This window comes from Bufo gargarizans, chromosome 6, assembly GCF_014858855.1.
Source record: "Bufo gargarizans isolate SCDJY-AF-19 chromosome 6, ASM1485885v1, whole genome shotgun sequence".
Lineage (NCBI taxonomy): Eukaryota > Metazoa > Chordata > Amphibia > Anura > Bufonidae > Bufo > Bufo gargarizans.
In genome coordinates, this window is record NC_058085.1 from 127,539,199 (window position 1) to 127,611,287 (window position 72,089).

Here is a 72,089-nt window from a genome sequence, read left to right on the forward strand (position 1 = left end):
ATGTTTCCGAAAGAAAGGATATTAACCCTTCCCTTCCATCTCCGGAAAAATCAGTTAAGGCATTCCTTACCTCACTCTCTTTACCATCCCTATCTGAGAGTCAATCCCAAGTTATCCAAGCCCCATTTACGCTAGAAGAGGTATTGACAACAATTAAACAACTCCCAAATGGGAAAAGCCCTGGCCCAGATGGTTACCCCGCTTTATATTACCGTACCTTTCGAAATTTATTAGGCCCGTACCTACTAAAAATATACAACTGCTCCCTGTCTGGTACACCGCTCTCCCCTGACATGACTAGGGCAAATATTACACTTATTCCAAAAGAAGGGAAGGATAGCTCCTTATGTGCTAACTATCGCCCTATATCACTATTAAATCTGGATTTAAAAATCTTAGCCAAAATGCTAGCATCTCGTCTGTCCAACTTTCTCCCAACTCTAATCAAAGACTATCAAGTGGGTTTCGTCCGTGGTAGGGAGGGCAGAGACAACACGGCTAAAGTTCTGAATGCAATATATTATGCTAAGAGGCTACGTCGTCCTCTGGTCCTCCTTAGCACGGACGCGGAAAAAGCATTTGATTGGGTTAGCTGGGAATATATGGAAGAAGTTCTTAAAGCCTTTAAATTTCCAGATCCATATATTAAAGCTATCTTCTCATTATACACCCATGCATCAGCTTCCATTATTATTAATAATACTCTATCCCAGCCCTTCAATATCCGTAACGGCACCAGACAGGGATGCCCCCTCTCACCACTAATTTTTGTCTTAGTCATGGAAACATTATTACAGTCAATTAGGAGAGAGAGAGGGATTGAGGGTATTAAAATTGGCCAACGGGAACATAAGGTAGCTGCAGTCGCAGATGATCTCTTGATAATAAACACTAACCCGACTATAGCCTTGCCTCTGTTATATAAAACTCTGGAACAATTTAGTCTCTATTCTAATTTTAAGATTAATATGAGCAAGTCCCATATATTAAGTATAGACCTCCCCTCCCCAACTAAAAATATATTGAAAAATAATTCTCCCTTTAACTGGGATACCCCTTTTATTACGTATCTTGTAGTTAAGATTGGCCCAAATCTCACTTCATTATTTCATATGAATTACTCCCCTCTATTAAAATCAATTGCAGATCAGCTGTTACTACTAAAGAACCCCACACTCTCATGGTTCGGCAGAAAAAATATCGTCACTTCCCTAGTCTTACCCAGACTGACCTATTTGCAACAGGTACTGCCTGTCCCAGTTCCTAAGACTCAGGCCCCATGCACACGGCCGTGTTTCACAGCCGTGTGCGGGCCGTGGAACCGCGGCCTGGATCCCTCCTGAGAGCAGGAGCGCACGGCGTCACTGGTTGCTATGACGCCGTGCGCTCCTGCTCTCAGGAGGGATCCAGGCCGCGGTTCCACGGCCCGCACACGGCTGTGAAACACGGCCGTGTGCATGGGGCCTTACTATACTAAACTTAAACGTGAAATTAGCTCATTTGTCTGGGAGGGGAAGAGGGCTCGACTCGCTCGCTCTGTTCTCTGCAGACCTAAGGCTAAAGGAGGAATAGGTTTACCGGACCCTGAGATATATGGGAAAGCTGTATTATTGTCAAGGGTAGTGGATTGGTTGAAGAGCCCTGCGAACAAGCCGTGGGTCTGCATGGAACAGAATGACATGGGCTCGTGCATCTCAGGTCTTTTAGTGGGACAAGTCAAATTTCCTGTCCTGAATAGACCCCTCAATCCTATAGTAAAGACGACATTGTCGGCATGGAACTGGCTCCAATCCTCGCAATACGCAATCCCTCTTCCATCACCTCTGCTCCAGATAAAAGATATAATGGCACATGCTTCTCCTATTCTAAGAGATAGTCTACCTCCCTCAGTTAAGAATTCAACAATTCAGATCCTCTCCTTATATGGAGATGAGGGCACATTATTAAGCAACGAGGAGATTCTCTATGTTCTCCCAGATTGTAAACCTTTTCCACACCTACTTACTTTTCTTCGCTCCTTTATCATTAAAAATATTCCTATGGAAGCACTACTACGCCCACTAACGTGGTTTGAAAGCCTAGTGGTGGACCATTCTAGACACACCAAACTCATCTCTAGATTATACAAAAAACTGATTGCGCCGTTGAATATGGTTAAACCCGCTTTTATAGGCCATTGGGAGAGAGACTTGGGAGTGTAATTTTCTCAAGATGAGATCTCACGACTACTATTAATACCACACAGATCTTCCAGGTGTGTCCGAACCCAAGAAAACGGCTACAAAGTCTTGACTCGCTGGTATAGGACTCCAGACATCACTTGCCTATATAGCCTGAATGGGACAGACAAATGCTGGAGGTGCGGGGATCAGAGAGGTTCATTCTACCATGTTTGGTCGGTCATGCTCGGTGATACAGAAATGGTGGAATGAAATCTTTGATATAGCTAATAAAATTTGTAAAACAAAGATTTCAGTGTCACCCCAATTAGCACTATTGGGATCTTATCCTTCCCTCCCTGGAGGGACCCCTACTCGCCTTTTTCACTGTATGCTTAGCGCTGCCCGCCTCCTTATTCCAAAACTTTGGCTTTCATCAGATGTTCCATCCATATCTCAATGGACGGAGAAGTTAGATCAAATATACAGGTTTGAGGAGATCTCAGCTTGGGAGAATCGGAGGTTTAGCTCCTTTAGGTCTATTTGGAAAGCATGGTCCAATTTTAGGAATTTTACCTAATACCTTGATGTCCCTATATCAATAAATGTACCATATGCACTCAAAATGGGGTGCCGACCTACTCCGCACTGGATTGTGGTTTTATGGGGTCTGTAAACCCTTCATAATATGAAGCTTGCTATAACTTTGTATCCAAGAAATATAAGGCTTTTCTCATGTATACCTCCTGTCATCCATTATGTATCTTTTACAAGATGTGTTGTTTTTATAACATGTACTTCATCTGTATGTTAAATAATTTTCAATAAAAAATTCAAAAAAAAAAAAAAAAAAAAAAAAAAAAAAATATAAATAAGAGCTAACACCATACGTAATGGAGTCTACGCCAGAGACAATTGGTCGTCCCTTTAATGGTGGATATCCCTTGTGGATCTTGGGGAGCGCATAGAAAGTCGGAATTTGGGGATGACTTGATAGCATAAAACCCATTTCTTCTTTAGATATTAATCTATCGTCAAGTGCCTGGATCAGTATGGTCTCTAATAGGGATGAGCGAACTCGAACTGTATAGTTCGGGTTCGTACCGAATTTTGGGGTGTCCGTGACACGGACCCGAACCCGGACATTTTCGTAAAACTCCGGGTTCGGGTTCGGTGTTCGTCGCTTTCTTGGCGCTTTTGTGACGCTTTCTTGGCGCTTTTTGAAAGGCTGCAAAGCAGCCAATCAACAAGCGTCATACTACTTGCCCCAAGAGGCCGTCACAGCCATGCCTACTATTGGCATGGCTGTGATTGGCCAGAGCACCATGTGACCCAGCCTCTATTTAAGCTGGAGTCACATAGCGCCGCCCGTCACTCTGCTCAAATTAGCGTAGGGAGAGGTTGCGGCTGCGACAGTAGGGCGAGATTAGGCAGATTAACTCCTCCAAAGGACTTAATTAATCGATCGATCTGCAGCTGTGCATCATTGAGCTACTGAAATTCAATTGCTCACTGTTTTTAGGCTGCCCAGACCGTTTGTCAGTTACTTTTTTCTGGGGTGATCGGCGGCCATTTTGTGTCTTGTGGTGCGCCAGCACAAGCTGCGACCAAGTGCATTTAACCCTCAATGGTGTGGTTGTTTTTTGGCTAAAGCCTACATCAGGGTGAAGCTGTCACACCAAGTGCATTTAACCAGCAATAGTCTGTTCATTTTTTGGCCATATACTACATCAGGGGCAAGCTGCGCCTGTCACCAAGTGCATTTAACCCTCAATGGTGTGGTTGTTTTTTGGCAAAAGCCTACATCAGGGTGAAGCTGTCACACCAAGTGCATTTAACCAGCAATAGTCTGTTTATTTTTTGGCCATATACTACATCAGGGGCAAGCTGCGCCCGACACCAAGTGCATTTAACCCTCAGTAGTGTGGTTGGTCAAACTGTCACACCAAGTGCATTTAACCAGCAATAGTCTGTTCATTTTTTGGCCATATACTACATCAGGGGCAAGCTGCACCCGTCACCAAGTGCATTTAACAATCAGTAGTGTGGTTGGTCAAGCTGTCACACCAAGTGCATTTAACCAGCAATAGTCTGTTCATTTTTTGGCCATATACTACATCAGGGGCAAGCTGCACCCGTCACCAAGTGCATTTAACAATCAGTAGTGTGGTTGGTCAAGCTGTCACACCAAGTGCATTTAACCAGCAATAGTCTGTTTATTTTTTGGCCATATACTACATCAGGGGCAAGCTGCGCCTGTCACCAAGTGCATTTAACCCTCAGTAGTGTGGTTGGTCAAGCTGTCACACCAAGTGCATTTAACAAGCAATAGTGTGGTTATTTTTTAGCCATATCCCAGTCTAATTCTGTCAGTAAATCCATACCGGTCACCCAGCGCCTAAATACTAGGCCTCAAATTGATATCCAGCTAAATCTGTCGTTACCGCTGTACTGTTCTGGCTGGGCAAGTTATTTAGTGTCCGTCAAAGCACATTTTTTGTTCTGGGTTGAAATACAATTCCCAATTTAGCAATTTCATAATTTAGTGGTTTCTGCTATATCAGAGCTATTTGAAATCTATCCCTAAAAGGGTATATAATATTCAAGGTGCACATAAGGTCATTCAGAATAACTTCACACACACGCTACTGTGCATTTCCAAGTCTAATTCTGTCAGTAAATCCTTACCGGTCACCAAGCGCCTAAATACTAGGCCTAAAATTTATATCCCGTTAAATCTGTCGTTACCGCTGTACTGTTCTGGCTGGGCAAGTTATTTAGTGTCCGTCAAAGCACATTTTTTGTTCTGGGTTGAAAAACAATTCCCAATTTAGCAATTTCCTAATTTAGTGGTTTCTGCTGTATCAGAGCTATTTGAAATCTATCCCTAAAAGGGTATATAATATTCAAGGTGCACATAAGGTCATTCAGAATAACTTCACACACACGCTACTGTGCATTTCCAAGTCTAATTCTGTCAGTAAATCCATACCGGTCACCCAGCGCCTAAATACTAGGCCTCAAATTTATATCCCGCTAAATCTGTCGTTACCGCTGTACTGTTGTGGCTGGGCAAGTTATTTAGTGTCCGTCAAAGCACATTTTTTGTTCTGGGTTGAAATACAATTCCCAATTTAGCAATTTCATAATTTAGTGGTTTCTGCTATATCAGAGCTATTTGAAATCTATCCCTAAAAGGGTATATAATATTCAAGGTGCACATAAGGTCATTCAGAATAACTTCACACACACGCTACTGTGCATTTCCAAGTCTAATTCTGTCAGTAAATCCATACCGGTCACCCAGTGCCTAAATACTAGGCCTCAAATTTATATCCCGCTAAATCTGTTGTTACCGCTGTACTGTTGTGGCTGGGCAAGAACTTATTTAGTGTCCGTCAAAGCACATTTTTTGTTCTGGGTTGAAATACAATTCCCAATTTAGCAATTTCATAATTTAGTGGTTTCTGCTATATCAGAGCTATTTGAAATCTATCCCTAAAAGGGTATATAATATTCAAGGTGCACATAAGGTCATTCAGAATAACTTCACACACACGCTACTGTGCATTTCCAAGTCTAATTCTGTCAGTAAATCCATACCGGTCACCCAGCGCCTAATTACTAGGCCTCAAATTTATATCCCGCTAAATCTGTCGTTACCGCTGTACTGTTGTGGCTGGGCAAGTACTTATTTAGTGTCCGTCAAAGCACATTTTTTGTTCTGGGTTGAAAAACAATTCCCAATTTAGCAATTTCATAATTTAGTGGTTTCTGCTATATCAGAGCTATTTGAAATCTATCCCTAAAAGGGTATATAATATTCAAGGTGCACATAGGGTCATTTAGAATAACTTCACACACACGCTACTGTGCATTTCCAAGTCTAATTCTGTCAGTAAATCCATACCGGTCACCCAGCGCCTAAATACTAGGCCTCAAATTTATATCCCGCTAAATCTGTCGTTACCGCTGTACTGTTGTGGCTGGGAAAGTACTTATTTAGTGTCCGTCAAAGCACATTTTTTGTTCTGGGTTGAAATACAATTCCCAATTTAGCAATTTCATAATTTAGTGGTTTCTGCTATATCAGAGCTATTTGAAATCTATCCCTAAAAGGGTATATAATATTCAAGGTGCACATAGGGTCATTCAGAATAACTTCACACACACGCTACTGTGCATTTCCAAGTCTAATTCTGTCAGTAAATCTATACCGGTCACCCAGCGCCTAAATACTAGGCCTCAAATTTATATTCAGCTGAATTTGAATACAATACATTGGGCCAAATAATATTTTTGTTGTTGTGGTGAACGATAACAATGAGGAAAACATCTAGTAAGGGACGCGGATGTGGACATGGTCGTGGTGGTGTTAGTGGACCCTCTGGTGCTGGGAGAGGACGTGGCCGTTCTGCCACAGCCACACGTCCTAGTGTACCAACTACCTCAGGTCCCAGTAGCCGCCAGAATTTACAGCGATATTTGGTGGGGCCCAATGCCGTTCTAAGGATGGTAAGGCCTGAGCAGGTACAGGCATTAGTCAATTGGGTGGCCGACAGTGGATCCAGCACGTTCACATTATCTCCCACCCAGTCTTCTGCAGAAAGCGCACAGATGGCGCCTGAAAACCAAGCCCATCAGTCTGTCACATCACCCCCATGCATACCAGGGAAACTGTCTGAGCCTCAAGTTATGCAGCAGTCTCTTATGCTGTTTGAAGTCTCCGCTGGCAGGGTTTCCCAAGGGCATACACCCAGCCCTTCCCCAGCGGTGGAAGACATAGAATGCACTGACGCACAACCACTTATGTTTCCTGATGATGAGGACATGGGAATGCCTAAATATCTGACAATGGACTGTTGCATTGGTGGCTGACGTGAAGCCTGATTCTCTGCTATGATATGAAGACTGATTCTCTACTGACATGAAGCCAGATTGTCTGTTACGGGACCTCTCTCCTCTGCCTGGGTGCTTGGCCTAAATTTATGACAATGGACTGTTGAAGTGGTGGCTGACGTGAAGCCTGATTCTCTGCTATGACATGCAGACTGATTCTCTGCTGACATGAAGCCAGATTCTCTGTTACGGGACCTCTCTCCTCTGCCTGGGTGCTGGGCCTAAATATATACCAATGGACTGTTGCACTGGTGGCTGACGTGAAGCCTGATTGTCTGTTACGGGACCTCTCTCCTCTGCCTGGGTGCTGGGCCTAAATATCTGACAATGGACTGTTGCATTGGTGGCTGACGTGAAGCCTGATTATCTGCTATGATATGAAGACTGATTCTCTGCTGACATGAAGCCAGATTGTCTGTTACGGGACCTCTCTCCTCTGCCTGGGTGCTGGGCCTAAATATCTGACAATGGACTGTTGCATTGGTGGCTGACGTGAAGCCTGATTCTCTGCTATGATATGAAGACTGATTCTCTGCTGACATGAAGCCAGATTGTCTGTTACGGGACCTCTCTCCTCTGCCTGGGTGCTTGGCCTAAATTTATGACAATGGACTGTTGCAGTGGTGGCTGACGTGAAGCCTGATTCTCTGCTATGACATGCAGACTGATTCTCTGCTGACATGAAGCCAGATTCTCTGTTACGGGACCTCTCTCCTCTGCCTGGGTGCTGGGCCTAAATATATGCCAATGGACTGTTGCACTGGTGGCTGACGTGAAGCCTGATTGTCTGTTACGGGACCTCTCTCCTCTGCCTGGGTGCTGGGCCTAAATATCTGACAATGGACTGTTGCGTTGGTGGCTGACGTGAAGCCTGATTCTCTGCTATGATATGAAGACTGATTCTCTGCTGACATGAAGCCAGATTGTCTGTTACGGGACCTCTCTCCTCTGCCTGGGTGCTGGGCCTAAATATCTGACAATGGACTGCTGCATTGGTGGCTGACGTGAAGCCTGATTCTCTGCTATGATATGAAAACTGATTCTCTGCTGACATGAAGCCAGATTGTCTGTTACGGGACCTCTCTCCTCTGCCTGTGGTCTGGGCCTAAATTTATGAAAATGGACTCTTACAGTGGTGGGTGACGTGAAGCCAGATTCTCTGCTATGGGACCTCTCTCCAATTGATTTTGGTTAATTTTTATTTATTTAATTTTTATTTTAATTCATTTCCCTATCCACATTTGTTTGCAGGGGATTTACCTACATGTTGCTGCCTTTTGCAGCCCTCTAGCCCTTTCCTGGGCTGTTTTACAGCCTTTTTAGTACCGAAAAGTTCGGGTCCCCATTGACTTCAATGGGGTTCGGGTTCGGGACGAAGTTCGGATCGGGTTCGGATCCCGAACCCGAACATTTCCGGGAAGTTCGGCCGAACTTCTCGAACCCGAACATCCAGGTGTTCGCTCAACTCTAGTCTCTAACTCCTTATTGAATTTAACCGTAGGATTTGAGGGTAAGATGGTATAACATGTGATCTCGTTTAATAGACATAGACACATATCTCGGTAGGTATTGTGATCCATGATCACGACATTTCCACCTTTGTCAGATGGTTTAAGTAAGATCATGGGGTCTTTTTCAAACTTAATAAGGGCCTGCATCTCATCCTTACACAGATTGCTATTTTGAGTCTTCTGTGATTTCTCTAGTTTAGTCAATTGGTCTGTCACCAGTTTACAAAATAAATCTATAACAAGAGTATCTTGAGGGGGTGGAGTTTTCTTACTTTTTGTTTTTAAGTCGGTGAAGGGACCTAGGCCGCGAGTTTGCTCATTTTCATCTAGTAATGAACTCAACATCCGTACCCCCTCCAGATCAGATCTAAAAAAACCAAGTTTGCTGCATTCCTCCTCATCATGAGTTTTAAAGAACTTACGCCATTTAAGCTTACGGATAAAAAGGTTAATGTCTTTAACCCACTCAAAAGAGTTGAAGTTTGTCGCAGGAACGAACGAGAGGCCCCTACTCAGGAGGTCCTTCTTCTGTTCTGTTAGTACTTTATCCGTAAGATTAATAATTTGATTCTGAGGAGGCGTTATTTTGTTCTGTTTACTCGTTGTAAAGGGAGCTTGTTCCCTGTCTCTTAATTGATATGGGAACTGGTTTCCCCCACTTGTCATTTCTAAAAAAGTAGTATTCTGAGTTGTCAGTGGGATTTGAGAGCCAGAAGGTATTGAAGAGGAGGAGGAGGAGCATGCTTGTGGTAAGGATGGTTGGTCCACTAACCCTGTTTGCTGATTCCGATAGGGGGCCCGTGAATATCCCCGGTTTGACTTTGGTGGCCATTTCCTATTTCTACCCCTTCCCCTACTATTGCCCCTGCCCCGAAAGGGTGGTATCCCTCTTTCTGTGTCAGAAGATTCAGGGTCAGTAGAGGATATGTCGGTTTGTATGGACTCCTGGGGATTTGTTTGCAGAATATTGAAAGCCGGTTTATCAGGAAATTCCCCTAGATCACGAATAAATTGTCTATGTTTGCGATCCTTTAGGATTGTCTGATATCTTTCGATGTTAGTTCTGAGTGTGCTCTCACGTCGACCAAACTCTGGATCTGCTTTATAATTCAAAGCAGATTCAATCAGTGAATTAACATGATTGGAGGCTTTATCTAGGATTAACCGTTCTTCATCCAAGAGAATCTGCATGAATCTGATTGAACTTGAGATAAGCTCACTCTCCCATTTTTCCAGTAGTTGGACCGATCGCGACCGTTCTGCCGGTACTATATTAACCCTAAGTCCCTTTGGTGCTATTCTATTTTTAATATAATTTTCCAGCGATTGACACTCCCACCACGATTTAAGGTGATCCCTATACGCCTCATAAAGATCCTTAAATATGGTTTTCAGTGATGGGGTTTTGTCCACGCTCTCATCTCCCTCCTTTTCAGAAAATGCCTCTAGTGCGTCATGTAATCAATTGTTAGTGTGCACGGGTCCAGTCAGGAAACCAGCCATAACAATATAAAACACAATCACAGAGTGTTATATAATAGTGTGGAAAGCTATCATCAATAATATCACAGAAATTGCAGCTGTCCAGCTTAAAATTTAACTTTTACTAGGTAATATTTAAAAAGAGGATTGATTCCAAATATTTCACGATACTATATTATAACAAATGCCAGACTGAAGGTAAATCAAGACCCACCGTTGACATCAAGGCAGTAGGTCACTTTGTCGATAAAAGGTAAGAGATATGGCACTTACAGTTAGAAGATTCCCTTGTATAGGTGGATATATTTCAGGTGAGGTCAGGAGAAATTATTATCCCTATAGATGCCATGCAGTGTCTACCCCTGCCTACAGGCAGAGCACCCGCCCCGAAAGGGGCGACCCCACCTCTCTTTTCTTTTATCTTTATTTCTCCTATCTTCCGTACTGGGCTGTGGTCACATGAGAATGTCAATGCAGCTCCTTCTTATGTTATGTTATCTCCATGGGCCTGTCAGTGCAGCAACAGGGGCAGTGGTAGGTGAGTGTCTATGGAACTCGCTGGGTGAGAGGATCTATAAACTAGCTGGGTGTTGTTAGGGGTGGGGCTGAAGCTGTGACAAAGAATGGAGAAGTGCATCATGGGTTTGGTTGGATAGAGCAATAGGAAGTGCTACATACAGAATGGAAAGAAACCAGAGGGATTTGTGTACAGTAAATGGTAGAAACAGGTCAGTAGAGTCCAACATTGAAAATGAAAAAGCATGGGGAAGATGTACATGAGGAATAGAATGACGTGCATATATGTTAAAAACTACTGTATAATAATCCCACATTTCTTATCAGATGTGAGCTGTTTTGGGGTCGGTAGAAAGGGAGGTCTGTATTGGGCATTTGGTCTGGAATCTGTCTTTCTGTAGGGCGTCTGTATTTATATGGTGGGTCCAGTGCCTCCATCAGGGCAGTACTGGCATCAGGGGCCCCACCACTTTGGGTCTTTTACATTGACAGCCTCATTAATGGGCTTGGCCACTTTTTATGGCTAGTTGTGACCAATAGAATGCATTTACTAATATAGTCTTTGTTGATATTCTGTGACATTTGCCATATTTCCTAAGGTATGTCCCCTTGTTAGGAAAAACTTCTCTGCTGTTCAAATGTAGAATGTACTATTGAAACCTTCAGAACCGGCTTAACCACTGCTGTACAGAAAAACCCTACCTTATTAGTGTTACTGTTTTCCTCACATGCAAAATACGACTTAAATAGTCATTTTATGAAGAAGCTTCTAGGCACAGAAAATGCCATTCATATATCAGAAGATCAGATGAATGTGAGAAGGGCCGTTGAGGTGTCCTACTTCATGGTCTCTGGGTTTATCTAGGGGGTCAGATCTGGTTTATATATGGGGGTCTGGTCTAGTACTGGGCACTGTTGCACTAGAAATAGTAGTAATATGATAATGGTGTATTGTTTGTCTATTATTCTGTCAGTATGTCCAACCAATAACAAAGAAATCAATCAGATTAGTAACATAGTACATAAGGCCGAAAAAAGACATTTGTCCATCCAGTTCGGCCTGTTATCCTGCAAGTTAATCCAGAGGAAGGCAAAAAAAAAAAAAAAACTGTGAGGTAAAAGCAAATATTCCCCACTTAAGGGGAAAAAAATTCCTTCCCGACTCCAATAAGGCAATCAGATAACTCCCTGGATCAACGACCCCTCTCTAGTAGCTATATCCTGTAATATTATTACACTCCAGAAATACATCCAGGCCTCTCTTGAATTCCTTTATTGTACCCAACATCACCACCTCCTCAGGCAGAGAGTTCAATAGTCTCACTGCTATTACCGTGAAGAATCTATTTCTATGTTTGTATACAAACCTTCATTCCTCCAGACGCAGAGGGTGTCCCCTCGTCACAGTCACAGTCCTGGGGATAAATAGATGATGGGATAGATCTCTGTACTGACCCCTGATATAGTTTTTCAGGGCTTCCGTGCTACCCTCCTGTTTTAGTGATTTATATGCTTTCTTTTTGTCTTTTATTGCTTTCTTTACAGTTCTATTTATCCCCATTTCTTGCTGTTCCTTAAAGATATCCCATTTTGTGGCTGTATTTTTATTTTTGAGGACTTTGTCCCAGTTAGTTAGGCCTATGGTCTCTCTTAGTTGGCTAAATTTAGCTTTTTTGAAGTTTGGTATTTTTGTTCCTCCCTGTAGAAACGCTCTTTTGAATGATAATTGGAAGGTTATTACTTTATGGTCGCTATTTCCCAGGTGTCCACCAACCTGCACGTCTGTTGATCTGTCGGGCCTATTGGTTAATACTAAGTCCAGTATGGCCGTCCCACTAGTCGGGTCCTGAACCAGTTGGGAGAGGTAATTGTCTTTAGTTATTGCCAATAACCTGTTTCCCTTATCAGATATACAAGTTTCAGTTTTCCAGTCTACAGGGAGTGCAGAATTATTAGGCAAGTTGTATTTTTGAGGATTAATTTTATTATTGAACAACAACCATGTTCTCAATGAACCCAAAAAACTCATTAATATCAAAGCTGAATATTTTTGGAAGTAGTTTTTAGTTTGTTTTTAGTTTTAGCTATTTTAGGGGGATATCTGTGTGTGCAGGTGACTATTACTGTGCATAATTATTAGGCAACTTAACAAAAAACAAATATATACCCATTTCAATTATTTATTTTTACCAGTGAAACCAATATAACATCTCAACATTCACAAATATACATTTCTGACATTCAAAAACAAAACAAAAACAAATCAGTGACCAATATAGCCACCTTTCTTTGCAAGGACACTCAAGCCTGCCATCCATGGATTCTGTCAGTGTTTTGATCTGTTCACCATCAACATTGCGTGCAGCAGCAACCACAGCCTCCCAGACACTGTTCAGAGAGGTGTACTGTTTTCCCTCCTCGTAAATCTCACATTTGATGATGGACCACAGGTTCTCAATGGGGTTCAGATCAGGTGAACAAGGAGGCCATGTCATTAGATTTTCTTCTTTTATACCCTTTCTTGCCAGCCACGCTGTGGAGTACTTGGACGCGTGTGATGGAGCATTGTCCTGCATGAAAATCATGTTTTTCTTGAAGGATGCAGACTTCTTCCTGTACCACTGCTTGAAGAAGGTGTCTTCCAGAAACTGGCAGTAGGACTGGGAGTTGAGCTTGACTCCATCCTCAACCCGAAAAGGCCCCACAAGCTCATCTTTGATGATACCAGCCCAAACCAGTACTCCACCTCCACCTTGCTGGCGTCTGAGTCGGACTGGAGCTCTCTGCCCTTTACCAATCCAGCCATGGGCCCATGCATCTGGCCCATCAAGACTCACTCTCATTTCATCAGTCCATAAAACCTTAGAAAAATCAGTCTTGAGATATTTCTTGGCCCAGTCTTGACGTTGCAGCTTGTATGTCTTGTTCAGTGGTGGTCATCTTTCAGCCTTTCTAACCTTGGCCATGTCTCTGAGTATTGCACACCTTGTGCTTTTGGGCACTCCAGTGATGTTGCAGCTCTGAAATATGGCCAAACTGGTGGCAAGTGGTATCTTGGCAGCTGCACGCTTGACTTTTCTCAGTTCATGGGCAGTTATTTTGCGCCTTGGTTTTTCCACACGCTTCTTGCGACCCTGTTGACTATTTTGAATGAAACGCTTGATTGTTCGATGATCATGCTTCAGAAGCTTTGCAATTTTAAGAGTGCTGCATCCCTCTGCAAGATATCTCACTATTTTTGACTTTTCTGAGCCTGTCAAGTCCTTCTTTTGACCCATTTTGCCAAAGGAAAGGAAGTTGCCTAATAATTATGCACACCTGATATAGGGTGTTGATGTCATTAGACCACACCCCTTCTCATTACAGAGATGCACATCACCTAATATGCTTAATTGGTAGTAGGCTTTCGAGCCTATACAGCTTGGAGTAAGACAACATGCATAAAGAGGATGATGTGGTCAAAATACTCATTTGCCTAATAATTCTGCACTCCCTGTATATCTGGGTAGTTGAAGTCCCCCATAATAACCACCTCATTATGATTCGCCACCTCATCTATCTTGTTTAGTAGTAGATTTTCTGTAGACTCTGGTATATTAGGTGTTTTATAGTAAACTCCTATTAGTAATTTATTGTTGTTTTTAGCTCCATGTATCTCTACCCACAGTGACTCCACATGTTCATGAGTGTGGGCTTTAGACAAGACTTTACATAAAGGCAAACCCCTCCCCCTCTCCGGTTTTGATGATCCTTTCTAAACAGACTGTAACCTTGTACATTAACTGCCCAGTCATAGCTATCATCCAGCCATGTCTCAGTTATTCCCACTATGTCATAGTTCTCCTCACACATCACTAATTTCAGCTCCCCAGTTTTATTAGTCAGGCTCCTGGCATTAGTATACATACATTTGAGAGGTTTATGTATATTTTTTACCCTACACCTTTCCTTCTGAACTGTTCTAGTCCCTCCTTCCATTCCTCCCCCAGTCCCACTACCTTGCCCCCGGTCTCTATCTGTTCGATTTTCCCCTCCTATAGTGTAATTTCCCTCCCCCCCAGTCCCTAGTTTAAACACTCCTCCAACCTTCTAGCCATCTTTCTCCCCAGCACCGCTGCCCCTTCCCCATTGAGGTGCAGCCCGTCCCTACGATAGTGTCACAACCAGACAGCTGAGAAGCTCTGACAGAGGCCTTTCAGAACCTCCCCCTTGAGTTCTGTGTTGTGGTATTCAGCTCCTCCTCTCATTAGCGTCTCTCAGCTGTTATGTGTTGGACTAATTGTTTCCCTTTAAATTCTTCCCCATAATGCTTTTCTGGGCGGCTTATATTTCTTCCTGGAGTATGTGTGCTTGCCCATCTGGTTCTCCTCTCCTCCACAAAGTTAAGTGTTACACTGTTATCTGTTATTTTCTGTTTGCTGGATCCCAGGTGACCCTGACTCCCTCCGTGTCTGGTGTAGGGAGCTGGTGGTCGTGTCCCCTCACTATTGTAGGGTGCTCAGGGCTTTATAGTCAAGGTTCGTGGATATGCATACCTCCACCATTCGGATCTATGCATAGGCTGAGCAGCCAGGGAAAGTGCCAGGTCTTCTACAGGGGTCTCCCTTTCGTTCCTTAGCTTTTGGATCCAGCGAGACATTTATGCATGTTGTTTTGCCTTGTTACCTGTACACATTCCGTGACATTATAAGCCGCCAAAACCGTCTTAAGCATGGATCCGGTTTCACTTTTGGCTGAACGCTTCCAGGGTCTTTCATTGGAGGTAGCTGACCTCCGTAAGACTTTTTCTCAGCTTCAAGTGACCGGTTCAGCTTGCGTTCATGGAGCTTGTTCTGAGCCTAAGATCTCGCTCCCGGATACGTTCTCCGGGGGTAGTGAGAATTTTGTGCGTTTTAGAGAGGCTTGCAAACTCCATTTTCGCCTTCTTCCCCATTCTTCTGGTGATGAGGAACGGAGGGTGGGGATCATTATATCGCTGCTCAGGGGTAACGCTCAGTCCTGGGCCTTTTCGCTGCCGGAGGGGGCACGGCCCCTCCGTTCAGTGGATGAATTCTTTTTAGCCCTGGGTCAGATATATGATGATCCGGATCGTATTGCTCTGGCGGAGTCTAGACTACGTCTCCTATGCCAGGGTAAACAATCCGCAGAAATATACTGCTCAGAATTTCGGAGTTGGGCAGCTGATACTGGTTGGAATGATGCTGCACTCCGAAGTCAATTTTGCCATGGTCTTTCAGAGGGATTGAAAGATGCATTTGCCTTTCATGAAAGGCCTATTTCTTTGGACTCTGCTATGTCTCAGGCCGTTCGTATTGACAGGCGTCTTAGAGAGAGAGGAGAGATCTCTCCTTCCTGTCATACTCGGTCCCAGGACTGTGCAGCGGTCCCATTCTCTGCGCAGGGGTCTCAGTCGCTGTCAGCCCCTTCTGAGCAGGAGCCCATGCAGCTGGGGTTGATTGCTTCTGACAATAGAAGATTCAGCCCGCATGGGAGGGTTTGTTTTTGTTGTGGAGGTATTAATCATTTGGCAAATATTTGTCCCTCTAGGAGATTCAGGCAGTTCTCTGGGTATAATAAAGAAACAAAGAGGAAAAAATCTTTGAAAAATGTTCCGTCTGTTACTATTGGCAGGATTGAGGCGGAGATTGAAGATTTTCCGTTTGCTTGTAGTTCCCGTTTTGTCCTGCCGGCTAGGGTGGCGCTAGAGAGCAAGAACATTTTTTGTGAGATTTTTGTGGATAGTGGAGCAGCGGTCAATCTCATTGATAATCACTTTGCGATAACTCATGGTTTCCAGGTGTGCGCTTTGAGAAAGGATATTCCTGTATTTGCTATCGATTCCGCTCCACTTTCTCAGAAATCATTAAAGGGCATAGTTCACAATATCCGTTTAATTGTGAGTGATGCTCATGTTGAGGATGTGTCATGTTTCGTCCTTAGCGGTTTGCCCACCCCGCTGGTGTTGGGGCTGCCCTGGCTTACTAAGCATAACCCCACCATTGATTGGCAAGCGAAGCAAATAAATGGTTGGAGTGACTTTTGCAGAGAGAATTGCCTCATGACATCTGTTTCTGAGGTTGCTACTAAGACTATACCATCTTTTCTCTCTGAATTTTCGGATGTCTTCTCTGAGAGTGGAGTTCAGGATTTGCCCCCGCACAGGGAGTACGATTGCCCTATTAATCTCATCCCAGACGCCAAGCTGCCTAAATCTCGTTTATACAATCTTTCCCAACCCGAGAGGATCGCTATGCGTGCTTATATCTCTGAGAGTCTGAGAAAGGGACACATACGACCCTCAAAGTCACCTGTTGCCGCTGGTTTTTTCTTTGTTAAGAAAAAAGATGGTTCTTTAAGACCTTGTCTGGATTTCAGGGAGCTGAACAATATCACAATTCGTGACCCTTATCCGCTTCCTCTGATCCCGGACCTATTTAACCAGGTTGTTGGGGCTAAAGTCTTTTCCAAATTAGATTTAAGAGGGGCATACAACCTGGTCAGGGTCAGAGAAGGGGACGAATGGAAGACGGCCTTCAATACCCCTGAGGGCCATTTTGAAAACTTGGTTATGCCTTTTGGTTTGATGAATGCCCCAGTCGTTTTCCAGCATTTCGTGAACAGCATTTTTTATCATTTGATGGGAAAATTTGTATTGGTGTATTTGGATGACATTTTGATTTTTTCTCCCGATTTCAAAACTCATAAGGAACATTTACGTCAGGTCTTGCTCATCCTGCGGGAGAATAAATTATATGCGAAACTGGAAAAATGTGTGTTTGCGGTTCCAGAAATTCAATTTCTGGGGTTTCTTCTCTCCGCTTCTGGTTTTCGCATGGACCCAGAGAAGGTCCGCGCTGTGCTTGAGTGGGAGCTTCCTGAGAATCAAAAGGCGCTGATGCGTTTTTTGGGCTTTGCCAATTATTACAGGAAGTTCATCTTGAATTATTCTTCTATTGTTAAACCACTCACTGATATGACCAGAAAGGGGGTAGATTTTTCTTCTTGGTCAGTAGAGGCGCGTAAGGCTTTTTCTGATATCAAGGAGAGTTTTGCTTCCGCTCCCATCTTGGTGCAACCTGATGTTTCGTTACCCTTCATAGTTGAGGTTGATGCTTCTGAGGTGGGTGTGGGGGCGGTCTTGTCTCAGGGTTCCTCTCCTGCCAATTGGCGACCGTGTGCCTTTTTCTCAAGAAAACTCTCCTCCGCAGAGAGAAATTACGATGTGGGAGATAGGGAATTGTTGGCCATCAAGTTGGCTTTTGAGGAATGGCGCCATTGGCTAGAGGGAGCCAGACACCCTATTACCGTATTTACTGACCATAAAAATCTGGCCTACTTGGAGTCAGCCAAGCGTCTGAACCCGAGACAGGCCAGATGGTCGTTGTTCTTTTCTAGGTTTAATTTTGTTGTCACGTTCCGCCCTGGAGTTAAGAATGTGAAGGCAGATGCCCTGTCACGTTGTTTTCCGGGAGGCGGGAATTTTGAAGACCCGGGTCCCATTTTGGCTGAAGGTGTGGTGGTCTCTGCTCTTTTTCCTGAATTGGAGGCAGAGGTGCAGGCAGCCCAGTCAGAGGCTCCTGATCTTTGTCCTCCTGGGAGGTTGTTTGTGCCTCTCGCTTTAAGACACAAGATTTTTAAAGAACACCACGATACGGTCCTTGCTGGGCACCCGGGGGTAAGAGCCACACTGGATCTCATCGCTCGGAGATTCTGGTGGCCTGCGCTTCGTAAGTCGGTTGAGGGTTTTGTGGCAGCCTGCGAGACTTGCGCTCGTGCCAAAGTCCCTCATTCACGGCCATCAGGTCCTCTCCTTCCCTTACCCATTCCTTCCCGTCCTTGGACACATCTGTCCATGGACTTTATCACGGACCTGCCTCGTTCCTCGGGGAAGACTGTGATTCTGGTGGTGGTGGACCGTTTTAGCAAAATGGTGCATTTCATCCCTTTTCCTGGTTTGCCCAATGCTAAGACGCTGGCGCAGGCATTTGTTGATCACATTGTCAAATTGCACGGTATTCCTTCAGACATAGTCTCTGATAGGGGCACGCAGTTTGTTTCCAGATTCTGGAAGGCTTTCTGTTCTCGCTTGGGGGTTCGGTTGTCATTCTCTTCTGCTTTCCACCCGCAGTCGAATGGCCAGACAGAGCGCGTCAATCAGAATCTGGAGACATATCTGCGCTGTTTTGTGGCGGAGAATCAAGAGGATTGGTGTTCTTTTTTGTCCCTTGCTGAGTTTGCTTTAAATAACCGTCGTCAGGAGTCCTCTGATAAGTCACCATTTTTTGGTGCATATGGGTTTCATCCACAGTTTGGGACTTTCTCGGGAGAGGGGTCTTCTGGTTTACCTGATGAGGACAGATTCTCCTCGTCTTTGTCATCTATTTGGCAAAAGATTCAAGATAATCTAAAGAGCATGAGTGAGAGATATAAGCGTGTGGCTGATAAGAGACGTGTGCTTGGTCCGGACCTGAATGTTGGTGATCTGGTGTGGTTGTCTACCAAGAATATCAAATTGAAGGTTCCCTCCTGGAAGTTGGGTCCTAGGTTTATTGGGCCTTACAAAATCCTGTCTGTCATCAATCCTGTTGCATACCGTCTTGATCTTCCTCAGACTTGGAAGATCCATAATGTTTTTCATAAGTCCTTATTGAAACCTTATGTTCAACCCATTGTACCCTCGCCTTTGCCTCCTCCTCCGATTATGGTTGATGGGAATCTTGAATTTCAGGTCTCTAGGATTGTGGATTCTCGTCTTGTCCGCGGTTCTCTTTAGTACCTTGTTCACTGGGAGGGGTATGGTCCTGAGGAGAGGATGTGGGTCTCAGTGACGGACATTAAAGCCTCTCGTCTCATCAAGGCTTTCCATAGGTCCCATCCTGAGAAGGTGGGTTCTGAGTGTCCGGAGTCCACTCGTAGAGGGAGGGGTACTGTCACAACCAGACAGCTGAGAAGCTCTGACAGAGGCCTTTCAGAACCTCCCCCTTGAGTTCTGTGTTGTGGTATTCAGCTCCTCCTCTCATTAGCATCTCTCAGCTGTTATGTGTTGGACTAATTGTTTCCCTTTAAATTCTTCCCCAGAATGCTTTTCTGGGCGGCTTATATTTCTTCCTGGAGTATGTGTGCTTGCCCATCTGGTTCTCCTCTCCTCCACAAAGTTAAGTGTTACACTGTTATCTGTTATTTTCTGTTTGCTGGATCCCAGGTGACCCTGACTCCCTCCGTGTCTGGTGTAGGGAGCTGGTGGTCGTGTCCCCTCACTATTGTAGGGTGCTCAGGGCTTTATAGTCAAGGTTCGTGGATATGCATACCTCCACCATTCGGATCTATGCATAGGCTGAGCAGCCAGGGAAAGTGCCAGGTCTTCTACAGGGGTCTCCCTTTCGTTCCTTAGCTTTTGGATCCAGCGAGACATTTATGCATGTTGTTTTGCCTTGTTACCTGTACACATTCTGTGACAGATAGAGCCTGTAGCCGATAGAGAAGTCGGCCCAGTTCTCCAGGAACCCAAACCCCTCCTTCCTACACCAGTTCTTGAGCCACTTGTTAATCTCTCTAATCTCCCACTGCCTTTCTTGTGTGGCTCGTGGTACAGGCAGTATTTCGGAAAATACTACCTTTGAGGTCCTTGCCCTAAGCTTTTGACCTAAATCCCTGAAATCATTTTTAAGGACTCTCCACCTACCTCTAACTTTGTCATTGGTTCCGATATGGACCATGACCGCTGGATCTTCTCCAGACCCTCCTAGTAATCTGTCAACCCGATCCGCGATGTGTCAAACTCTAGCGCCAGGAAGACAGCACACTGTTCGGCGATCACGGTCTTTGTGACAGATTTCCCTATCTGTTCCCCTAATAATGGAGTCTCCCACTACCAGCACCTGTCTGGTCTGCTCTGCTTTCCTGGTTCCCTGCTTACTGGAGCTGACATTCCCCTGACTGGCAGAGGAAGTGTCTGGCTGTAGCAGTGCCGTCCCTGGACTGACATCCCCCTAATCTGCCAAACGTGCTAACTTGGTGAGAAGCAAACTGTTTTGCAAATTGTCAATGCCTCTCAGTGTTGCAACTTGCCTGTTTAGAGATTCGATTTGTGATTCCAAACGGGTAATTTGATCACATCTTGAACAAAGATATACACCCTGGAACGGCTGTTCCAGGACTGCATACATCATGCAAGATGTGCACTGGACTTATTTGTGAATTGTGCAACACATACTAAATGGGGATTACAACAGTAAAAGAGTAAAACAGTAAATATGATTTAGAATTAGACCCTGTCTGCTGTAGTTAAAGGACTACCTCGAATTAAGCCAAAAACACAAAAGGAAATTATATCCAACCTTAGTTTCCAACTCCTTTTTTTAACTCCATTTAATAAGAAGCCCACTTAGTAGAGCAAGCCTCAGGAAGAGCAAGCTCTAGAGAGTCTAGTGGTTCCATTTATAGCACCTGGTTGCCCAGGCCACTCCCCTTAATCAAGCAGAGAAAAAAAATGGGTTTAAATGGCAATACCGAGCAGAGAAAAAAAAAAAGTTTTAAATGGCAGTACTAAAATGCAAAAACGTAACTTTCAAAGATCTCTGCTTCAAACCTGACCTATTCTTTGGTACAAAGTTGCAAGCCTTTATACGGCGACTCAGCTGATCCCATTGTTTTTAAATTGGATTCAGGTCTGTAAAAAGTGCAGACCACTCCATTTGAGGTACCCCAGTCTCCAGCAGCCGTTCCCTAATGATGTGACCTCAATGAGCTGGCACATTGTCGTCCATGAAGATGAATTTCTGCCTGTGATGTTCATGCAGAGGAATAATCACTGCATTAATGATGTTATTCAAGTAGTATGGGCTTGTCACTGTACCATTCATAAAGTGTAGGGCAGTTCTGTGTTGGCTAGACACACCTGTTGAAAATGGCCCACAAGGTAGAGGATGTGGGGAAATATCCTTATTTAAAAATTAACTTTTATATGATATACCTTAAAATATACACCTAGGATGTATCATGAAACAACACATATAGTTAAGGGGTTCTCTGGTGTCGACCCCACTGCTGGCAGGAAGAAAAAGGGGCACTCCTTAACACTGATGCGCCTATAAATAAGTGCGCTCAAAATGTTACCCAACCAACACACATAAGCAACATATATTGAGGTTCAAGAATGAGTACCTCACTTCTGGTAGAGCAAGGAGAAAATGTTACTGCCGTGCCTGTGTAGACGCAGGCAGTCTTACCTTACCGACCAGGTGACTAGGATCAGCACGGCAGGGGACCAGGCCTGATGAAAGGAGTATAGACAGGAGTTGTAGTCATGAAAATAGCGGTACTGTGCCCTATATCACCCTATATTCTTGGTAGGAAAGGGGCCTATTCTCATACTACCTGTCTATACAGAGCACTCGCCCTGAGAAGGGCGACCCCGTCCGGATGCCTGTCCCTAGTTAGGACCTGAACCCTAGATTACAGAACAGAACAAAAAATAAATAAACACTGCGGTGACTACAAGCCTCCCGACGTGGCACGTTTCTGTCGTGTCGACTCCTCAGGGGAATTTAGAACAAGTAGCGACAAAAAAAGCAGACAACCGCTCTATAGCCGCAGGTAAGAGTTTAGTATACCCTGCGGTTAGGCGGTAGCTACAAACACTAGACTCCAAAAATAATAGTAAAGTTCCGAGTCTAGGGGCAGGCGTCCGTGGTGCTGGATCGCCATGCCGCAGAGGAATGAATACTTCTCCGCTTTTCAAAGTGGGGGGATATGGTGGTCCTCAATCTGGTGGTATCCCTGTCGTTTAGGGGGTTCCTCAGCCTATGCCAGCCACCCTGACACATACCTTGGTGAAGTTTAAATACCCTTCCTGCGCGCCTCTTGTTGAGAGACCGTCCTTTCTGCACATGCGTCGGCGTGTGACGTCACGCGCATGCGCCTCGACGCACAACGCGCCGCTGCATGTGCCACCTGATTGCGGCGGCCAATCAGATCCAGAGGCGGAGGGAGGTAACGGTTGCCCTGGAGACCATGTCAACAGGAAGTAACCTCACGGTACGTCCCTGAATAGAGGCGTCCGTGGCAACGCTGTGCTATAAGATCACAGCAACTAAGAGCCGATATTTCTTGCATGATAACGGCAACATGGCTGTAATACAGCGATCTGGACAGAAGACCAATGATTTAAACGGGGATTTGGAATAAATAGACCTCTCATGCATGTACATGTTATAGTAAGAAAGAAGAAAATGCCTTCATATTCAAAGGACATATATTCCCATACAGGAGTAATAGTTTCTCATCGCCAATGTGGGCATCATCACATTATTATGGATGGGGGGGAAATAAATTACCCCACACTTTATATGAAGCACCCGAAATCCAGCCTTTCATTTAGGCCTAGGGGTGCTGATGTTTTCAATTGAAAAATCCATCGAGATTCTTGTTGCAGCAGACACCTATCCCAATTGCCTCCTCTCACAGGTGGCCTGACCAAGTCAAAGCCCAGGAATTTCAGGGAAGATTTTCCATTATGTACGGTATGTACATGTTTCGAGATAGGGGTATCTCGTTTGTGAGAAATATCCCCCAAATGCTCCCCTATCCGCCTCCTGAATTCACGTATCGTTTTCCCCACATATTCGATCCCACATTCACACTGGATCCGATATATGACCCCTCTGGATTTACAGTTAATGAAATGTGGGATCGAATATGTCTTCTTGGTGACATTGCTCACAAACGACTTGGTGACGTCTATGCGTTTGCATGCTACACAGTTCCCGCATCTGTAGCATCCCAAACTCCTAGGTCGCAACCAGGTGGTTTTGGTGCGATCAGGTGCATAATGACTACGCACAAGTTTGTCGCGTATGTTCGATCCTCTGCGATAGGTAATTTGTGGTTGGTCACCCAAGACGTCTTTTAGGTCAGGGTCCATTTTGAGAATTTGCCAATGGCGTCCCAGAATCTGCCTTACTTGTTGGGACCCCCTATCAAAATTGGCAATCATTCTCATGACCTTGGTTGATGGGAGGGATGGTTTATTAGGTGTGAGTAGTGGGCCTCTTGGTCGAGACAGGGCTGTCCGGTATGCCGCTCTCAGGACATGGTCTGGGTATCCCCTGGACAAGAATCTACTCCTCATGTCAGAGACACCACTGATCTCTTGAAGCGTCTTGAGGGGCTGACACTGGAGGATACATGTCTCCTTTCCAGTATTGACGTTGAGGCTCTGTACTCATCTATACCTCACAACCTGGGTCTCAACGCGGTAGAACATTTTCTACGATCACGGGGGTGTCAGTATCGCGCCCACAGCCAATTCGTCCTGCGTCTGCTTGAGTTTACGCTTACACGTAATTTCTTCACCTTCGATGGGAGGACCTACCACCAGCTCAGGGGTACAGCGATGGGGAGCCCCTGTGCCCCATCGTATGCCAATTTATTCCTGGGCTGGTGGGAGGAGACCATCGTATTTAAGGAGGATGAAGCCCTAGAGACGTACGAGATTGGTCTGTGGGCGCGATACATTGACGATATATTCATTCTTTGGAATGGTGACCGCGGTACCTTTGAAGCCTTTGTCCAGCATCTTAATCAAAATAAGATTGGTATGCGCTTCACTAGTGAGTCCCATCCAACCACCCTGCCCTTTCTCGATATTAAAATCTCCAAGAATGGGAGAGGGGAATTGGATACATCGATTTATAGGAAGGCTACCTCTACGAATTCCCTCCTGCGGTGGGAGAGTAATCATCCTCTCCCACTCAGGACAGGAATTCCTAGGGGTCAATACCTACGTCTGAGACGAAATTGCTCTGACAAACGTGACTTTGTCATTCAAGCAGCGGAAATGAGGAGTAGATTCTTGTCCAGGGGATACCCAGACCATGTCCTGAGAGCGGCATACCGGACAGCCCTGTCTCGACCAAGAGGCCCACTACTCACACCTAATAAACCATCCCTCCCATCAACCAAGGTCATGAGAATGATTGCCAATTTTGATAGGGGGTCCCAACAAGTAAGGCAGATTCTGGGACGCCATTGGCAAATTCTCAAAATGGACCCTGACCTAAAAGACGTCTTGGGTGACCAACCACAAATTACCTATCGCAGAGGATCGAACATACGCGACAAACTTGTGCGTAGTCATTATGCACCTGATCGCACCAAAACCACCTGGTTGCGACCTAGGAGTTTGGGATGCTACAGATGCGGGAACTGTGTAGCATGCAAACGCATAGACGTCACCAAGTCGTTTGTGAGCAATGTCACCAAGAAGACATATTCGATCCCACATTTCATTAACTGTAAATCCAGAGGGGTCATATATCGGATCCAGTGTGAATGTGGGATCGAATATGTGGGGAAAACGATACGTGAATTCAGGAGGCGGATAGGGGAGCATTTGGGGGATATTTCTCACAAACGAGATACCCCTATCTCGAAACATGTACATACCGTACATAATGGAAAATCTTCCCTGAAATTCCTGGGCTTTGACTTGGTCAGGCCACCTGTGAGAGGAGGCAATTGGGATAGGTGTCTGCTGCAACAAGAATCTCGATGGATTTTTCAATTGAAAACATCAGCACCCCTAGGCCTAAATGAAAGGCTGGATTTCGGGTGCTTCATATAAAGTGTGGGGTAATTTATTTCCCCCCCATCCATAATAATGTGATGATGCCCACATTGGCGATGAGAAACTATTTACTCCTGTATGGGAATATATGTCCTTTGAATATGAAGGCATTTTCTTCTTTCTTACTATAACATGTACATGCATGAGAGGTCTATTTATTCCAAATCCCCGTTTAAATCATTGGTCTTCTGTCCAGATCGCTGTATTACAGCCATGTTGCCGTTATCATGCAAGAAATATCGGCTCTTAGTTGCTGTGATCTTATAGCACAGCGTTGCCACGGACGCCTCTATTCAGGGACGTACCGTGAGGTTACTTCCTGTTGACATGGTCTCCAGGGCAACCGTTACCTCCCTCCGCCTCTGGATCTGATTGGCCGCCGCAATCAGGTGGCACATGCAGCGGCGCGTTGTGCGTCGAGGCGCATGCGCGTGACGTCACACGCCGACGCATGTGCAGAAAGGACGGTCTCTCAACAAGAGGCGCGCAGGAAGGGTATTTAAACTTCACCAAGGTATGTGTCAGGGTGGCTGGCATAGGCTGAGGAACCCCCTAAACGACAGGGATACCACCAGATTGAGGACCACCATATCCCCCCACTTTGAAAAGCGGAGAAGTATTCATTCCTCTGCGGCATGGCGATCCAGCACCACGGATGCCTGCCCCTAGACTCGGAACTTTACTATTATTTTTGGAGTCTAGTGTTTGTAGCTACCGCCTAACCGCAGGGTATACTAAACTCTTACCTGCGGCTATAGAGCGGTTGTCTGCTTTTTTGTCGCTACTTGTTCTAAATCCCCCTGAGGAGTCGACACGACAGAAACGTGCCACGTCGGGAGGCTTGTAGTCACCGCAGTGTTTATTTATTTTTTGTTCTGTTCTGTAATCTAGGGTTCAGGTCCTAACTAGGGACAGGCATCCGGACGGGGTCGCCCTTCTCAGGGCGAGTGCTCTGTATAGACAGGTAGTATGAGAATAGGCCCCTTTCCTACCAAGAATATAGGGTGATATAGGGCACAGTACCGCTATTTTCATGACTACAACTCCTGTCTATACTCCTTTCATCAGGCCTGGTCCCCTGCCGTGCTGATCCTAGTCACCTGGTCGGTAAGGTAAGACTGCCTGCGTCTACACAGGCACGGCAGTAACATTTTCTCCTTGCTCTACCAGAAGTGAGGTACTCATTCTTGAACCTCAATATATGTTGCTTATGTGTGTTGGTTGGGTAACATTTTGAGCGCACTTATTTATATGCGCATCAGTGTTAAGGAGTGCCCCTTTTTCTTCCTGCCAGCAGTGGGGTCGACACCAGAGAACCCCTTAACTATATGTGTTGTTTCATGATACATCCTAGGTGTATATTTTAAGGTATATCATATAAAAGTTAATTTTTAAATAAGGATATTTCCCCACATCCTCTACCTTGTGGGCCATTTTCAATTTGTTAATCTTGAAATATCAGTGGGACTGTTTTCACCAATAGTCTCAATCAGATATTATCTTTTCCTACTGATATGGCAGGATTCTTGGCGACAGGGTTTGATGCAGAGAACTGGTTGCATGAGGCCAAGGATATATTCTCGGACAAACAGTTCACCCAAAAAAAGTATCTACCATCTTTTCAAACGGCATTCTCAGACCTCACACAGGTCTATAAAGAACAGATTACGTCCTGGTGGGAGGTACAAAGTTTAGACAACTATATTAAAAACAACATTGTTCCAAGGGGGTTACGTATCTCTCTCCTCCCAGCGGCTCGCTTAAGACAACATCCTGGCTTTCTAACTAAATGGGAGCAAGAAGCTACTAGTAGCTCTCTCAGGTTGATGAGGCTTCTGCTGGATGAGGAGAGAGCCAACCTAACCGCCCTCAGTCAGAAACTGACAGAATACACAGAGGTAGTGCAGAGCTTTTCACAAGAGGCGGAATTTCAGAATAAAGAAAAGCAGCTCCAACTTACCCTAGAAAAATATCAATACCATCTTAAAGAAAGGAAACATCGACAGTTTATTAGAGATCTCTCAGACTTCAAAGAAAACCGCATATATTCCTCCGTTAGTAATATAAGAAGAGATACGGTACCAAGTAACTCTGAGAGATCTTCTACTGAAACTGACCTTTCAGACTCTGAAAGAGAAACTGCCCCTAAAGTGAGTCAACACCCTAATAGGGGCAGGTATAGGAGAGGTAGAGGTCGGGGCGCCTATAGAGGCCAGGACAATCGTTTTTTAGGCCAGTTCAATCAGAACATGGAATATCCGTTACGCAACCGCATACAGAAACCTCCGAATTAATTTTGGGACCACAAGTCCTAAATCTTTCCTCACGTGTTCTAGACACTGAGGAAATCAAGGCTCTTGAATTAGGTCTTAGCTTTGTGCCCACCCCAAAATTTGATAGATTTTCATCTGTCAAAGACGTTAATCTATTCATTCGTAAATTAAGGTGGCACAAACATTTTAGACTCATGGACCGTCGTCAATGCCTTGAGTTAGGTATCCCCATGGAACTACTCAAGGATGTCAAAATCCTGCAGTCTTTAGATTCCAATGAGGATAACCCTCTGGGCAACGGTCCCTTCACAAATCTAAAAATAAGGAGTACAAAGATGCCACCCACTGCGAATGAAATCTCATGTATAGATGTGTTCCTTAATATGGTGACGAAGGATCTTGAGGATCTTAAGATGTCCACACATTATTCCAATTGCGCCGAGTCTGTGACCACCGCTATTTCATCATTAGCTCACGACCACCAAATCGTGATTAAACCCGCTGATAAGGGGGGGAATGTTGTGGTCATGGACTCGGCGCAATATGTGAAGATGTGTAGGAACATATTATCTGATTCAGGGACTTATGAAGTACTATATACTGACCCCACTGAGGGCTATAGGCGTGAACTCAAAAATATTTTGGAAGAAGCCAAAGTTAATAACATCATTTCCGCTGATGAATTCGCCTTCCTTTTTCCCCTGCACCCTCGGAAATCCACCTTCTACAGCCTCCCTAAGGTGCACAAGGGGGTTATCCCTCTTAAAGGGAGACCCATTGTATCGGGGGTGGACAACCTTAACCAGAATCTGGGTATCTATATCGACCGGGTACTGGCACCGTTTGTCACGGCTCTCCCCTCCCATGTCAGAGACACCACTGATCTCTTGAAGCGTCTTGAGGGGCTGACACTGGAGGATACATGTCTCCTTTCCAGTATTGACGTTGAGGCTCTGTACTCATCTATACCTCACAACCTGGGTCTCAACGCGGTAGAACATTTTCTACGATCACGGGGGTGTCAGTATCGCGCCCACAGCCAATTCGTCCTGCGTCTGCTTGAGTTTACGCTTACACGTAATTTCTTCACCTTCGATGGGAGGACCTACCACCAGCTCAGGGGTACAGCGATGGGGAGCCCCTGTGCCCCATCGTATGCCAATTTATTCCTGGGCTGGTGGGAGGAGACCATCGTATTTAAGGAGGATGAAGCCCTAGAGACGTACGAGATTGGTCTGTGGGCGCGATACATTGACGATATATTCATTCTTTGGAATGGTGACCGCGGTACCTTTGAAGCCTTTGTCCAGCATCTTAATCAAAATAAGATTGGTATGCGCTTCACTAGTGAGTCCCATCCAACCACCCTGCCCTTTCTCGATATTAAAATCTCCAAGAATGGGAGAGGGGAATTGGATACATCGATTTATAGGAAGGCTACCTCTACGAATTCCCTCCTGCGGTGGGAGAGTAATCATCCTCTCCCACTCAGGACAGGAATTCCTAGGGGTCAATACCTACGTCTGAGACGAAATTGCTCTGACAAACGTGACTTTGTCATTCAAGCAGCGGAAATGAGGAGTAGATTCTTGTCCAGGGGATACCCAGACCATGTCCTGAGAGCGGCATACCGGACAGCCCTGTCTCGACCAAGAGGCCCACTACTCACACCTAATAAACCATCCCTCCCATCAACCAAGGTCATGAGAATGATTGCCAATTTTGATAGGGGGTCCCAACAAGTAAGGCAGATTCTGGGACGCCATTGGCAAATTCTCAAAATGGACCCTGACCTAAAAGACGTCTTGGGTGACCAACCACAAATTACCTATCGCAGAGGATCGAACATACGCGACAAACTTGTGCGTAGTCATTATGCACCTGATCGCACCAAAACCACCTGGTTGCGACCTAGGAGTTTGGGATGCTACAGATGCGGGAACTGTGTAGCATGCAAACGCATAGACGTCACCAAGTCGTTTGTGAGCAATGTCACCAAGAAGACATATTCGATCCCACATTTCATTAACTGTAAATCCAGAGGGGTCATATATCGGATCCAGTGTGAATGTGGGATCGAATATGTGGGGAAAACGATACGTGAATTCAGGAGGCGGATAGGGGAGCATTTGGGGGATATTTCTCACAAACGAGATACCCCTATCTCGAAACATGTACATACCGTACATAATGGAAAATCTTCCCTGAAATTCCTGGGCTTTGACTTGGTCAGGCCACCTGTGAGAGGAGGCAATTGGGATAGGTGTCTGCTGCAACAAGAATCTCGATGGATTTTTCAATTGAAAACATCAGCACCCCTAGGCCTAAATGAAAGGCTGGATTTCGGGTGCTTCATATAAAGTGTGGGGTAATTTATTTCCCCCCCATCCATAATAATGTGATGATGCCCACATTGGCGATGAGAAACTATTTACTCCTGTATGGGAATATATGTCCTTTGAATATGAAGGCATTTTCTTCTTTCTTACTATAACATGTACATGCATGAGAGGTCTATTTATTCCAAATCCCCGTTTAAATCATTGGTCTTCTGTCCAGATCGCTGTATTACAGCCATGTTGCCGTTATCATGCAAGAAATATCGGCTCTTAGTTGCTGTGATCTTATAGCACAGCGTTGCCACGGACGCCTCTATTCAGGGACGTACCGTGAGGTTACTTCCTGTTGACATGGTCTCCAGGGCAACCGTTACCTCCCTCCGCCTCTGGATCTGATTGGCCGCCGCAATCAGGTGGCACATGCAGCGGCGCGTTGTGCGTCGAGGCGCATGCGCGTGACGTCACACGCCGACGCATGTGCAGAAAGGACGGTCTCTCAACAAGAGGCGCGCAGGAAGGGTATTTAAACTTCACCAAGGTATGTGTCAGGGTGGCTGGCATAGGCTGAGGAACCCCCTAAACGACAGGGATACCACCAGATTGAGGACCACCATATCCCCCCACTTTGAAAAGCGGAGAAGTATTCATTCCTCTGCGGCATGGCGATCCAGCACCACGGATGCCTGCCCCTAGACTCGGAACTTTACTATTATTTTTGGAGTCTAGTGTTTGTAGCTACCGCCTAACCGCAGGGTATACTAAACTCTTACCTGCGGCTATAGAGCGGTTGTCTGCTTTTTTTGTCGCTACTTGTTCTAAATCCCCCTGAGGAGTCGACACGACAGAAACGTGCCACGTCGGGAGGCTTGTAGTCACCGCAGTGTTTATTTATTTTTTGTTCTGTTCTGTAATCTAGGGTTCAGGTCCTAACTAGGGACAGGCATCCGGACGGGGTCGCCCTTCTCAGGGCGAGTGCTCTGTATAGACAGGTAGTATGAGAATAGGCCCCTTTCCTACCAAGAATATAGGGTGATATAGGGCACAGTACCGCTATTTTCATGACTACAACTCCTGTCTATACTCCTTTCATCAGGCCTGGTCCCCTGCCGTGCTGATCCTAGTCACCTGGTCGGTAAGGTAAGACTGCCTGCGTCTACACAGGCACGGCAGTAACATTTTCTCCTTGCTCTACCAGAAGTGAGGTACTCATTCTTGAACCTCAATATATGTTGCTTATGTGTGTTGGTTGGGTAACATTTTGAGCGCACTTATTTATAGGCGCATCAGTGTTAAGGAGTGCCCCTTTTTCTTCCTGCCAGCAGTGGGGTCGACACCAGAGAACCCCTTAACTATATGTGTTGTTTCATGATACATCCTAGGTGTATATTTTAAGGTATATCATATAAAAGTTAATTTTTAAATAAGGATATTTCCCCACATCCTCTACCTTGTGGGCCATTTTCAATTTGTTAATCTTGAAATATCAGTGGGACTGTTTTCACCAATAGTCTCAATCAGATATTATCTAGACACACCTGCCCACACTGTAACACCACCACCAAAGGCTCGTCTGGTGACAACAGTGACTGATGCATATCACTCTCCTTGACGTCTCCAACATCGTAGGTGGCCATCATTTCTGCTCAGTGTTAATCCACTTTCATCAGTGAACAGCACTGAGAACCACTGGTCTCTCGTCCAGCATAGATGCTCCCTTGCCCATGCAAGACAATGACGCCTGTACCTGGTGGTGTGGTCAGGTAACCTTGCAGGTTGTCTAGCGCGCAGACAAAGCTGATGCAAATGGTTTTGAATGGTCTGACATGACACTTGGGTGCTTCTCATCTCCCTTAAATGTGCCTGGAGTTGTGTGGCATTCATCATCCGGTTCCAAAGGGCATTGTTCACAATGAAGCGGTCATCAGTGTGGGATGTGACCAAAGGACGTCCACTTCTATGCCTTTCTGTGATTCTTCCAGTCTCTCTGCATCTGCTGATAACACTCTGTGAAACTCTAAGCTCAGTGGCTACTTCTGTCCAAGAATATCCTGCTTGAATAATAATAATAATAATCTATATATTTAAACTGCCAACATATTCTGCAGCACTTTACAGTTCATGGGTTCATATACAAACAGTCATAAATAACATAGCAACGGACAAGTCAATAACTACAACAAATTAAACCGTTCCAGCAGGAGTAATGAAAATATGTCCACGTACTCCCCTTTCCAAATTTTTTCCTTTTACCTTCGGCCCCAAGTGGCCCCCAGAGGCCCCTCAAAGCAAACATATACCTTCCCTCTCGCAGAGTCATCAAACTGCGGCTCCCCTCCCGTCTCTCTCCTTACCACTCTCTCAATAACCCCGTCCTTATCCGCTGGCCCTTGTAACGATGCCCCCGACGACCCGCTGGCCCCCTGTACCCACAGCCCCACTATCCCTCCGTCTGGACTACACCCACTGCCCCACTACTACCCGGTACTGCTGACCCTTGTAAGCCCCAAGCCGCCACCAGTGACCCCATCCCTGACCTTGTGCCCACCAGCCCTTTCACTAACTCCCGTAACCCCATTAACAAATCCCCCAGCCCACCCGCTACGGACACCCCCGGGTCCCTCCCAACCCCGGGAACCACTCTGAGACAAGCAACCGGTAATGATAACTTCACTCGTATCTCACCTGGCTGCATGGACGCTGTGATTCCACCAGCCGGAACAGGTGGTAACGGAATTTTACCGGCGCTGATCTCTACTCTGGCTGTCATCAGATCTTCAGCACTGCCTGTGCCACTACTTGCTGCTGCTGCTGGAGTCTGCACTTCTGCAGCTCCGCCACTAGAGGCTGCAATTCTCAAGGCTGGAGCCAACTCTGAGCCAGCCACACGCTGCCCTATCGCTGAACGAAGCACAGGACCGCCATCTTGACTCTGCCAACTTGCCGATGAAGCCTGGTCATCTCTCCCATGCCGGGCAAGGTGAGTGCGTCCTGACCCCCCTGCCGAACCTGCTTGTCACGGACTGTGTACAGGAAACAAGACAAAGCAACATGCATATATGACTCACTGGATCCAAAGCTAAGGAACCATAAGGGAGACCCCTGCACAAGACCTGAGATTTTTTCCTGGCTGCTCAGCCTATGCAACGATCCCAGAGGTGGATGGTTGCATATCGACGTACCTCGACTATATAACCCCTGAACACCCTACAATAGTGAGGGGACACGACCACCGGCTCCCTACACCAGACATGGAGGGAGTCAGGGTCACCTGGGATCCAGCAAACAGAAAATAACAGATAAATGTTCAGCACTTAACTTTGTAGCAGACTGGAAAACAAGATCAGCATGCACACACACTCCAGGAAGTAGTATAAGCCGCCCAGTAATGCATTATGGGGCGGAATTTAAAGGGATGCAATCAGTCCAACCACATGACAGCTGAGAGAGGCTAACGAGATGAGGAACTGAACATCAGAACAAAGAAACTCAAGGAGGAGGTTCTGAAAGGCTTCTGTCAGAGCTTCTCAGCTGTCTGGTTGTGACAGTACCCCTCCCTCTACGAGTGGACTCCGGACACTCAGAGCCCACCTTCTCCGGATGGGACCTATGGAAAGCCCTGATGAGACGAGAGGCCTTAATGTCCGTCACTGGGACCCACATCCTCTCCTCAGGACCATAACCCTCCCAATGAACAAGGTACTGGAGAGAACCGCGGACAAGCCGAGAATCCACAATCCTAGAGACCTGAAATTCAAGATTCCCATCAACCATAATCGGAGGAGGAGGCAAAGGCGAGGGTACAATGGGTTGAACATAAGGTTTCAATAAGGACTTATGAAAAACATTATGGATCTTCCAAGTCTGAGGAAGATCAAGACGGTAGGCAACAGGATTGATGACAGACAGGATTTTGTAAGGCCCAATAAACCTAGGACCCAACTTCCAGGAGGGAACCTTCAATTTGATATTCTTGGTAGACAACCACACCAGATCACCAACATTCAGGTCCGACCAAGCACACGTCTCTTATCTGCCACACGCTTATATCTCTCACTCATGCTCTTTAGATTATCCTGAATCTTTTGCCAAATAGATGACAAAGACGAGGAGAATCTGTCCTCATCAGGTAAACCAGAAGACCCCTCTCCCGAGAAAGTCCCAAACTGCGGATGAAACCCATATGCACCAAAAAATGGTGACTTATCAGAGGACTCCTGACGACGGTTATTTAAAGCAAACTCAGCAAGGGACAAAAAAGAACACCAATCCTCCTGATTCTCCGCCACAAAACAGCGCAGATATGTCTCCAGATTCTGATTGACGCGCTCTGTCTGGCCATTCGACTGCGGGTGGAAAGCAGAAGAGAATGACAACCGAACCCCCAAGCGAGAACAGAAAGCCTTCCAGAATCTGGAAACAAACTGCGTGCCCCTATCAGAGACTATGTCTGAAGGAATACCGTGCAATTTGACAATGTGATCAATAAATGCCTGCGCCAGCGTCTTAGCATTGGGCAAACCAGGAAAAGGAATGAAATGCACCATTTTGCTAAAACGGTCCACCACCACCAGAATCACAGTCTTCCCTGAGGAACGAGGCAGGTCCGTTATGAAGTCCATGGACAGATTTGTCCAAGGACGGGAAGGAATGGGTAAGGGAAGGAGAGGACCTGATGGCCGTGAATGAGGGACTTTGGCACGAGCGCAAGTCTCGCAGGCTGCCACAAAACCCTCAACCGACTTACGAAGCGCAGGCCACCAGAATCTCCGAGCGATGAGATCCAGTGTGGCTCTTGCCCCCGGGTGCCCAGCAAGGACCGTATCGTGGTGTTCCTTAAAAATCTTGTGTCTTAAAGCGATAGGCACAAACAACCTCCCAGGAGGACAAAGATCAGGAGCCTCTGACTGGGCTGCCTGCACCTCTGCCTCCAATTCAGAAAAAAAGAGCAGAGACCACCCCACCTTCAGTCAAAATGGGACCCGGGTCTTCAAAATTCCCACCTCCCGGAAAACAACGTGACAGGGCATCTGCCTTCACATTCTTAACTCCAGGGCGGAACGTGACAACAAAATTAAACCTAGAAAAGAACAAAGACCATCTGGCCTGTCTCGGGTTCAGACGCTTGGCTGACTCCAAGTAGGCCAGATTTTTATGGTCAGTAAATACGGTAATAGGGTGTCTGGCTCCCTCTAGCCAATGGCGCCATTCCTCAAAAGCCAACTTAATGGCCAACAATTCCCTATCTCCCACATCGTAATTTCTCTCTGCGGAGGAGAGTTTTTTCGAGAAAAAGGCACACGGTCGCCATTTGGCAGGAGAGGAACCCTGAGACAAGACCGCCCCCACACCCACCTCAGAAGCATCAACCTCAACTATGAAGGGTAAAGAAATATCAGATTGCACCAAGATGGGAGCGGAAGCAAAACTCTCCTTGATATTAGAAAAAGCCTTACGCGCCTCTACTGACCAAGAAGAAAAATCGACCCCCTTCCTGGTCATATCAGTGAGTGGTTTAACAATAGAGGGATAATTCAAAATAAACTTCCTGTAATAATTGGCAAAGCCCAAAAAACGCATCAGCGCCTTCTGATTCTCAGGAAGCTCCCACTCAAGCACAGCGCGGACCTTCTCGGGGTCCATGCGAAAACCAGAAGCGGAGAGAAGAAACCCCAGAAATTGAATTTCTGGAACCGCAAACACACATTTTTCCAGTTTCGCATATAATTTATTCTCCCGCAGGATGAGCAAGACCTGACGTAAATGTTCCTTATGAGTCTTGAAATCAGGAGAAAAAATCAAAATGTCATCCAAATACACTAATACAAATTTTCCCATCAAATTATAAAAAATGCTGTTCACGAAATGCTGAAAAATGGCTGGGGCATTCATCAAACCAAAAGGCATAACCAAATTCTCAAAATGGCCCTCAGGGGTATTGAAGGCCGTCTTCCATTCGTCTCCTTCTCTGACCCTGACCAGGTTGTATTCCCCTCTTAGATCTAATTTGGAAAAGACTTTAGCCCCAACAACCTTGTTAAACAGTTCCGGGATCAGAGGAAGCGGATAAGGGTCACGAATAGTGATACTGTTCAGCTCCCTGAAATCCAGACAAGGTCTTAAAGAACCATCTTTTTTCTTAACAAAGAAAAAACCAGCGGCAACAGGTGACTTTGAGGGTCGTATGTGTCCTTTTCTCAGACTCTCAGAGATATAAGCACGCATAGCGATCCTCTCAGGTTGGGAAAGATTGTATAAACGAGATTTAAGCAGTTTGGCGCCTGGGATGAGATTAATAGGGCAATCGTACTCCCTGTGCGGGGGCAAATCCTGAACTCCACTCTCAGAGAAGACATCCGAAAATTCAGAGAGAAAAGATGGTACAGTCTTAGTAGCAACCTCAGAAACAGATGTCGTGAGGCAATTCTCTCTGCAAAAGTCACTACAACCATTTATTTGCCTCGCTTGCCAATCAATGGTGGGGTTATGTTTAGTGAGCCAGGGTAGCCCCAACACTAGAGGAGTAGGCAAACCGCTAAGGACGAAACATGACACATCCTCAACATGAGCATCACTCACAATTAAACGGATATTGTGAACTATGCCCTTTGATGATTTCTGAGAAAGTGGAGCGGAATCAATAGCAAAAACAGGAATATCCTTTCCCAAAGTGCGCACCTGGAAACCATGAGTTATCGCAAATTGATTATCAATGAGATTGACCGCTGCTCCACTATCCACAAAAATCTCACAAAAAATGTTCTTGCTCTCTAGCGCCACCCTAGCCGGCAGGACAAAACGGGAACTACAAGCAAACGGAAAACCTTCAATTTCCGCCTCAACCCTGCCAATAGTAACAGACGGAACATTTTTAAAAGATTTTTTCCTGTTTGTTTCTTTATTACTCCCAGAAAACTGCCTGAATCTCCTAGAAGGACAAACATTTGCCAAATGATTTATACCTCCACAACAAAAACAAACCCTCCCATGCGAGCTGAATCTTCTATTGTCAGAAGCAATCAACCCCAGCTGCATGGGCTCCTGCTCAGCAGGGGCTGACAGCGACCGAGACCCCTGTGCACAGAATGAGACCGCTGCACTGTCCTGGGACTGAGTATGACAGGAAGGGGACATCTCTCCTCTCTCTCTAAGACGCCTGTCAATACGAACGGCCTGAGACATAGCAGAGTCCAAAGAAATAGGCCTCTCATGAAAGGCAAATGCATCTTTCAATCCCTCTGAAAGACCATGGCAAAATTGACTTCGGAGTGCAGCATCATTCCAACCAGTATCAGCTGCCCATCTCCGAAATTCTGAGCAGTATATTTCTGCGGATTGTTTACCCTGGCATAATAGACGTAGTCTAGACTCAGCCAGAGCAATACGATCCGGATCATCATATATCTGACCCAGGGCTAAAAAGAATTCATCCACTGAACGGAGAGGCCGTGCCCCCTCCGGCAGCGAAAAGGCCCAAGACTGAGCGTTACCCCTGAGCAGCGATATAATGATCCCCACCCTCCGTTCCTCATCACCAGAGGAATGGGGAAGAAGGCGAAAATGGAGTTTGCAAGCCTCTCTAAAACGCACAAAATTCTCACTACCCCCAGAGAACGTATCCGGGAGCGAGATCTTAGGCTCAGAACAAACTCCATGAACGCAAGCTGAACCGGTCACTTGAAGCTGAGAAAAAGTCTTACGGAGATCCGCTACCTCCAATGAAAGACCCTGGAAGCGTTCAGCCAAAAGTGAAACCGGATCCATGCTTGAGACGGTTTTGGCGGCTTATAATGTCACGGACGGTGTACAGGAAACAAGACAATGCAACATGCATATATGATTCACTGGATCCAAAGCTAAGGAACCATAAGGGAGACCCCTGCACAAGACCTGAGACTTTCCCTGGCTGCTCAGCCTATGCAACGATCCCAGAGGTGGATGGTTGCATATCCACGTACCTCGACTATATAACCCCTGAACACCCTAGAAAAGTGAGGGGACACGACCACCGGCTCCCTACACCAGACACGGAGGGAGTCAGGGTCACCTGGGATCCAGCAAACAGAAAATAACAGATAAATGTTCAGCACTTAACTTTGTAGCAGACTGGAAAACAAGATCAGCATGCACACACACTCCAGGAAGTAGTATAAGCCGCCCAGTAATGCATTATGGGGCGGAATTTAAAGGGATGCAATCAGTCCAACCACATGACAGCTGAGAGAGGCTAACGAGATGAGGAACTGAACATCAGAACAAAGAAACTCAAGGAGGAGGTTCTGAAAGGCTTTTGTCAGAGCTTCTCAGCTGTCTGGTTGTGACACTGCTCCTGCATCCCCGCCGACTGCATCAGATGAGGGGGCAGCACGTCTCCCCCACAAAGGGTCCCACCTTTCTACTGGATTCCTCCCAGCACGCGACCGCCTTGTACCTGTGCTCCTACCTGCGGTGCGTCCTAGAGGGGCTCCTAACCCAGCGCTGGAGTCCTAATCCTCGGACTAAGGTGCGCAGGAGGCCTCATCCTCTACGGACGGCAAATGGGGGAAGCTGTCGAGGCCGAGTCCCCCGACCCCGGCAGCAGGCCTTTAGCCACTACTGACTCCTGCTCACCGCTGCCGCCTGGAGCTGCGCCAGCAGCATTTCAATAGATAACATGATGATAGGGTAACAGCCACTGACGAGGTACGCAACAGCTCAGGCAAGGGCTGCAGTAGATCCGCTGTCCCTACAAAATGGCCACTTTTCCCACTCTTGTTACCCTTTTTAAACCGTATAACCCTCCCCTACTGCAACACCGCCACCAACTTTTCCATGTAACCCCATATATCCCAAACAGCTCACTCCCTCCAAGCCACTGTCATGCCAGGCCTCCACCCAAGGCTTGCAGCCGTAGGTCTGGCCTGTGCTTTACCTCTCCTGACAAGTGTAATCCCGTTTAAAATGCATGAAATTATAAAAAAAAACATATATAAAATAATACACTCATACAAAATAACATGTTAGATTGCAGGTAATTGACTACAGCAATCTTTAAGGGGTTGTCCATCTTTGGAAGCCTTTTAGCCAGACCTAGACACGCTGCTGGACCTGCGGAGGGAAGAATACTTGCCTGCTCCCTGATGCTGGGTTTTGGCTCTTTTAGTTCCCCTGCATTCCAGTCCCCACTTGTAAGCATCCAGTTTGACGAATGGTTACACGGCACGGTTACATTTTACTACTTTAAAAGGGTTTTACATTTTGCGCCAGCATCCTATAAAATAATCATTTATGGAGGTAGGTGTAATTTTCTAATGCATTTCTTTTATCTTTATTTCTCCTATCTTCCGTACTGGGCTGTGGTCACATGAGAATGTCAATGCAGCTCCTTTTTATGTCATGTCCATGGGAGTGTCAGTGCAGCAACAGGGGCAGTGATAGGTGAGTGTCTATGGAACTCGCTGGGTGAGAGGAGCTATAAACTAGCTGGGTGTTGTTAGGGGTGGGCCTGGAGCTGTGACAAAGAATGGAGACATGCATCATGGGTTTGGTTGGATAGAGCAATAGTAAGTGCCACATACAGAATGGAAAGAAACCAGGCAAGTAGAGTCCAACATTGAAAAAGAAAAAGCATGGGGAAGATGTATATAAGTAATACAATGATATGTACATATATGTTAAAAACTACTGTATAATAATTTCCAAAGTAACTTTTAGAAGCGAGCTGTTTTGGGATCGGTAGAAAGGGAGGTCTGTATTGGGCATTTGGTCTGGGCTCTGTCTTTCTGTAGGGCGTCTGCATTTATACCTGGTGGGTCCAGGGCCTCCATCAGGGCAGTACTGGCATCAGGGGCCTAGCCACTTTGGGTCCTTAACATTGACAGCCTCATTAATGGGGCTGGCCATTTTTTATGGCTAGTTGTGACCAATAGATGGCATTTACTAATATAGCCTTTGTTGATATTCTGTGACATTTGCCATATTTCCTAAGGTATGTCCCCTTGTTGGAAAAATCTTCTCTACTGTCCACACAGAGGTTCTTTCTGTAGAATGGCTGTTGATGGAGGGTCGTGTGACCAGACACATCACTCATCCTCCTCTATTCAAATACACTACATCTGAACTAAACTTCCACTTCCATCTGATGTCTCCTCCATATAAATACATTTGCAGTGTATTTGAATGGAGGAGACATCAGATGGAGGTGATTTTCCTGGTCACATGACCCACCATTAGCAGCCATTTTATAGACAAATTTGCGCTATTTTACTTACACTGTTAACCAATCACCATAAATAATGTGTTCGCCATATTGTACAAGTTATCATGATTACAGGCATACCAAATAGAGTTTTGTGATATGTTACATAAACACATTTATTGTAATGTATTAAATATTTTATAAATATAAAAGTTCAATTTCTCTGCTATAACTTTTCACATTGAAGTTATTTCAGAGGTACGGTATGTTCTGGGAACTGAACCCGAAACCTTCAGAACCGGTTTAAACACTGCTGTACAGAAACACCCTACCTAATTTGTGTTACTGTTTTCCTCACAGGCAAAATACGACTTAATTAGTCATTTTATGAAGAAGCTTCTAAGCACAGAAAATTACATTCATACACTTACCTAAAGAATTATTAGGAACACCATACTAATACGGTGTTGGACCCCCTTTTGCCTTCAGAACTGCCTTAATTCTATGTAGCATTAATTCAACAAGGTGCTGATAGCATTCTTTAGAAATGTTGGTCCATATTGATAGGATAGCATCTTACAGTTGATGGAGATTTGAGGGATGCACATCCAGGGCACGAAGCTCCCGTTCCACCACATCCCAAAGATGCTCTATTGGGTTGCGATCTGGTGACTGTGGGGGCCATTTTAGTACAGTGAACTCATTGTCATGTTCAAGAAACCAATTTGAAATGATTCGAGCTTTGTGACATGGTGCATTATCCTGCTGGAAGTAGCCATCAGAGGATGGGTACATGGTGGTCATGAAGGGATGGACATGGTCAGAAACAATGCTCAGGTAGCCCGTGGCATTTAAACGATAGCCATTTGGCACTAAGGGGCCTAAAGAGTGCCCATAAAACATCCCCCACACCATTGTACCACCACCACTAATCTGCACAGTGGTAACAAGGCATGATGGATACATGTTCTCATTCTGTTTAAACCAAATTTGGACTCTACCATTTGAATGTCTCGACAGAAATCGAGACTCATCAGACCAGGCAACATTTTTCCAGTCTTCAACAGTCCAATTTTGGTGAGCTCGTGCAAATTATAGCCTCTTATTCCTATTTGTAGTGGAGATGAGTGGTACCCGGTGGGGTCTTCTGCTGTTGTAGCCCATCCGCCTTAAGGTTGTGCGTGTTGTGGCTTCACAAATGCTTTGCTGCATACCTCGGTTGTAACGAGTGGTTATTTCAGTCAACGTTGCTCTTCTATCAGCTTGAATCAGTCGGCCCATTCTCCTCTGACCTCTAGCATCAACAAGGCATTTTCGCCCACAGGACTGCCGCATACTGGATGTTTTTCCCTTTTCACACCATTCTTTGTAAACCCTAGAAATGGTTGTGCGTGGAAATCCCAGTAACTGAGCAGATTGTGAAATACTTAGACCGGCCCGTCTGGCACCAACAACCATGCCACGCTCAAAATTGCTTAAATCACCTTTCTTTCCCATTCTGACATTCAGTTTGGAGTTTAGGAGATTGTCTTGACCAGGACCACAACCCTACATGCATTGAAGCAACTGTCATGTGATTGGTTGACTAGATAATCGCATTAATGAAAAATAGAACAGGTGTTCCTAATAATTCTTTAGGTCAGTGTATATCAGAAGATCAGATGAATGTGAGAAGGGCCGTTGAGGGGCACACGGTTTGCCTGTTTGGGGCCCTGAAATTTCTGATGGCAGCCTTAAGTGGGTCTGATCTGGTGTCCTACTTCACGGTCTCTGGAGTATTTATCTGCCCACACTGTAACACCACCACCACCAAAGGCTCGTCTGGTGACAACAGTGACTGATGCATATCGCTCTCCTTAACGTCTCCAACATCGTTGGTGGCCATAATTTCTGCTCAGAGTGAATCCACTTTCATCAGTGAACAGCACTGAGACTCACTGGTCTCTCGTCCAGCATAGATGCTCCCTGGCCCATGCAAGACAATGAAGCCTGTGGCTGGTGGTGTGGTCAAGTAACCTTGCAGGTCATCTAGCATGCAGACCACGCTAATGTAAATGGTTTTGAATCATCTAACATGACACTTGGGTGCTTCTTATCTCTCTTAAATATGCCAGGAGTTGTGTGGCATTCATCATCCGGTTCCAAAGGGCATTGTTCACAATGAAGCGGTCATCAGTGTGGGATGTGGCCAAAGGACGTCCACTTCTATGCCTTTCTGTGATTCTTCCAGCCTCTCTGCATCTGCTGATAACACTCTGTGACACTCTAAGCTCAGTGGCTACTTCTGTCCAAGAATATCCTGCTTGAATAATAATAATAATCTATATTTATATACCGCCAACATATTCTGCAGCGCTTTACAGTACATGGGTTCATATACAAACAGTCATAAATAACATAGCAACAGACAAGTCAATAACTACAACAAATTAAACCGTTTCTAGCGGGAGTAATGAAAATATGTCCACGTACTCCCTTACAAATTTTTTCCTTTTACCTCCAGCCCTCAAAGCAAACATATACTTTCCCTCTCGCAGCATCGTCAAAGCCGCGGCTCTCCCCCGTATCTCTACCACTCTCTCTCTCCATAACCCCATCCTTATCTGCTGGCCCTTGTAACGATGCCCCCGACAACACGCTGGCCCCCTGTACCCACAGCCCCACTATCCCCCGTCCGGTCTACCCCCACTACTACCCGGTACTGCTGACCCTTGAGATACACAAGGGAGAAGGTGAGTTGAAAGCTTGGATTGGCGCTTTTGCATTTTTCTCCACTTCCCTTGGTCAGTTGAACCCGTTTCAACTCACCTTCTCCCTTGTGTATCTCATTTTTGCATTGGGTGCCTTCATTGGACACTTTTTTAGCTGCCTTCCTTGCGCTACTCTGACCTACCTTACTACTCTGTACCACCACTGTCGGCGCCAACTTTCACACACTCTGGGGATTTTTCCAGATCCTTGAGTGGTTGAATTAACTTCCTTTTTTTGTTTCTTACTGCTGACCCTTGTAAGTCCCAAGCCGCCACCGGTGACCCTGACCCTGTGCCCACCAGCCCTTTCACAAATCACCCAGCCCACCCACTACGCACACCCCCGGGTCCCCCCCAACCCTGAGAGCCCCTCCGAGACAAGCAACCGCTAATGAGGACTCCCCTAGTATCTCACATGGCTATTTGGAAGCTGTGATTCCACCAGCCGGAACAGGTGGTAACGGAATTTGACCGGCGCTGATCTCTCCTCCGGCTGTCATCAGGTCTTCAGCACTGCCTGTGCCACTACTTGCTGCTGCTGGAGCCTTCACTTCTGCAGCTCCTCCACTAGAGGATCTGGAAGCATGGGCTACAGAGGCTAGAAGCGTTTTTTCAGACACTGACTACATTCAGACAAATTCGACATCAAACATCAAAAACGTGTTTAAGGATCTGACAGGAGCATATAAAGATTTAATTGTATCCTGGTGGGAAATACAATCTCTAGACCACTACCTCAAAGAAAATATTGTTCCAAAAGGCCTTAGAATCAACTTGACCCCTGCAGATAGACTGAGGAATACAAGTCTCATTAAAAAGTGGGAGGAGGAAGCTACAGCCAGCTCTCACAGGTTTATGCGCCTGCTCCTTTAGGAAGAAAAACTGAACCTTGACTGTAAACAGAAAAGGGTGGACAACTTGAGGGAACAGGCGCTTAGATTTAAGGATGAGGCTCAATTCTCTACTAAAGAGGAGTATCTACAAAATACTATTGAGAGGTTTCACTATACCTTTAGGGAACGCAAGCACCAGCAATACGTACGAGACTCAACAGAGTTCAAAGAAAACAGAGCATATCTCTTCCTTAATAAGATACAACAGAAAGAAACACCAAGTGAGATTTTATCCTCAGAAGCAGAAGGTTCTGAAAGTGAACAGGGCAGAACAAGAGGAGGTAGGGGACAGAGATACAGAGGGAGAGGAGGCAGGGATAGACCCAGAATAGCTAGGAATACCTACGGGGAAAGCTATCAAACATGCAAGACTCTGGGATCTACACCTACCCCCTCATCATCAGCTGCATCCTCTACTTTTTTGGCCCAGGCCCCCACACAGATGCCTTATAAATTAAGAAACACAGTGTTGGGGGATATATACAACAAGTGAATACGCCAAATAAGATGCAAATTATTAATCTTTCATCCTATAACATGTCCTCTAGTGACATATCCCTCCTGAGTAAGGGTTTGTCATTTGTTCCTATGGTAAAATACGATACGTTTGAATGGAGCAAAGATTTAGCCCTATTCACACGTAAACTACTTTGGCATAAACACTTCCGCCTTCAGGACCGCAAGAAATTTGAAGAGTTCAACATGAATCCCAGAGAGTTGGAAGCCACACGCACCCTTGTAGAACTGATAGAAGAAGGTGAGAAAGATAGAGCAGAGGGTCCATTCACTGAGTTGAAATTAAAAAGTACCCAAATGCCACCTCCTCTACCAGACTCTAGTGTGTCCATATTCCATAAATTAGTGTCGAGGGACCTGGAATTAATAAATGTCACCAGGGGGATATCGAACATGAGTAAGGAAGAGCATCACGCCCTAATTAGTCTAGAAAAAAATCAGAAATGTAATAATAAAACCAAGATCAAGACGCATATAAAAATATGTGCCTAGACATTCTGAAGGATAGGGGAACATATGAAATTTTACCACAAGATCCTGGACCTCTCTTTCTGTCAGAACCAGGGACTGAGGGAAAACTAATTGACCAGACAGAACTAGACTTCCTTCTTCCAAAATACCCGGTCACAGCCACCTTTTAATCCACACCCAAGATCCATAAGGGTACTACACCCCTAAAAGGGCGCCCGATAGTATCAGGGGTAGGTAGCCTAGGGCAAAATATAGGTATCTATGGCGATAAAATTCTAAGACCATTTGTGGAGACACTGCCGTCATACATACGGGATACTTCTGACTTATTGTTGAGACTGAGTGGCGTATGTATAGATGATGAAACTATGTTTGTGTCTATTGATGTCGAGGCCCTATACAGTTCAATCAAACACAATCTAGGCCTCAAGGCAGTGGAAAGTTATCTATCTATGAGAGACAAAAGACGGTCTCGACATAACCAATTTGTACTCAAACTACTGAACTTCAGCCTCACTAAGAACTGTTTTGTCTTTGACGACTGCCACTACCACCAGCTAAGGGGCACAGCGATGGGCAGTTCTTGTGCTCCGTCATCACTACCATTTTTAGATGTGCTAATAGAACGAGGCCCAAACAACAATATAAATACCTCTGTGTATCGTAAAAAGACAGCTACCAACAGCTTACTCCGCTGAGAGAGCTCTCATCCCTATGCTCTACGTAAGGGCATACCCAAAGGTCAGTACCTTAGACTCCGGCGCAATTGCTCCACCATGAGAAAATTTAAAAGCGCAGCAAGGGATCTAAGGTACAGATTTAGGGAAAGAGGATACCCAGATGGAGTACTGAGGGTAGCATATGAGGCAGCATGCTCGGAGAACAGAGACATGCTCCTCATACCAAAGAAAAAGAGGTCGGAGCCTATCATACCCTTGAACACTACCCGTATCATAGGGACCTTCGACGATGCCCATCAGGAGGTCAGAAAGGTACTTTCAAAGCACTGGGACATCCTTAAAACGGACCCAGACTTGGAGGACATAATAGGACCCTACGCTATGATTACCCACAGGAAGGGAAGAAGCCTCAAAGACAGACTGGTTAACAGCCATTACCAGCCTCCTACTAATCCTGGCAATTCGCTGTCAAGGAAGCCTACTGGTACATATAAATGTGGCAGATGTATGGCGTGCAGCCAGGTACTTAAGACCAAGACCTTCACATGTTCACATACAGGCAGAGAATATGTCATCCGTGATTATGTGAATTTCATAACTATGGGTGTAGTGTATCTAGCACAATGCTCCTGTCCCCTTGACTATGTAGGGAAAACAAAAAGAGAATTTAGGGGACGGATTAGAGACCATTATAATGATATTCAAAACAACAAAGATACATCAGTGGCACGGCATATTAACCTCTGCCATGGCGGAAACACTGCCTGCCCTAAATTCATAGGTAGCCAACAGGTGCCTAAGCCCAGGAGGGGAGGAGACTTGGACAAAATGATCTTGAGGGCAGAAACCAGATGGATTTACAAAATGAAATCAGTAACACCTAATGGATTAAATGAATATCTTTCCTATAAACCCTTCCTGTAAAATATGCAGTATATACATGTATGTGTATAGAGACATGCAGTACATGTATATATATATATATATATATATATATATATATATATATTGTGGGGGATTAGCTCTTCTTCGGGGGTCATTCTCACAGGTTACTTCACCAGACACGGATATAATGTCCAAACAGTGTATTTATTGTGCAACACCAGCAACAACAAAATGACAAAATAATAAACACTCGCCCATCCAGGCTCTAACTAAACAAATAGATCCCTGACTCACCTAAGACCCTGTTCACACCCTGTGAACACGTGCGGCTTTTGAGCCAATGTCCCACAGCCTTCTGGCTGTACAGAGCACAGTACGCCCACTGTCTCCAGTCCAGAGTCTCTTGGGGAATCGTGGTCACTCAGCCCCCCTGGCTTGGACCACACTGACAGAGCCTCCAGGCCTCTGTCCACAGGTACCACACTTCCCCTTGCTGACACTCTGGGAGGTGCTTTGTGCCAGCCTGATTACTTCCAGCTGGTCTCGCCTGTGGTGGAATAGGGGTGTGAAACGAACTATCCACCCCTTCCTTGCCTCTACCCTGCTTGAGACCTGTCAGTCTCACATATCCCCCCCCCCTTTGTTCAAGCCCGTGAGGGTGAACACCTGCCTAACCACCGGAGGCTGGCGAGAGGGCATCCACCTGGCCTGGACGTGGGGAACAGCCACCCACCCTGCTCTTTGGCTGCTCCCAATAAGAACCGGCCCAGATTGGCTTTACAGCCATACTAAGTAACACAGTGTCAGCGAGCACTAGCTGCCGGCCAGGAACCTCGGTGACACGTACCTTCCCTTTGTTCTGCCATACCCACGCCAGCAGAGCTTGGTTTATCACCCAAACTAGCCTCTTGCCCAATCTAATCTGCCTAAAGGCCTCATGTCCTTTCTTGGACTGCTGCAGTTCTTGCCTGAACCGTTCCCAGTCATGGTCATGTCCCGACACTTTCTCCTTTGCTTCTTTTACGTGCATCTGGGTAATTTCTTCCTTCTTTCCAGCAGTAGTTACCCCAGCTACGATGGCAGTTTCAGAGACCTCTGCTTCTCTAGCGGCTTTTTCGACTTCGGCCGCGGCTCCCTTTGGCTTAACTTTGGTCTCTGCAGCACCTGGGGACTTCATGTCAACCAACACATCGGCCTTAACTTTTTCAGCCTTTGTCTTCTCGAAGTCTCCAGTCTCTTTGACCGCCTTCTCATCCTTCTCAGACATGGCACCATACACTTGCCCTGTTAACTCCTTCACCTCTTTCTCACCAAGGCAGGAGGCACCAGGGTCTTCAGCAGACACCTCATCTTCTGTCATTTTCTCCAGAGGCTCACCCAGGACACTGTTCTCCTTTTGGGGAGGAGTCAGGACATACAGCCCATCGTAATAGCCCGGATCCAAAAACTGATCGTTCACCTCCTCGTATTTCTTCCCCAGCAGGCTGCTGGCTATTTGGAAGGCCTTGTATGCAGAGGGGACATCTTCCAGGCCTGGGCTACACGCTCCCACGGGTCTGTGGTCTTCGGCATCCACATCAGCCCCATCAACTGGTTCAGCAGAAGCATCTTCCATCTTCTCTGCCACAGCCAGCACCACAGTGCCACCATCTCCAGTCCCATTTTTAACAGGCTCTGGCTTCATGACGTCTTGCAGAGAACTCTCCTCTTCAGGTTTCTCATTTTCTACCTCGAGAGCACCCTTAGATTTCTCCAACTCATCTTTTAAGCTCATGAGATTTTCCGTCTCTGCTCTGAGTTGCTTGTTCAGCCTCTCAAATTCAGCATGCTCCTCAAGCGCTTCTTCCAGGGCTCTAGCCAAGGAGAGGGCCTTGGTCTCCTTTTCCCAAGCATCAGTCTCTGTTTGGTCAAGTTTTTCACCATATCGAGCCGAGATGTATTTCTCTTCAGCTAGGAGCCAGTCACACTTCTCCTGTTTGCAGCTGTACTGTCGTGTCAGGTCATCTATAACTGCCTGGACATGGGCCTCAGACACTAGGCTGATGTCCCCCGACTTTTTACCCATCTCGTCAGATATAACCGTCTGGTTGCTACTAGTAACCACCTTTGTTTCACAGGACCTTGACACGGTAGCTTCACTCTCTGGGTGGCTATCAGTCACAGCACATACGTCACCTATACCGCTCGTGTCATTAATAATTCTGACCTCTAGGGGCACTGCTGAGCTATTCCCCACCTGGGACACTTCCTTAGTAACCAACCAACATTGTGGAGACTGCATTTCCACCTCTGGTGCGTGCGGTACACCCTCTAACCCCATCCTATTTTCCTGCACCTTCAAACGCTGAGCTGAAGCTGGGCTTTGCTCCACACTACTTATATGCATGTCTTCAAACCTTTTGATCAAGTCATATAGCGCTTCATGAAACATAGCAGATGCAGAAAATAAAGTTTCATTATCATTTACATTTTTACCACCAGGGGACGCTTCTCCCCTGACCACAACCTGCAACGGAAAAGGTGCATCACTGTCGCCACATATTTCATATGACATCATATTTTCCTTATGCATTTCCACACTCTTGTCACCATCACTTTGCACTTTACCAGCACCATTGTTTTCAATGGTCAATATTCTTTCCCCATGCAGGTCAAAGTGCAGCTCCCTTAGACCTTCACTTAAAGGGACAGGTACAGGTTCTGCAGGAGTTTCCTCACTATCTGCAGAAGTGTCTACCTTACCCCACAACAACGACACAATATCCCAGCCCAACATCACATCATATATGAACATATTTATAACATCAGGTCCACAATACCCAGTTCTCACTGGAGTCTCACACTGAGTGAGAACCACCGGATAGTCCTTATTATCCGCATGACTGTCCCGCACATCTATCATTTGCGGCTCAGTCTCCAGAACCGTGCTCACCGTCACTTTGTCTTTTACACCAGAAAAACACGGAACAGTCTTGCCCGCATCCTCCACCAATTGTGGGGGATTAGCTCTTCTTCGGGGGTCATTCTCACAGGTTACTTCACCAGACACGGATATAATGTCCAAACAGTGCATTTATTGTGCAACACCAGCAACAAAAAAATGACAAAATAATAAACACTCGCCCATCCAGGCTCTAACTACACAAATAGATCCCTGACTCACCTAAGACCCTTCACACCCTGTGAACACGTGCGGCTTTCTGAGCCAATGTCCCACAGCCTCCTGGCTGTACAGAGCACAGTACGCCCACTGTCTCCAGTCCAGAGTCTCTTGGGGAATCGTGGTCACTCAGCCCTCCTGGCTTGGACCACACTGACAGAGCCTCCAGGCCTCTGTCCACAGGTACCACACTCCCCCTTGCTGACACTCTGGGAGGTGCTTTGTGCCAGCCTGATTACTTCCAGCTGGTCTCGCCTGTGGTGGAATAGGGGTGTGAAACGAACTATCCACCCCTTCCTTGCCTCTACCCTGCTTGAGACCTGTCAGTCTCACAATATGTATATATGCATAAATAAATAGACCCAGTATACCCCCATACTCATTCACTGTCTTGGATTTAAAAACAATATAGTGTAGAATGAATTTGATAATAAATATTCTCATATATGAATAAATAACTATATATTAGTCAAGTCAATGACTATCTATTTGAGATGTCTTTCTACGCGAGGGTTTGTATACCCTGGTCAGCATGTGAATGTAGATATCATAGTGCCAAAAAACTGCATCATAACATCGATGGTAGTTAGGGACGATGCAATATCTAATTGTGTATTTGCTAACGCCTTCTTTTGAATCCTATTTAGCCCAAGATGACATATAGCCATCACCAACCAGAATCTTACTATACAGTGAGCCGGCCGGGGACGCGGCGTGAGATCCCCTTGACAACTAGCCACTCCCCAGCACCATGTCACTTCCGGTTAGCAGCGAAGCGCAGCGAGACCGCCCAAGTGAGAAGGCGACACCTGGCTGAACACATCTCCGCCTAAATCTGACAGGTAACCAAGGGGGGGGGGGGGGAGAGAGCAATGAATGCGCAGCCCACATTCTGACCAATTGGTCAATTCAAACATGGGTGGAGCGGGACGCACATAAAGAGAAGCAAATGCACTAATAGTTTGCCACTGCCGCTTGATCGAAACAGGCGCACAGCCACTGCTCCTGGCGCCTGAACAATCCTTTATTCTCGCTGAAGAGCCAGGTTCCTACCTGGCGAAACGCGTCGGAGGAGGACACAGAATATATCTACTAGGGAGGTAAGAGCATAGGGACAGATAGCTTAGGCCCGAGGTTCCTGAGGCTGGGGGTCGTCCTTTTAAGGACGAGTGCCCCGATTACAGCCAGTGAGGCACTTCCACTGACCAGACTAGGCCAAGTAGGGTTAGTAAATAGGGAGAGTTACTGATCCATTCAGGCCCATCTCTAATATACACTATATGCCCCCTACAGGCAATCTAGTAGGCCTATTTCCCATTTATTAAGACCCTATCCCCCTTCCCTAAATAGCGCAGAAGTTCACTTTACTCCACAGTCTCATTTATTTTATTGATATAAATTAAATTAAATCTTAACCTAAATACAATAAGGCATACTCGGTACAGATTATATACATCCTCCACTAGAGGCTGCAATTCTCAAGGCTGGAGCTGACTCTGAGCCAGCCACACGCTGCCTGATCGCTGAACGAAGCACAGGACCACCATCTTGACTCCACCGACTTGCCAATGAAGCCTGGTCATCTCTCCCACGCCGGGCAAGGTGAGTGCGTCCTGACCCCCCTGCTAACCTGCTCCTGCATCCCTGCCGACTGCATCAGATGAGGGGGCAGCGCGTCTCCCCCACCTAGGGTCCCACCTTTCTCCTGAATTCCTCCCAGCACGCGACTGCCTTGTACCTTTGCTCCTACCTGCAGTGCGTCCTGGGCGGTCTGCTAATCCTCTGCGGCCAGCAAATGGGGGAAGCTGTCGAGGCCGAGTCCCCCGACCCCGGCAGCAGGCCTGTCACTGAAGCCTGCAGCCACTACTGACCCCTGCTCACCGCTGCTGCCCCGGAGCTGCGCCAGCAGCATTTCAATAGATGACATGATGATAGGGTAACAACAGCCACTGAAGAGGTACACAGCAGCTCAGGCAATGGCTGCAGCAGATCCACTGTCCCTACAAAATGGCCCTTTTCCCGCTCTTGCTACCCTTTTTAAACTGTATAACCCTCCCCTAATACAACGCCCCCACCAACTCTTCCAAGTAACCCCATAAATCCCAAACAGCTCACTCCCTCCAAACCACTGTCATGCCAGGCCTCCCCCCAAGGCTTGCAGCCCTAGGTCCGGCCTGTGCTTTATCTCTCCTGACAAATGTAATCACATTGCAGGTAATTGACTACAGCAATCTTTAGGGGTTGTCCATCTTTGGAAGCCTTTTATCCAGACCTTGACATGCTGCTGGACCTGCGGAGGGAAGAATACTTGACTGCTCCCTGACGCTGGGTTTTGGCTCCTTCAGTCCCCCTGCACCCTAGTCCCCACTCGTAAGCTTCCTGTTTGACGGGGGTTACATAGCGCACTGGGTACATTTTACTACTTTAAAAAAGTTTTTCATTTTGCGTCAGCATCCTATAATCATTTATGGAGGTAGGTGTAATTTTCTAATGCATTTCTTTTATCTTTATTTCTCCTATCTTCCGTACTGGGCTGTGGTCACATGAGAATGTCAATGCAGCTCCTTTTTATGTTATCTCCATGGGCCTGTCAGTGCAGCAACAGGGGCAGTGATAGGTGAGTGTCTATGGAACTCGCTGGGTGAGAGGAGCTATAAACTAGCTGGGTGTTGTTGGGGTGGGGCTGGAGAAAGCATCATGGGTTTGGTTGGATAGAGCAATAGGAAGTGCTACATACAGAATGGAAAGAAACCAGAGGGATTTGTGTACAGTAAATGGTAGAAACAGGTCAGTAGAGTCTAACATTAAAAAAGAAAAAGCATGGGGAAGATGTACATAAGGAATACAATGACATGTACATATCTGTTAAAAACTACTGTATAATAATCCCCAAATTCCTATCAGAAGTGAGCTGTTTTGGGATCGGTAGAAAGGGAGGTCTGTATTGGGCATGTGGTCTGGGCTCTGTCTTTATGTAGGGTGTCTGTATTTATATGGTGGGTCCATGGCCTACTTCAGGGCAGAACTGGCATCAGGGGCCCTGCCACTTTGGGTCTTTAACATTGACAGCCTCATTAATGGGGTTTTATGGCTAGTTGTGACGAATAGATGGCATTTACTAATATAGCCTTTGTTGATATTCTATGACATTTGCCATATTTCCTAAGGTCACCCAAAAATGAAACTGACTTTCGTATATATAAAAATCCAAAAGACTTTATTATAAATATATATAAACAATACATACATGCATGATAAAAGAAGGCAGCACAAGGCAGGACACACAGATGAGGAGCAGGACCCAAGGAGAGGCCGGGAGATCAGTGCACGAAAATAACAACAGGGAAAAAAGAATGCGAGCTAAAAAAGCATACCTCAAAACCTCATGACAGCAACGCCCCAAACAAAGTGCAAAGGAGGCAATTGTAGAGATTGAGGTTAAAGTACAAGGACAAGATTAAACATACCCTGAGTGGTGCAAAGATCTCTCGGCCGACTCCTGACCTAACGCCGTTTCGCCAGTAAACCTGGCTTCTTCCGGGGAAGCCAGGTTTACCGGCGAAACGGCGTTGGGACAGGAGTCGGCGAGAGATCTTTGGACCACTCAGGGTATGTTTAATCTTGTCCTTGTATTTGAATGGAGGAGACATCAGATGGAGGTGATTTTCCTGGTCACATGACCCACCATTAGCAGCCATTTTATAGACAAATTTGCGCTATTTTTACTTACACTGTTTACCAATAACCATAAATAACGTGTTCGCCATATTGTACAAGTTATCATGATTGCAGGGATAACAAATAGAGTTCTGTGATATGTTACATAAACACATTTATTGTAATGTATTAAATATTTTATAAATATAAAAGTTCCATTTTATTCTGCTATAACTTTTCACATAGAAGTTATTTCATAGGTACGGTATGTTCTGGCAACTGAACCCGAAACCTTCAGAATCTGCTTAATCATTGCTGTACAGAAACACCCTACCTAATTAGTGTTACTGTTTTCCTCACAGGCAAAATCCGACTTAGTCATTTTATGAAGAAGCTTCTAGGCACAGAAAATGCCATTCATATATCAGAAGATCAGATGAATGTGAGAAGGGCCGTTGAGGGGCTCACAGTTTGCCTGTTTAGGGCCCTGAAATTTCTGATGGCAGCCTTGAGTGGGTCTGATCTGGTGTCCTACTTCACGGTCTCTGGGGTATTTATCTAGGGGTTCAGATCTGGTTTATATATGAGGGTCTGGTCTGGTACTGGGCACTGTTGCACTAGAAATAGTAATATGATGGTGGGAGCATGTCTGCACAGTGCACGGACAGGAAAGCGGCGACGGACGTTTCGTGCAAGTTTGCGCTTTCTCTGGCCTCTGACCTCACTGCGCTGGTATGCGTCAGTGCTTTTTAACATTGTGTCTGGTTGTCAAGGCGACAGTGACGCTACAAGTTGTATACTTATAGTTAAAATTGCTACTTGCAGACATACTAGGTATGTATTAAAGCTGGACAATGGCAGTATAATTGAGTCAAATAAATACACATAGGTCATTTTTATCATTCAGTCCGAGAGGACGGAGTGCGGCTGCTTTCATGATCCATCTATCTTCCCTCCTCAGGAGAGCCCGGTGTCTATCACCCCCGCAGGGCATGACAGGCTCCAGTTCTATACCCGAGAAGGTTAGGCAATGTGGATCACCTCCATGTAAATCACGGACGTGCTCAATGAGCCTACTGCAGCCTTTCCCGGTCTTCAAGGAGTTAAAATGTTCCCTGAATATTTCGAAGAGAGGGCGTATCGTCTTTCCAATGTAGAAAGCTCCACATTTACACTTATTAATCAAATATACAACATAAGTGCTTCTACGTGTCATAAATTGTGTAGTAGTATGCAAGACGCCTCCAAACGTCAAGTACTTCAACTGGCTGTTGAAACCGCAAAAAGAGCAGAACCCACACTTAAAATTGCCAATAGGCTTACTGGTGGTTAACCAATTGCTGGCTGGCTTTGCCTGTATCCTGCTTCTAACTAGCTTATCTTTAACCTCCCTGGCGGTATGATTATGTCAGGAATTTTGTACCAAAAGTGGTACAATTTTGTGCATGAAATTTGGTGTTATGTATTGTAGGCTTACAATTCTTAGTAATTACTTACTTAAACCTGACCAAACAAGACTTTAGTAGACATCCCAGATGTGATAAAGTTTCAAACACAAAATCATGAATTATAATCTAATAAATAATATAAATTTTATTTAATAATGTAATAAAAATAATGAAATTTGTCAAACACTGAAAATTCAATAAACATCCTGAGTGTGAGAAATTTTGAAACATGGGACTGCACAAAGTCCGACGTCACAATCAGGACAATGGAACCTGGTTTCTTTTCAGACTTTCTTTCTATTGCCATCTCTCTTTGAGCAGCAAACAATGCACATCCTGGTAGGTGCTGCCTTTTTTCCGGTTGGCTGGATGTGAGACACTGCCACCACATGCACACAACACCAAACGTAGTCACGGGCAACCAAGTGAAGGAAAATGTCACTAAGCACACCATAGGCCGTGACAACCACCTTCCATATAAACTTAGAATGAACAAGAGGCTTGTCACTCTTTGCTCTGTGCAGGATATGCATTCCAAAGGCATTGTTCCAGAAGATGCCTGAAGATCTTCTTATAATTTTTTTTGCTGTTTGCACATAGCTGGATAAAATGTCATTGCCTGATCAGCTCTGTCGACATGGTGTTATTATAGTCTATAACGACTTGCGGCTTCAGCACATCTTTCCCACCTTTTGTGTGGACCATGGCAGTAGAGGTATTGTGCACAGTACTCATGAGACACACGTCCTTCTTGTCTTGCCATCGCATTGCCATCATCTTACCCTTTTACCAGGCAACCATTTCTCTGGTTTTGAGTTTTTTCTTGGCAAACATAGATGGCATGTCACGTCGGTTAGGCCTAACGGTACCATATGCATCAGTCTTGTTTTGTAGCAAAACCTCATACAGTTCCAGAGATGTGTAAATAACTGAATTTCAGATGTACCCAGTGGATGCCTCGCAGAGCATGTAGGATTTGATGCCAAACCGCTCTCTTTTGGATGCAATGTACTGTATCCAGCTTAGGCGTCCCTTGTAGGCCATCAAACTTTCATCTACGCTGACGTCCCTTTCTGGCACGTAGGTCCGCTGGAAATTGGTCACAATAATTTGCCATACCTCCCAGATTTTTTTTAGTTTGGGAGCAAGATGCGTGGCCTCATCAAATTCTTCATTGTTCGTGAAGTGGAAATACTTAATGATGAGGGAAAACCAGTATTCTGACATCACAGTCCCAAAAAATGGAGTGGCCAGTAACTTATTGGTGGTCCAGTACCATTTCTGGAGTGGTTTCCCTATCACCCCCTGAAGAATGATGAGTCCCAGAGACTGCCACATGTCCTCTTTGGCCACCGGTTCCCACTTTCTGCTTCTGGAAAACGTGGCATGCAGAGTAGCGAACTGCTGCTCTTGGTAGCGATTTGTCTCCGTGAATATTTTTTCAATTACCTCCTCAGTGAGGAATAATTGCAGGTATGCCAGAGAGTTGTCACGCTCAACATCTACCTTCTTCCCAGGTGATCAAGTGAACAGGAATCTTGGGGACGCTACCTGGTCCGTATCGCAGTCAATAGGGCACCAAGTGCGCACATGGCTGAGGTCAGGTGCAGGATCATCGCCGTTGTCACTTGCCAGATCAGTGTCGGTGTCAGACGACAAATCTCCCCACAACTCACTATCGCTCAGTTCTGCGAGCACCTCCGTATCACTGTCGCTGTCACTCAACTGGTCCAAAAGCACTTTTGTAGTAAAGTTGTGCTTTTTTTATGCCATGTTATTAATTTATTTTATGAGCACAAATTACAGTAAAATGGCAGGCAAGGGGCACTGTACAGTCATCAAAGGTCAGATCTGAGGTTATACAGTGTAATCCTCTCAGATTACAATGTATAACCTATTTTGTGTGTGTGTCACTTTTTGTGTTTATATTTATTTAAATTTCCCGCCCAGTTCCACTCCCATGCGCAGCTGCTGCTCGCGGGGAACGGAAGTCAAATGCGCTCTCGCCGGCGATCACAGTGGAGGACATCGTCGGATCACTGGCAGAAGGTGAGGGGACTCTGCAATGTTACCCCGAGCGTGACTCGGGGTTACCGCTCCTGGCAGCGAAAAATTAACCCTGATTTAATATTGTGGCATCTGTTCTCAATGAGGTTCGACAAGCTAGTCTCATTCTTTAACCACTCCAGGACCGCCGTACGCAGGATTGCGTCCTGCCGGCGGCCCTGCTCTTCTGGGTGGACGCATATACGCGTCCTCCCGCGAGAGCCGAGATTTCCTGTGAACGCGCGCACACAGGCGCGCGCGCTCACAGGAACGGAAGGTAAGCGAGTGGATCTCCAGCATGCCAGCGGCGATCGCTCGCTGGCAGGCTGGAGATCTGATTTTTTGAACCCCTAACAGGTATATTAGACGCTGTTTTGATAACAGCGTCTAATATACCTGCTACCTGGTCCTCTGGTGGTCCCTTTTGTTAGGATCGACCACCAGAGGACACAGGTAGGTCAGTAAAGTCGCACCAAACACTACACTACACTACACCCCCCCCCGTCACTTATTAACCCTTTATGAACCCCTGATCACCCATGATCACCCCATATAAACTCCCTGATCTCCCCCCTGTCATTGATCACCCCCCCTGTCATTGATCACCCCCCCTGTCAGGCTCCGTTCAGACGTCCGTATGATTTTTACGGATCCACGGATACATGGATCGGATCCGCAAAACACATGCGGACGTCTGAATGGAGCCTTACAGGGGGGTGATCAATGACAGGCGGGTGATCACGCATATACACTCCCTGATCACCCCCTGTCATTGATCACCCCCCTGTCATTGATCACCCCCCTGTAAGGCTCCATTCAGACGTCCGCATGTGTTTTGCGGATCCGATCCATGTATCCATGGATCCTTAAAAATCATGCGGATGTCTGAATGGAGCCTTACAGGGGGTGATCAATGACAGGGGGGTGATCACCCATATACACTCCCTGATCACCCCCTGTCATTGATCACCCCCCTGTAAGGCTCCATTCAGACGTCCGCATGATTTTTACGGATCCATGGATACATGGATCGGATCCGCAAAACACATGCGGACGTCTGAATGGAGCCTTACAGAGGGGTGATCAATGACAGGCGGGTGATCACCCATATACACTCCCTGATCACCCCCCTGTCATTGATCACCCCCCTGTCATTGATCACCCCCCTGTAAGGCTCCATTCAGACGTCCGCATGTGTTTTGCGGATCCGATCCATGTATCCATGGATCCGTAAAAATCATACGGACGTCTGAATGGAGCCTTACAGGGGGGGTGATCAGTGACAGGGGGGTGATCACCCTGATCACCCCCTGTCATTGATAACCCCCCTGTAAGGCTCCATTCAGACGTCCGCATGTGTTTTGCGGATCCGATCCATGTATCCATGGATCCGTAAAAATCATACGGACGTCTGAATGGAGCCTTACATCGGGGGTGATCAGTGACAGGGGGGTGATCACCCTGATCACCCCCTGTCATTGATAACCCCCCTGTAAGGCTCCATTCAGACGTCCGCATGTGTTTTGCGGATCCGATCCATGTATCCATGGATCCGTAAAAATCATACGGACGTCTGAATGGAGCCTTACAGGGGGGGTGATCAGTGACAGGGGGGTGATCACCCTGATCACCCCCTGTCATTGATAACCCCCCTGTAAGGCTCCATTCAGACGTCCGCATGTGTTTTGCGGATCCGATCCATGTATCAGTGGATCCGTAAAAATCATACGGACGTCTGAATGGAGCCTTACCAGGGGGGTGATCAATGACAGGGGGGTGATCAGGGAGTCTATATGGGTGATCACCCCCCTGTCATTGATTACCCCCCTGTCATTGATCACCCCCCTGTCATTGATCACCCCCTGTAAGGCTCCATTCAGACATTTTTTTGGCCCAAGTTAGCGGAAATTTTTTGTTTGTTTTTGTTTTTGTTTTTTCTTGCAAAGTCTCATATTCCACTAACTTGTGTCAAAAAAAAAAATCTCACATGAACTCACCATACCCTTCACGGAATCCAAATGCGTAAACATTTTTTGACATTTATATTCCAGACTTCTTCTCACGCTTTAGGGCCCCTAAAAAGCCAGGGCAGTATAAATACCCCACATGTGACCCCATTTTGGAAAGAAGACACCCCAAGGTATTCCGTGAGGGGCATATTGAGTCCATGAAAGATTGAAATTTTTGTCCTAAGTTAGCGGAAAGTGAGACTTTGTGAGAAAAAAACTAAAAAAATCTATTTCCGCTAACTTATGAAAAAAAATAAAAATTTCTATGAACTTGCCAGGCCCCTCATTGGATACCTTGGGGTGTCTTCTTTCCAAAGTGGGGTCACATGTGGGGTATTTATACTGCCCTGGCTTTTTAGGGGCCCGAAAGTGTGAGAAGAAGTCTGGGATCCAAATGTCTAAAAATGCCCTCCTAAAAGGAATTTGGGCACCTTTGCGCATCTAGGCTGCAAAAAAGTGTCACACATCTGGTATCGCCGTACTCAGGAGAAGTTGGGCAATGTGTTTTGGGGTGTCATTTTACATATATCCATGCTGGGTGAGAAAAATATCTTGGTCAAATGCCAACTTTGTATAAAAAAATGGGAAAAGTTGTCATTTGCCAAGATAGTTCTCTCACCCAGCATGGGTATATGTAATATGACACCCCAAAACACATTCCCCAACTTCTCCTGAGTACGGCGATACCAGATGTGTGACACTTTTTTGCAGCCAAGGTGGGCAAAGGGGCCCACATTCCAAAGAGCACCTTTCGGATTTCACAGGCCATTTTTTACACATTTTGATTGCAAAGCACTTCTTACACATTTGGGCCCCTAAATTGCCAGGGCAGTATAACTACGCCACAAGTGACCCCATTTTGGAAAGAAGACACCCCAAGGTATTCCGTGAGTGGCACGGCGAGTTCCTCAAATTTTTTATTTTTTGTCACAAGTTAGCGGAAAATGATGATTTTTCTTTTTTTGTTCTTTTTTCCTTACAAAGTCTCATATTCCACTAACTTGCGACAAAAAATAAAAAATTCTAGGAACTCGCCATGCCCCTTACGGAATACCTTGGGGTGTCTTCTTTCCAAAATGGGGTCACTTGTGGCGTAGTTATACTGCCCTGGCAATTTAGGGGCCCAAATGTGTGAGAAGTACTTTGCAATCAAAATGTGTAAAAAACGGCCTGCGAAATCCGAAAGGTGCACTTTGGAATATGTGCCCCTTTGCCCACCTTGGCTGCAAAAAAGTGTGACACATCTGTTATCGCCGTACTCAGGAGAAGTTGGGGAATGTGTTTTGGGGTGTCATTTTACATATACCCATGCTGGGTGAGAAAAATATCTTGGTCAAATGCCAACTTTGTATAAAAAAATTGGAAAAGTTGTCTTTTGCCAAGATATTTCTCTCACCCAGCATGGGTATATGTAAAATGACACCCCAAAACACATTCCTCAACTTCTCCTGAGTACGGCGATACCAGATGTGTCACACTTTTTTGCAGCCTAGGTGGGCAAAGGGGCACATATTCCAAAGTGCACCTTTCGGATTTCACCGGTCATTTTTTACACATTTTGATTGCAAAGTTCTTCTCACACATTTGGGCGCCTAAATTGCCAGGGCAGTATAACTACCCCACAAGTGACCCCATTTTGGAAAGAAGACACCCCAAGGTATTCCTTGAGGGGAATGGCGAGTTCCTAGAATTTTTTATTTTTTGTCGCAAGTTAGTGGAATATGAGACTTCGTAAGAAAAAAATAAAAATACAAAATCATCATCATTTTCCGCTAACTTGTGACAAAAAATAAAAAGTTCTATGAACTCACTATGCCCATCAGCGAATACCTTAGGGTGTTTACTTTCCGAAATGGGGTCATTTGTGGGGTTTTTCTACTGTTTGGGCATTGTAGAACCTCAGGAATCATGACAGGTGCTCAGAAAGTCAGAGCTGCTTCAAAAAGCGGAAATTCACATTTTTGTACCATAGTTTGTAAACGCTATAACTTTTACCCAAACCATTTTTTTTTTTGCCCAAACATTTTTTTTTATCAAAGACATGTAGAACTATAAATTTAGCGAAAAATTTATATATGGATGTTGTTTTTTTTGCAAAATTTTACAGCTGAAACTGAAAAATGTCATTTTTTTGCAAAAAAATCGTTACATTTCGATTAATAACAAAAAATGTAAAAATGTCAGCAGCAATAAAATACCACCCAATGAAAGCTCTATTAGTGAGAAGAAAAGGAGGTAAAATTCATTTGGGTGGTAAGTTGCATGACCGAGTGATAAACGGTGAAAGTAGTGTAGTGCAGAAGTGTAAAAAGTGCTCTGGTCATGAAGGGGGTTTCAGCTAGCGGGGCTGAAGTGGTTAATATGTCCCAATTTTCAATAATGATACGTTTAATCAAATCCACTGCAGGACTGTATTTGAATGTGAACACAAATAAATGTTTATTTCCATGCGTTTATCCCTTTTTAGAATTTCCTCCTGTGAAAATGACCCTGCTCTTGTCCTAGCATTGTCTATCTCCTTCTCAACATAACCTCAGCATAATAACCTATTTTTTAATTCTTGGGATTGTCTAATATAGCCTTCTTGTGTGCTGTTGGTTCATTTGAGGCGGATAAATTGGCCATATGGGACAGACTACTTCACGTTCTTATGATGGAATCTATTGAAATGTAAGAGGGAGTTGGTGGCTGACGGTTTGCGATAGCAAGCTGTATGTAAATTGTCTCCTTGAACAGATACCAAGACATCTAGAAATTCCAGGGAAGTATTCCCGAAATTTAAAGAGAACTTCATGTTCATGCTATTGCTATCTAGGTAAGCCACAAAGTCCCTACATTGGTTTTCTGTACCAGACCAGATAATGAAGATGTCATCGACATATCTTAGAAAGAGTTATATGTATTGTGCAAATGGATTGTCCAGGGAGAAAACATATTTATTCTCAAACACTGCTAGAAAAAGATTGGCATACGTGCATGATACCGGGGTACCCATTGCCGTACCTACTTTTTGCCTATACCATTGCTCGCCAAATTTAAAGGTGTTGTTTTTGAGGATAAACATAAGTGTCTCCCTGACAAATTAAGTGTAAACAACACTTTTATCAGTTTTATTGAGTACCTTGTATACAGCTTCCACACCAGCACTATAAGGTATGCTTGTATAGAGGCTCTCCACATCGAGGGACACCAGACTAAGTCCCTCACGCCACTCAAAACAATTGATGGCACGGAGGAAATCACTGGTGTCCCCCAAATATGTGGGGGCACTAGAAAGTAGGAGTCTAAGCAACCAGTCCAAATATTTGGAGAGAGTCTCAGTAACTGACCCAATGCCTGCCACAATCGGGTGTCCAGGTAGTGATGTGAGGGACTTATGTACTTTAGGAACAAAGTACCAGGTGGGTTTTCTAGGATACTGGGGTACCAGTTTGTCTAACATAGTTTCAGTGATAAAATCAGCCGCAACATATCTATGCAGGAATATTTTCAACTCAGACAATATACCGGCTATGGGGTCCTGCCTTAACTTTTCATACACAGTGCTGTCCCCCAATTGTCTATTGGTTTCCTACATATAGTATGTTTGGTTTAATAACACTACATTGCCCCCCTTGTCTGCCGGCTTGACAACGACATCTTCCATGCTGCCAATCCACTTAAAGGGAGCTCTCTCACCATTTTGTGAATAGCTCTATACAAGTCTATCTCAAATTCAACTGGATTGCACCGTTCAACCAGACTGTATCCCAGCCCTTTATTAAGGACTGAGATACAGTCCGGCGACAGCTCCAGATCTGTGATGTTGATGACTACATCAGGTGAGGGGGTAACAAAGTCCTGAAAAAAAGATTTTATTGTGTCCAAGTTACTTGTCTCCTTCTGCGAGTAGATTTCCTTATATATTTGGTTTCTTCTTTTCTTCCCCCCTCTTCTTGTTCTCCTTCTAAAGGGTCTTTCCTGGTGGTATCATTGCCATTGCTTCACTCTGAAACGCTGGAATCGGAATCTATGGTCCAATAATAATTTCTAGGCTTGAGCTGGGGACGCCTTTTCTTTTGTTTGCGCTTATTCCATTTGACATTTTGACATGTAGAAGCACTTCTGTTGTATATTTGATTAAGTGTAAATGTGGAGCTTTCTACATTGGAAAGATGATACGCCCTCTCTTCAAAAGATTCAGGGAACATCTTAACTCCTTGAAGACCGGGAAAGGCTGCAGTAGGCTCATTGAGCATGTCCGTGAGGTGATCCACATTGCCTAACCTTCTCGGGTATAGAACTGGAGCCTGTCATGCCCTGCGGGGGTGATAGACACCGGGCTCTCCTGAGGAGGGAAGATAGATGGATCATGAAAGCAGCCGCTCTCCGTCTCCTCGGACTGAATGATAAAAATAACCTAAGTGTATTTATTTGACTCAATTATACTGCCATTGTCCAGCTTTAATACATACCTAGTATGTCTGCAAGTAGCAATTTTAACTATGAGTATACAACTTGTAGCGTCACTGTCGCCTTTACAACAAAACGCAATGTTAAAAATCACTGACGCATACTAGCGCAGTGAGGTCAGAGGCCAGACGAAGTGAAAACTTGCACGAAACGTCCGTAGCCGCTTTCCTGTCCGTGCACTGTGCAGACATGCTCCCGCCTACCGCTTTTATCTGAAGAAAAAAGGATTTAATTTCAGCAGTGGTGAGTGCTGCCCTTCTTTTTGCTTTTTCTTCTTCAGTTTTGTTCATATTATGGGACTCATTACTATAGGGCAGAGCACCACACGCACTGGCTGACTGCATTGACAGGGTCGCCTTGGATCCCGTGCACTCCCACGTTACACACAGCAGTGCCGCCTGTTTCTTTTCTTTTTTTATGATAATGGTGTATTGATTGTCTATCATTCTTTCAGTATGTCCAACCAATAACAAAGAAATCACTCAGATTATAACCTTAAACATACAACAGATCGCATGGACAAAAATGCTGTTATTGATGACCTATTTTTTGGTACAGAATTAAAAGCCTCTACACAGCGACTCAGATGATCCCATAGTTTTTCAATTGGATTCAGGTCTGTAGAAAGTGCAGGCCACTCCATTTGAGGTACCCCAGTCTCCAGCAGCTTTTCCCTAATGATGTGACCTGGATGAGCTGGCGCATTGTTGTCCATGAAGATGAAATTCTGCCTGTGATGTTCATGCAGAGGAATAATCACTGCATTAATGATGTTATTCAAGTAGTATGGGCTTGTCACTGTACCATTCATAAAGTTCTGTGTTGGCTAGACACAACTGCCCACACTGTAACACCACCACCACCAAAGGCTCGTCTGGTGACAACAGTGACTGATGCATATATCTCTCCTTGACGTCTCCAACATCGTTGGTGACCCTCATTTCTGCACAGCATGAATCCACTTTCATCAATGAACAGCACTGAGACCCACTGGTCTCTCGTCCAGCATAGATGCTCCCTGGCCCATGCAAGACAATGACGCCTGTGGTTGGTGGTGTGGTCAGGTAACCTTGCAGGTTGTCTAGCACGCAGACAAAGCTGATGCAAATGGTTTTGAATGGTCTGACATGACACTTGGGTGCTTCTCATCTCCCTTAAATGTGCCTGGAGTTGTGTGGCATTCATCATCCGGTTCCGAAGGGCATTGTTCACAATGAAGCGGTCATCAGTGTGGGATGTAGCCAAAGGACGTCCACTTCCATGCCTTTCTGTGACTCTTCCAGTCTCTCTGCATCTGCTGATAACACTCTGTGACACTCTAAGCTCAGTGGCTACTTCTGTCCAAGAATATCCTGCTTAAATAATAATAATAATCTCTATTTATATGCCGCCAACATATTCTTCAGCGCTTTACAGTTCATGGGTTCATATACAAACAGTCATAAATAACATAGCAACAGACAAGTCAATAACTACCACAAATTAAACCGTTCCAGCAGGAGTAATGAAAATATGTCCACGTACTCCCCTTTCCCAATTTTTTTCTTTTACCTCCGGCCTCAAGTGGGCCCCAGAGGCCCCTCAAAGCAATCATATTCTTTCCCTCTCGCAGCGTCATCAAAACTGTGGCTCCCCCGTCTCTCTCCTTAACACACTCTCTCTCCATAACCCCGTTCTTATCCGCCGGCCCTTGTAACGATGCCCCCGACGACCCGCTGGCCCCCTGTACCCACAGCCCCACTATCCCGTCCGGTCTACCCCCACTGCCCGCCTTCTACCCGGTACTGCTGACCGTTGTAAGCCCCAAGCCGCCACCGGTGACCCCATTCCTGACCCAGTGCCCACCAGCCCTTTCACTAACTCTAACTTTAACAAATCACCCAGCCCACCCGCTACGGACACCCCCGGGTCCCCCCAAAAACCGGGAGCCCCTCCAATGAGGACTCCCCTCGTATCTCATCTGTCGTGACGCTGTGGACGCTGTGATTCCACCAGCCGGAACAGGTGGTAACGGAATTTGACCGATTTTGATCTCTCCTCCGGCTGTCATCAGGCCTTCAGCACTATGCCACAACTTGCTGCTGCTGGAGCCTGCACTTCTGCAGCTCCGCCACTAGAGGCAGCCATTCCCCAACCTGTGCCGCTACTTGCTGCTGCTGGAGCCTGCACCTTTGCAGTTCCGCCACTAGAGGCTGCAATTCTCATGGCTGGAGCCGACTCTGAGCGAGCCACATGCTTCCCGATCGCTGAACGAAGCACAGGACCGCCATCTTGACCCCGCCAACTTGCCGATGAATCCTGGACATGTCTCCTACGCTGGGCTAAACTGCTCCTGCATCCCCGCCGACTGCATCAGTAGAGGGGGCAGCGCGCCTCCCCCACCTAAGGTCCCACCTTTCTACTGGATTCCTCCCAGCACGCGACCGACTTGTACCTGTGCTCCTACCTGCGGTGCATGCTGGAGAGTCCCCGGAGGGGCTCCTAACCCTGCGCTGGACCCCCGGGGTCTCCTCCGGACTAAGGCGTGCCGGAGGCCTAATCCTACGCGGCCAGCAAATGGGTGAAGCTGTCAAGGCAGAGTCCCCTGACCCAGGCAGCAGGCCTGTCACTGAAGTCTGCAGCCACTACAGATCCCTGCCCGGAGCTGCGCCAGCAGCATTTAAATAGATGACATGATGATAAGGTAACAACAGCCACTGAAGAGGTACGCAGCAGGTCAGGCAAGGGCTGAATGAGATAAGCTTTCCCTCCAAAATGACCCTTTTTTCCGCTCTTGCTACCCTTTTTAAACCCTGTACCCCTCCCCTAATGCAACGTCCCCACCAACTCTTTCAATTAACCCCATAAATCCCAAACAGCTCACTCCCACTAAGCCACTGTCATGCCAGGCCTCCCCCCCAGGCTTGCAGCCGTAGGTCCGGCTTGTGCTATACCTCTCCTGACAAGTGTAATCGCATTTGAATGCATAAAATTATAAATAAAAAAAAACTATAAAATAATGCACTCATACAAAATGTTAGATTGCAGGTAATTGACTACAGCAATCTTTAAGGGGTTGTCCATGTTTGGAAGCCATTCAACCAGACCTTGACATGCTGCTGGACCTGCGGAGGGAAGAATACTTGCCTGCTCCTTGACGCTGGGTTTTGGCTCCTTCAGTTCCCCTGCACCCCAGTCTCCACTCGTAAGCTTACCGTTTGACGGGGGTTACATAGCACACTGGGTACATTTTACTACTTTAAAAGGGTTTTCCATTTTGTGTCAGCATCCTATAAAATAATCATTTATGGAGGTAGGTGTAATTTTCTAATGGATTTCTTTTTATCTTTATTTCTCCTATCTTCCGTACTGGGCTGTGTCACATGAGAATGTCAATGCAGCTCCTTCTTATGTTATCTCCATGGGCCTGTCAGTGCAGCAACAGGGGCAGTGGTAGGTGAGTGTCTATGGAACTCGCTGGGTGAGAGGATCTATAAACTAGCTGGATGTTGTTAGGGGTGGGCCTGGAGAAAGCATCATGGGTTTGGTTGGATAGAGCAATAGGAAGTGCTACATACAGAATGGAAAGAAACCAGAGGGATTTGTGTACAGTAAATTGTAGAAACAGGTCAGTAGAGTCCAACATTGAAATAGAAAAAGCATGGGGAAGATGCACATGAGGAATACAATGACATGTGCATATCTGTCTGGGCTCTTTGGTCTGGGCTCTGTCTTTATGTAGGGCGTCTGTATTTATATGGTGGGTCCATTGCCACCATCAGGGCAGTACTGGCATCAGGGGCCCAGCCACTTTGGGTCTTTAACATTGATAGCCTAATTAATGGGGCTTGGCCACTTTTTATGGCTAGTTGTGACCAATAGATGGCATTTACTAATATAGTCTTTGTTGATATTCTGTGACATTTGTCATATTTCATAAGGTATGTCCCCTTGTTGGGAAAATCTTCTCTGCTGTCCACACAGAGCTCCTTTCTGTAGAATAGCTGTTGATGAAGGGTCGTGTGACCAGACACATCACTCATCCTCCTCTATTCAAATACACTACATCTGAACTAAACTTCCACTTCCACCTGATGTCTCCTCCATATAAATACATTTGCAGTGTATTTGAATGGAGGAGACATCAGATGGAGGTGATTTTCCTGGTCACATTACCCACCATTAGCAGCCATTTTATAGACAAATTTGCGCTATTTTACTTACATTGTTTACCAATCACCATAGATAACGGTGTTTGCCATATTGTACAAGTTATTATGATTACAGGGATACCAAATAGAGTTTTGTGATATGTTACATAAACATATTTATTGTAATGTATAAAATATTTTATAAATATAAAAGTTCCATTTCTCTGCTATAACTTTTCACATAGAAGTAATTTCGTAGGTATGTTCTGGGAACTGAACCTAGAACATTCAGAACAGGCTTAACCACTTCTGTACAGAAAAACCCTACCTAAATATATTAGTGTTACTGTTTTCCTCACAGGTGTAAAGGGAAATATTAATTATTGTGTTGCTGGGGTATTTAAACCCTGTGGCGCTAGCTCCCGTTTCCCACGCTGCAGGCGTTGGCACGCACGCCTGCTGCCAGGTTTATGTGGGCTGGCGTGGTGATATAACATCACTGCACCAGCCCGCGCATCCTGCCGCACGCTCCCAGGCGGGGGGATCCGTTGAGCCTTCCGCCTGTGGAGATATCGCATACCCCCAGCACTGTAATTACAGCGCCAGAGGTACGCGGCATACAGGGGCAGGGAAGCTCTTTGTTCTCCTGTCCCTGTTATGCATAACATCTCCAGCGCTGCCGGAGATGTTATCAAAGGGCAGAGGATCTTTATTGATCCTCTGTCCTTTGAAATGGCCAAAACTGGACTACCTCTCCTATGCTGGCTGCATTATAGGTGTATATATATATATATATATATACACTCACCTAAAGAATTATTAGGAACACCTGTTCTATTTCTCATTATTGCGATTATCTAGTCAACCAATCACATGGCAGTTGCTTCAATGCATGTAGGGTTGTGGTCCTGGTCAAGACAATCTCCTGAACTCCAAACTGAATGTCAGAATGGAAAAGAAGGGTGGGCTACAACAGCAGAAGACCCCACCGGGTATCACTCATCTCCACTACAAATAGGAAAAAGAGGCTATAATTTGCACAAGCTCACCAAAATTGGACTCTTGAAGACTGGAAAAATGTTGCCTGGTCTGATGAGTCTCGATTTCTGTTGAGACATTCAAATGGTAGAGTTTGAATTTGGCGTAAACAGAATGAGAACATGTATCCATCATGCCTTGTTACCACTGTGCAGGCTGGTGGTGGTGGTGTAATGGTGTGGGGGATGTTTTCTGGGCACACTTTAGGCCCCTTAGTGCCAATTGGCCATCGTTTAAATGCCACGGGCTACCTGAGCATTGTTTCTGACCATGTCCATCCCTTCATGTCCACCATGTACCCATCCTCTGATGGCTACTTCCAGCAGGATAATGCACCATGTCACAAAGCTTGAATCATTTCAAATTGGTTTCTTGAACATGACAATGAGTTCACTGTACTAAAATGGCCCCCACAGTCACCAGATCTCAACCCAATAGAGCATCTTTGGGATGTGGTGGAACGGGAGCTTCGTGCCCTGGATGTGCATCCCTCAAATCTCCATCAACTGCAAGATGCTATCCTATCAATAGGGCCAACATTTCTAAAGAATGCTATCAGCACCTTGTTGAATCAATGCCATGTAGAATTAAGGCAGTTCTGAAGGCAAAAGGGGGTCCAACACCGTATTAGTATGGTGTTCCTAATAATTCTTTAGGTGAGTGTATATATCCATATAGATGCTTGGGGCACATCTCTATATATATATATATATATATATATATATAGTTAAGGCTGCGTGCAGCCTGTAATCGTGGGTGGAGAGGGCGCCCGTTCTTTGCTGTTTCTGCTCGTCCGTGACGCCACTTCCGGTTTTCGCGTCCTCGTGGATCCCAGACCGCGGCGTCTCCGGGACGCTTCTTCCCCCGCCTCGCTTCCTCCTGGCCGGACGCGCCCTGCATTCAAGGCAGGCTCCCGGCCCTCGCACAGCAGTTCCGGTCGCGGGGCCCGCGCGGCGTCTCCGGTCGTTTTTCCCCCACCATCGAGTGCTGGGCACCACTGACGCGGGCGGCGCGGCCAGGGGGTCGGTACGGCAAGCACTGGGGCGACATCCGGCACCGCGGACCTCAGGTGGGGGACGGATTCCCCGTGTGGATCTGGGCTCCTTGCTGACCGGTCCAGGCTGGCGGGGTCCCGGTCACCCCCTGACTTCCTGGGGCTTGAGCCGCTTCTGCTGGCCATTACTGGACCTCCCGCGAGTACCCCAGCTGTCCCTGTCATCGGGGGTCAGTCTGTTCCCGGGGAGCCTGGGGCGGCAATCAGGCTGCACGGCCAGCCACAGTCCTCTGGCAGCCGGCCCCACGGCGGGCGCCGCTCCCCTGTCCCCTGCAGGTCGGAGGGTGGGTTCGGCCGGCCTGCTGCGGCCCTTAACCCCCGCAGAAAAAAATAAAATAAAAATATATATACCGGGTTCCTCACCAGGGGATGCTGGAGTCTGCCGCATACGGCGGTCACCCCCTGTTCAGCCAATATAGTGAAGTACGGACGGCACTCCTCTGTTTCACAGCGGTCCCGGTGCTCGAGTCAGGGAGAGACAGCCCACTTGATTCGCAGAAAAAGACCGGCACTCGGATATTTGAAGAAGACTGCTTTATTCAAGCATCAAAAGGTCAAGCAGAGAACAAATAAGCGACACGTGTTTCGGCTCTATGAGCCTTTGTCAAGCATAGTACATATATATAAACTCAAGATTTAAATAGTGCGCCGCACCTGACGCACGAAACGTGGTGAGGTCATATTACCATGACTACCATTGTCAACAAATCATTGTTATGCAGGAATTCTTATCATTCCTGCATATAGATCAGATTAGCAATTTTGTTACAACATCATTCCCTAATTGCAAAGGATTACCTCATAAAGACACTTTGTATATATAACTATAACCCCTTTATATGAGCATTATATATTAATGAAAAAATTTTTTTTGGGGCAATCCAATAGAAAAAAAGAAGGGAACAAAAGGAAAATGAAGGAGGATGTCAGCGTGGGACAGCTGCAAAAACTAAAAAAATTATACATAGAAATTCATCATCAATAAAATTGCATACATTAATGATGGCTGGCTGTGATCTTTATTTTCATTCTATTTCTTCTTCTATCATTTTTTCTGAGACTGTAAAAGGAAAAATTATATAAATCTTTTCATATATATATATGTATATATACACATATATATATACGAATACATACATATGTGTATTGTTTTAGAGAGAAAATTTTTTTTTTGTGTATTTCAGAGGAAAAAATGTTATTCAAAGAAATGCATTTAAATCATACTCTCGGTTGAGACCTTTGGGCTCAACAGTCTGCAAAGTGTGTATCCAAAAACTCTCACGCTTTTTGAGCATGAGAACTCTATTGCCCCCTCTGCGTGCTGGCAACACTTGCTCAATGATTTGAAATCTCAGTTGAGATATATTATGGGAACATCTGTCAAAATGAAGGGGAACTGGTAATAGTAAGTTTTTTTTACGTATAGTAGATTTGTGATGGCTAAACCTATCCTTCATTCTGACAGATGTTTCACCAATGTATATCAAGCCACATGGGCACTTTAATAAATATACAACGAAATTACTGTCGCAAGTGAAAAAACCTTTTATGGGAAATTGCTTCCCAGTATGTGGGTGAGAAAAAGTTTCACCTCTAATGACGGCGGAGCAATGAACACAATGTAAACAGGGAAAAGTTCCCTTTTTAGGAGCGCTCAAAAAAAGTTGGCGTGGCATTGTGGTTCCTCCTATGTCTGCTTTAACAATAGTATCACGAATATTTTTCGTTCTTTTATAGCAGATCATAGGGACCTCACCAAATTCAGCAATTTCGGGATAGGCCGTACGCATAATCCCCCAATGCTTGTTGATCACATGACGAAATTTGTTAATAAAAAGGTGGTATTTCACAATAAAAGGTAAACGTTTGCCGGCCCTGCTGGACTTTGGAATTTTTGGGCTGCTACACTTCTGTAATTCACACTCCAAAAGCGGCCTAGGGTAGCCTCTTAGAGAAAATTTCTCTGCCATCTCATTTAATCTAGTCTGTCTCACTGGTTCATCTGATACAATTCTCTTTACCCGCTGGAATTGTGAATATGGCAAAGATTTCTTGACAAAAGGTGAATGGTTGCTGGAAAAATGTAGCAAACTGTTTTTATCAGTCTTCTTTATATACAAGTCAGTATGTATCCGATTGTCATGACCTTTAATCACCAATGTATCAAGAAAATTAATCTGTAACAAATCACTTTGGATGGTAAAGGACAGTTCTGGCCATATATTGTTCATTTCTTGGGCAAAATTATGAAGGGACTCGATGCCGCCCCGCCATATGCAAAAAATATCGTCTATAAAACGACGCCAAAATATGCAATGTTGTTTATATAATGAGTTAGTATATACAAAATTCTCTTCAAACCAGATCATATAGCTATTTGCATATGGCGGTGCGGCATGCGAGCCCATCGCGGTACCCCGCCTCTGCTGGAAGAAGGTATCCTGGAATAAAAAATAATTCTCTCGTAATACCAATTCAAGTAATTGTAGAAAAAATTCTCGTTCATGTACAGTATATTGAGATGATTCCAGGATACTCTCAACCGCAGTTAGTCCCTTGGTATGTTCTATGGATGTATACAAACTGCATACATCCATAGTGACCAGATAATCACCTGTCTCAAGATGTAATTCCTTAATGCTGGACAAAAAGTGATTAGTGTCCAGCAGAAAAGAACGAGAGTTCTTTATCAGGGGGGTTAGAACCTTTTCAATAAGCATGGCTGGTGCAGACAATATAGATTCATTAGAGGCCACTATAGGTCGAATAGGGGGTGCTGTCATATTTTTGTGGATCTTCGGTAAAGTGTACAGGATAGGGGTAACTGGATATTGATTGATCAAAAACTGACACAGCTTCTCATCAAGATCACATATATCTTTATATTTCTGTATGATTCGCATCAATTTACGTTTGATATC